Genomic DNA, 71887 nt, shown 5'->3' with positions numbered 1-71887 from the left:
AACTCAACACTGACACTGGAACTTCCCTGGTGGCGCAGTGGTTAAGAATCTGCCTGCCAATGCAGGGGAAACGGGTTCAAGCCCTGGTCTGGGAAGATCCCACAGGCCGCAGAGGAGGTAAGCCCGTGTGCCACAACTACTGAGCCTGCGCTCTAGAGCTTGGGAGCCACAACTACTGACCCCGCGTGCCTAGAGCCTGTGCTCCTCAACAAGAGAAGGCACCTCAATGAGAAGCCCGCACACCGCAACGAAGAGCAGCCCGATTGCCGCAACTAGAGAAAGCCCACACGCCACAACGAAGACTCAACACAGCCAAAAGTAAATTAATTTAAAAAAGAAGAAAACAAAACAAACAAAAAAAACACTGACACTGCCAGTGACCAGATTTGTGAGTTGAAGAACAAAACTCTTACTGAGCACCTACTACAGTATCAGTGCAGTGTCAGGCCATGTGTTTGCCCATTTAACCATCACAATAAATCCTTTACAGATAAGGAAAGTGGATTCAGAGGCTTAATTACATACCTTGCTAAGGATCACCACGCTGTTAAGGAGCAGAATCAGACTGGAACCCAGGAAGTTCTCTCTCCAGAAACATCTCCCTGCTCTGGAAGCCATTGTAGGTATCCTTAGCTCTAGGAAAAAGGCTCAGTAAAGGACTGAGGGTTAAGGGTAGGATTAGGACTGTGTTTCCAGTGATCCCCTGAATTACAATCACCTGGGATGCTTTTTAATATTGATAAATCAAATACTTATAAATTGAATGGATTTTTTTTTTTTTTTTTTTTTTTTGTGGTACGCAGGCCTCTCACTGTTGTGGCCTCTCCCATTGCTGAGCACAGGCTCTGGACGCACAGGCTCAGCAGCCATGGCTCACGGGTCCAGCCGCTCAGCGGCATGTGGGATCTTCCTGGACCGGGACGCGAACCCGTGTCCCCTGCATTGGCAGGCGGACTCTCAACCACTGTGCCACCAGGGAAGCCCAAGCCTTATATTTTTAATAATAAAATTCCAGGCCTACAGAATACTGGTCTTCAGGCTTCCCCTTGTGAAATGAACTAATTTGTCCTGACAGTAAAGAAGATTTCTGGCCATAAAGTTCTGTCTGTCTCCTTGATCTGGGGCTGTGCTATTCAGGTGGTCACCATCTCTTGCTGACCAACCTGAGCACTAACTTTAGTGCCAGGGCTCAATTTGTGCTCAGACCCTGGGTCCCTCACAAAAGAGTGAAAGGACATGTTCTCTGAGATGAAATGAATGAAAGAATTAAAAAATTAAATATTAAAACACTGGTTAAGGTTCCTCAAGGAATTAAAATTACCATGTGATCCAGCAATTCCATTTCTGGGTATATACCCAAAGAATTGAAAGCAGAGGCTCATACAGATGTTTGTACGCCCATGCTCATAGCATATTCACAACAGCCAAAAGGTGGAAGCAACCTAAACGTCCATCGATGGATGAATGGATAAACGAAATGTGGTATATACATACAATAGAATATTATTCAGCTTTAAAAAGGAATAAAATGCTGATACATACTACATATATGGGTGAACCTGGAAGATATTATGCAAAGTGAAATAAGCCAGATGCAAAAGGACACATACTGTATGATTCCACTTATCTAAGGTACTTAGAATAGTCAAAATAATAGCTACAGAAAGTGGAATAATGATGTCTAAGGGGCTGTGGTGGAGAGGAAGGAATGAGGAGTTGTTTAATAGGTACAGAATTTCAGTTTGGGTGATGAAAAAGGAGATAGGGTTAAAGGTTGCACAACAATGTGAATGTACTTAGGTAACTATGCATTTTAAAATGGTAAATTTTATCTTTGTATATTACCACAGTTTAAAAAAAACAACCCTGGGCCTCCCTGGTGGCGCAGTGGTTAAGAGTCCGCCTGCCGATGCAGGGGATACGGGTTCGTGCCCCGGTCTGGGAGGATCCCATATGCCGCGGAGCGGCTGGGCCCGTGAGCCATGGCCGCTGGGCCTGCGCGTCCGGAGCCTGTGCTCCGCAACGGGAGAGGCCACAACAGTGAGAGGCCCACATACCGCAAAAAGAAAAAAAAAACAAAAAAAAAAACAACCCTGTTTAATTATAAAAGCCATGTGTTTTTTGGTGATAGAAATCCTCCACAAAGAAGAAAATTAAAACTACTCATGATACCCCAAAGCCTAAGAGACAACAGTTTAGGGTAGATTTCTACTAGTCTTTTTTTTTTCTTTAATGTTTTTATATATATATATATATATTCTACAAACTGTTCTCTACCTGCTTTCAATGTCATGAAAATTTCCTCATCATATTCTTCTGCTGTATCATTTTTAATGGCTACATCTCTTCTGTTGTATTACTGCATTACAATTAAATTGACTAAACCAAATTTATGTTGCTAGTTTCTTTTTCCTCTATTAAAACAACTATATGGTAAACATTGTTATAGCCAAATACTTACACACATTTATGAATGTTTATTTAGGCAAAGTTTCTAGAAGTGGAATTATGAGTCAAAGAGAATGCATCTTTTAAATATTTTTAACCAGGTTGCTCTGAAAAGGTCATACCAGTATATATATCCACCAACAGTATATGAATGTCTGTTTCCCAAATCTTCTCAACTAGGACATCATCATGTGAGAGACAAAGCATAATGGTTCAGAGCACAGGCTCTGGAATTGGATTACAAAGGTATAAATCCCAGCATTTCCACTTTCTAGCTGTGTGATCTTCAGCAAATCAATTCACCTCTCTGGGTCTTAATTTGCTCATAAGGTTCTTGTAAGGATTAAGAGTTAGCTATTATTATTTACCGTCTTTAGCTTGAGTCTCTCATGCACAAAATACACTGTGAAGTATCCCACAGAACCAGTACAAAAGTAATTAGAGCTAAAGGGAGTTGCGTGATTAATGACCAGCAGGACAGGAGAACATTTGAAACTAGGTAAAAAGTCTTGTCTGGGAAGCTCATGGGGTGGCCTTATTAGGAGCAGAGGCAAACACAGGTTTTGTGGGCTTGAAGCTTACACAATTTGCAGGTTTCTCTAATAGAAAGGATATGAATTCATGAATGTCAAATCAAGTACAAGGCCGCGGAAGGGGCCTGCAGTTAAGTTTGAAGAAAAATTCACCACTGGATGGAACCCAATGCTTACGAAATAGTGGGAAAAGGTGAGCAGTCCAGGGCGAGAGGGAGATAACGTTTGCCTAGATGGAGCAATATAAGAGTCCAGATAACAAAATAACAACTATTACCTCATTTGGCTGTTTTTACACCCATAAGGAATGAAAGTGAGGTCACACAGCTAGTAAGACGCCAGGCCCCTTAGTTGTGGAATGGTGTGGAAAAATAATCATAATACACAAATAACATACAAGCAAAACACCATGGTGCAATTTTTTTTTCATTTTTATTTTTTTGGCTGTGCTGCACAGCATGGAGAACTTCCCTAATAGGGATCAAACTCATGCCCCCTGCATTGGAAGGGCAGTGTCTTAACCACTGGACCGCCAGGGAGGTCCTTTTTTTTTTTTTTATGGTGCACATTTTAAAAGAAAAGACCTATGATTACTAGCTGGTGTGAATTACTCAACAAAGTGACAAAACTCAATTCCAGTCCACTCCTCTGGCTATTAATGTTACCGAACATAAGTCCCTGTGCCTGATGCACAGTGAGGCCAAACAATACCAAAACGTTGGAGTTTGGAACAGAGAAAGGTTTATTGCAGGGCCATGCAAAGAGATTGGTGGCTCATGCCTTAAAAACCCCAAACTCCCCTAAAGCTTTCAGCAAAGCCCTTTTATAGGAAAGGTGGAGCGGGCGTGGTTGTTGAAAACCTCTTGATGTTAGATCCTTTTTTTAAAAAAAAAATTATGTATTTATTTAGTCTGCGCCGGGTCCTAGTTGCAGCATGCTTGCGGGATCTAGTTCCCCGACCAGGGATCGAACCCCGGCCCCCTGCATTGGGAGCGGGGAGTCTTACCCACTGGACCACCAGGGATGTCCCAGATTCTTTGTTCTTGAGGTCAGGTCAGGTCAAGGTCAGGTCACGATGTTCTCATGAATCTCCACCAAACAAATGTTATTCTCTGTTCCGGCCTGAAAGGGCAAAGTCCCAAGGCACAACTTTCACCCACAGCGCCGGGTCCCCAGACCCTGCCCAGCCATCATCACTGAGGGAGCAAGGCGTCCAGGACCCAACTGGCCCTCAGGCTCCTCAAGCCGCCCAAAAGGCGGGGGTCAGGTCCCACAGACTGCAACCCAGGCAGACTACCGCTGCCATTAGGTCGCAGAGACGGGCATGGGGGAGAGGTTCACCACTGCCTCAAGGCCTGGGCCCCGCCAGTGGGCAGCCTTGGCAAGGGCTCTGAAGCCCTACAGGACACAGCCCCCAGCCTGTCCTGGGGCTCCCCAGCGCACTTGCTGGCAGGAGGCTGCGGAGGGCCTGGAGGGCCCCAGGGAGAAGGCCGTGATCTGATCCACCTCTTACCTCACTCTCCGCTGGAGGACCACCGCCAGACGGACAGTTGGCGGAGCAGGACCGCTAATCGCCTCTCTAACCTTCCCGCTTTGGGGTTCTCACGGTAACCGGTCGCCCAGGGTAACTGCGTGCAGCAAAGGCTGCACGCCAAGGGCTGCTCGCTGCCCCGCTCCACCACAGGATCCCGGGCAGGCTCAGGGGCTCGGTCCCGCCGAGGGGCCGGCGCTGTCTCAGCTGCCGTGGGCCACAGCAGCTGGGCTGGGGGCGGGGGCAGAGACCAGGGTCGCCACGGTCGGCCCGGGGACCGTGTCGGAGCCAATCGGGTGGCTGGCTTGCTGGAGGCGGCGGCGGCCGCACGCTCCTACATCTTGGAGGCCCCGGCGTCCGGCCGGCGCGCCCTGCCCTATTACATTAATTTTGGAGACTGGACACTTTGTTAAGTGCCAGGTTCCTTCAGGGGCAGCCCGGTCCAGCCCACGCTGCACGAGCCAAAGAGCTTCTGAGAGGCAAAACTAGTAAAATTCTTCCCAGCATAAAGTTCCTGTGTGTCTGCTTTCGCTCTTGCTTTTAAAGGTCGGCCACTGATTGGCAGGACTTCGCGGCCCTCGAAAGAGTTATAGCAGGGTGCTCGGCCCCATTAGGCCTTAGGCTGCAGATAGGGCAGCCTGTCGCTAGAGGGACTCTAACTAGTTTCTAACTTTCTTCACAGCGCTCTTCAGTTGACCCGAGATCTGAAAAAGGTGCAAAATGGTGGTCTCATTTCCGGCTCTCCTGCGACCCTTCCGACTCTGTCGATGGGAACCGACACCCTGGGCGCGGTTGGCAGGGCCTACAAAGCTGAGGACCGGTGACCCAAACTCTTGGGCCCCTGTCAGGATGGCGGTGACAGTGACGCTGGAGCCCGCGGGCCGCTGCCGCTGGGACGAGCCGGTGCGCATCGCCGTGCGCGGCCTGGCACCGGAGCAGCCCGTCACGCTGCGCGCGTCCCTGCGCGACGAGAAGGACGCGCTCTTCCGAGCCCATGCGCGCTACTGCGCCGACGCCCACGGCCAGCTGGACCTCGAGCGCGCGCCCGCGCTGGGCGGCAGCTTCACGGGCCTCGAGCCCATGGGGCTCCTCTGGGCTCTGGAGCCCGAGAAGCCCTTGCTGCGGCTGGTGAAGCGGGACGTGCAGACGCCCTTCGCCGTGGAGCTGGAGGTGCTCGATGGCCACGACCCGGAGACCGGAGGGCTCCTGGGCCGGGCGGTGCACGAGCGCGACTTCCTGGCGCCGGGGGTGCGACGCGAGCCCGTGCGCGTGGGCCGGGTGCGCGCCACGCTCTTCCTGCCGCCAGGTGAGCAGCCCACTTCCCAGGCTGTTGTGGAAAGCCAGGTAGAGTCCTGAGACCCTGGGCGGCCCCTTGCCTGGCTAGGGAACCCCGTGGTTGTGGAACTTCCCTAAATTCGTCCCCAAGCTCCAAAGTCTATCATGAATTCTGGGTGGAAGTTTCGCCTCTAAATTTCAGGGCACTTCCTGGAGGTACTGCCACTCCCTTAGCTATATGCTATAAGTTCGTTCAGAGTACTCAGAAAGTGTATTTATGCTGCTATGTGCCAGCCATGCAGCTGTGTCTCAGATACTAATATTAGGCAGTGACTTCTGCTGGTGTGCAGGAGTGATTTTGGCCTTCTTTCACATCAAACTTCAAAGGAAACTAAAACCCAGAGATAGAGGCAGTGTCCCATAATACTAAAAAACAAACAAAAAACTCCCTGAAGGTCCCCTTCCCCCATAATAAACAGTCTGTCAGTGTTTCTCAACCTGGGATGATTCTCTCCCACTCCAGGGTCACTTGGTAATATCTGGAGACATTTTTGATTGTCACAACTGGAGAGGGTGCTATTGGCATCTAGTGGGTGGGTGCTAAACATCCACAATCCACGGGACAGCCCCACAACAAAGAAATATCTTACTCAAAATGTCTATAGTGCTAAGGTTGAGAAACCATAGTCTAAGTAAAAAGAACGTGCTTGGTAGGTAAAAGTGGCCTGTAAACAAGACAACTGACCCACCCCTTCCAACCAAATTCCTGACTGAAACCCCTGCTATATAGAAATGCTGGAGTTGCCACTGCTCACAGAATTCCTAAACTGAATTCTGTGATTATTCTCCAAAAGAGGAGGCCCTGCTTTATTCTTACAGCTCTTCAGCAATTCACAGCCTTAACTAGCACTGCCCACTCAACTGTGAACTCCTGGGTCTGGAATTGGGACTTATACATCTCCATATCTCTGTATGCCTAGAGGCTTACACAGGGATATAATAAGAGCTCAATAAATCATACTGACTGATTCAATAAGAATCTCCTAAAGACTTTAATTTTTTAAAAAATCTTTCAAAAAAAAAAACCATCTTTCACTGCCCAGTTGCGATATTTCAATCAAGTCAGTTGTTAACTATTTTAGTATCTACTCTGTGGCCCATTTAAAATTTATTGTTTTCTGACTCAAAGGCTTTTTGTAAATAATGCAGAAAAGTTCAATTATTTAACAAATATGTGTTAAATCAAGGACTATGCTACAAACAGTAGCTAGCAAATTCAGACATGGGCCTCACTGTACCTACCGCCTAATAGAGGATACCGGCAACTATACTTGGATCTGTAAGTGTGGTAAGTGCTATGATAGGGGAGGTACAGGCCCAGGGTGCTGGTGGGAACATATAAAAAGCTATGTAATTCAACCCAGCCTTGCAGGGCATCTGGGAAGTCTTCCAGGAAGGGAGATCTAAACTTAGATTTGAAGACTGATGAGTCAACCAGTTCAGAAGTGGTGGAGAGGGGAGGAGAATAGTGTACACCATTTCCAGGGCCAAAGCGAACATAGCACATTTAGGAATGGCGTTCTTTAAGGCTGGAGCAGGGGGTGTAAAGGAGGTGGGGAGTATATTCTAATAATCCCCTGTATATGTAGAGCGCTTTACAGCTGTCAAAGCATTCTCAGTTTTTTGGGGGTTTCTTTGAGGAAAATTTGGTGGAAAATGTACATTTCATCTTATGTTATTTCTAATTTGGTTTATATTATCGCTGTTTTTTGCAAATATATGAAAAATTATGGAGAAAATAAGGCATTTTGTTCCCCCTCCCTTCTCCCCAAAGTTTATTAAAAACAAAAAAAGACAAAGTAAAAAGGGTCCTTTTCCACAAAACTCCCACCCACAACCTTCCTTGCTTTAAAAACTTCTCTTTGCTGACTGCCAAAATCTGAAACCCAAGAATGTCTTTTGAGTGTCTAAAACTCCTTATGATTTGTGGTGCTCTCCAGGCACAGGACCATTCCCTGGAATCCTTGATCTTTTTGGAAGTGGTGGTGGCCTTTGTGAATACAGGGCCAGCCTCCTGGCTGGACATGGTTTTGCTGTGCTTGCTCTGGCTTATTTCAGATTTGAAGACCTCCCTGAATATTTGAATAACGTGTGCCTGGAGTACTTTGAAGAAGCTGTGGACTTCATGCTGCAGCATCCAAAGGTGGGTTCCGGTGCTCACCTGAATGCAGAGGAGGGGGGGTAGAGCAGACACAGGGCTGGATCCAAAAGCTCTACCAGGACACCCAGGGCTGGGAATATGCCATGAGACACAAAGGCTCCTTCAAAAGTTGTTAGGATTATTATTTTCATTTCTGCCCATCTCTCTCCAATCCCTTAAGACTCAACTGTTTAGTTCCCTTTAGTTCTTGACCAGAATTCAAAGAGCTACACTAAAAAGTTACTAACCTTAAGTTCTGGTTCTGTGTCTACCACCAAGTGGCATTATAATCCTGAATGAGGCAGTTTCCCTCTCTGGAATTCAGTTTTTCTCATTTGTAAGAGTAAGGTAGGGACTTCCCCGGTAGTCCAGTGGTTAAGACTCCGCGCTTCCGCTGCAGGAGATCGGGGTTTGATCCCTGGTTGGGGAACTAAGATCCCGCAAGCTGTGCAGCAAGGCCCCCCCCAGAAAACAAAAAAATTAATATAAATGTATAGAGAAAAAAGTTTGACTGTAAAGAGATTTTTGAGACAATTGGTGACATTTGAATAGGGGTTGTGTATTCGATGATATTAAGGAACGATTAATTTTGTTAAGTGTGTTAATGGTATTGTGGTTTTGTAGAGAAAGTTCTTATATGAGACTGGAAAAATTAATTAAAACATTTTGGTATGATTATCAATGGAATACATAGTGTTTGCTACTATCTAGACTTAAAGAAACCCAAACATTCTAATGTTAAGGAGTAAGATGGACTGCAAGGTCTAACTCTGTTAGAATTCAGGGACTGGTCTCAATAGAGCTGCTAAAACCTAGATGATCATGAACTGTGATGACTGGTTTATTGATTGGATATAAGCCCCCAGGAACAAGAAGAGACCAATATATACTATCAGTTCTGCCCTTAGACCTAGGCAAGAGGGGCTTCTGCTCTGGACCTTTTGTTTTAGATGACCACTCTCTGGCCTTCCTTTGGCTGCATCCCTGACCACAGGGTGCAGAGTCTCAGGGACCAAGGGAATGTGTTTAGCTGGAACCCATGTGCCCCTCACACCATGCCCTTTGGATCTGGAACCGCAGAATTATCTGCCAACCAGCTCTGATCCTGCTTCCAGGCCCTATGCCTCTTCTCTGGGTCCATTAATGTGAATACACCTAGGCCTTAAACTTATAGGCTGGGGTGTCCAAACGCATGTGTGAGAGGTCCCTTATGGTACATGATGGAGCCAGGCAGGGATGGGAAGAGAAAGAGTGTTGGCCAAGGACCAGGGACTAGGGCCAGGGGCTGGCGCTCCCCCCATGCCATGTTCTAGTACAGAACTCCAGGAAGTTCCAAGATATAAAATTTGAACCTGACCTTATAAGTTGTTATGGAGGTATATTTATCAAGGTAGCAGAAAAGAATATACTTTATTTAATTTTCAAATATTTATAACTGTTAAGTATTTAGGTATAGGGTATATGGGCCTCTGTGTGTACTCTTGACCTAGTCGCCATAAATGTTAGTGGAGGGCCTGTGTACCAGGAAATTAATTGATTTGTTTGGGACTTCCATGTCAGTCCAGTGGTTAAGATTCCGTGCTCCCAATGGAGGGGACATGGGTTCAATCCCTGGTCAGGGAACTAAGATCCCGCATGCTGTGCCAGCACAGCCAAAATTTAAAAAAATTGATTTGCTTATTAGAAGATACGTTTGCACTTTGTGGATTGTTGCATAAGAAAGGAAAGCAAATGACATTTGAGAAAGCTTCCTAGACAATGTAAAATCACAGTTTAAGTTCTCCATTTATGAATTCTAGACTTGTTCTCTCTCTCTTTCTTTCTGTCTTTTCATCAGGTGAAAGGCCCTAGTGTTGGGCTTCTTGGCTTCTCCAAAGGAGGTGACCTGTGTCTCTCAATGGCCTCTTTCTTGAAGGGCATCACAGCTACTGTAGTTATTAATGCCTGTGTGGCCAACACAATAGTTCCTCTGCATTACAAGGATATGATTATTCCTAATCTCAGCAGTGACCCAGGAAAATATAAAATCACTGAGTCAGGCGTTTTGAATTTGGTGGATATTTGGAACGACCCATTGGAGAAACCCAACCACCGAAGTCTTATTCCATTGGAAAAGGCCCAGGGACCCTTCCTATTTATCGTTGGCATGGATGATCATAACTGGAAGAGTGAATTCTATGCTCAGATAGCCTCTGAACGGTTACAAGCCCATGGGAAAGACAGACCCCAGATAATCTACTACCCAGGAACTGGCCATTGTATTGATCCGCCTTATTTTCCTCTTTGTAGCGCCTCTGTGCATGCAGTTTTTGACCAACCAATATTCTATGGAGGTGAGCCAAAGGCTCACGCAAGGGCACAGGCAGATGCCTGGCAACAAATCCAAACTTTCTTCCATAAACACCTCAATGGTAAAAAATCTGTCAAGCCCAGCATATTGTAACATTGTAATCATAGACCATATACTGTTAATAAAAATCCTAGTCATACAACATGTATTAGGTTTTCCAGAGAACCTAGGAACCTTTTTGTAACAAAGCAACCATCTCAGCTTCCTTGTCAGGTCCTACTGGATTCTGAGCCTTAGCAACACTACTCTCTTCACTGCTGGGTCCATCCCTTTCTCCCCTGAACTTTTCCCAATGTATAGGCTTAACTCTGATCTTATCTGTAGGACCAATCTTAACCTTAAGCAGGAAAAATGTAAGAAGTGCCTGCCCAAGTCTCAACTGCTGGCCTAGATTTGGCCTTGTGTTCTGGTTCTGAGGACTGAGGTTTTGTACTGCTAAGAGTCCCATATACTCTTTGGGTCCTGACTGACCATGTCTGAACCTGGGAAACCTGCACGCTTGAGCCCCTTAAGGACTGGACTCTGCTTCATTCTTGTTTCTGAACCCCACTCTGAAGATTGGGGGCATTGACATACTTAGTATCCTAAGCTTTGCTTTTATTTTATGAATGAGGCCCTAGACTTCAATTTCTTCCTTACTGATAAAGTATCCTTTACAAATTTTGAATGTAAAATTCAAAGGATACTTTACAAAGTAAAATTGAATCCTTTACAAAAAAAATTGCTGTAAGCAAAACAGTTTATTGATATATACTGTTGATAATACTTCCTCTGTATTTACCATCTGAATTCTCAATCTCGGTACTTGGCTACCTAGAGGAATGCCTTGATGCCCATAGATTTTCAGGACTTAATCTTTGGATGTCAGGTTATACCTGACAAATTAGACTTCCTCCTGGCACCATCGGTTCCTATTACCTTCCTACTGGGAAGACTGGGATCAGTCTATCTCAATCCATTGCCTTATACTGGGCACTATCTAGAGTCATGAGACCAGAGCAGAGGGTCTTCCCTGAGTGCAAGAATATTTTTCTGAGACATATCACTTAGCTTGCTGGGCACATACTGTCTTTCACCAATTTGAGTCTATTCAAGCAAATGCCCATTAGATCTTAATCTAATGAGGAGAAGGGTTCCTTAGAGGTAACTTAATTTTGACCAATTGTTAAAAATACGTGTTGAGTGTATTTATTCACTATGAGCATAATTTTCTGTGATTTGAATCCTTAGAGCCTGTGCTTTAACTCACTCCGAGGTGGTCCTGCTACTCTAGAGATGCCTTTGGGATGGGGTATCATAGGAAGAAGTTATAAGGAAAATGGCTGGCAGGGTGAGAGAAGTGAGGGGCGGAAAGGTAACACCAGAAGCTTAAACATGAGGGTGATGACTAAACATATCTGTGTACTAAAGCACTAGGTGTAGGGATGGCCCTACATCCTAATTTCTTCCTTACTAATAAGGTAGCCTTGGAATGCCCTATACTGACTAAGATATTTGGTCACTTTCCCCTCAGAGTTGATTATATATGGCCACCTGTCTCTAAGATTTCAAAAAGAATTTCAGGTTTTTGCAAAGCTACCTAAAATATGGTAAATGTGAATTAAAAGGGAGAAAGAGGGCTTCCCTGGTGGCGCAGTGGTTGAGAGTCCGCCGGCCGATGCAGGGGACACGGGTTCGTGCCCCAGTCCGGGAAGATCCCACATGCCGCAGAGCGGCTGGGCCCGTGAGCCATGGCCGCTGAGCCTGCGCGTCCGGAGCCTGTGCTCTGCAACGGGAGAGGCCACAACAGTGAGAGGCCCGCGTACCGCAAAAAAAAAAAAAAAAAAAAAAAAAAGGGAGAAAGAGAAAAGGTATCCATAAAATGGAGCCAGAAATGAGGCCAATACAATAATGCTTATTATGAGGCCTATATACGTCCCTTGATTGGGTCAATCGTTCAGTCATTTGTTTTCTAGTGGTTTATGCAGAGAAGGAAAAGTAATCAGTTACACAAAATTTACAGCCTTCATAAAATAAAATCAAAGTTTAGAAATCAGTTCTCCCAAAGGCTGTCTTACTAAGAAACATTAAATGATGTAAAGGGTAGTACCCTGAAGGTTGCCTCTACAGTAGATGTAAATCCCAGGCTCCATCGCTTACTGTGTGACCTTGGGTAAGTTATTAACCTCTCTAAGTCTCGATTTCCTCATCTCTAAAGTGGGGAGAATTATAGTGATAATAATAGAAACTACTTCATTGGGCCGTTGTGATTAAATGAGGTCACCCAAGTAAAGCACATAACATATTTAAACTCTCAAATATTAGCTCTTATTATTTCAGATGAAGAAATTGAGACCCAGGAGGGTTAAGAAATATATCTGGTTGATGAGAGAACTGGGCCAGTCCAACTCCAAAGTCCTTCATTGACCATTTGGCTCTACAGCCTTCCAACCTGCGGAGATAAGCTCAAATAGTGCAGAGCTGACTGGTGAGGATTACTTAGCTGGAAAGTCAAGGGTAAGTTAGGGTCCCATAATGGAGGCTCCATAAGCCAAATTGGAGAGTTCAGATTTATGTATTTATTTTGGAAACCACCATTTTATTGAGCTCTACTCACCCGTAGAGACCTATTCCAGCAGAGTCTTTTTGCCACAGGCATCACAGACACAGGGGTGTGACCAGCGCTCCCCCCACTGCCCAGTATTTGACCCACCCACGAGAGGGAGATGGAGAGTTCAGACTAAGAATAATAAGAAATAAGGGGGCTTCCCTTGTGGCACAGTGGTTGGGGGTCCGCCTGCCGATGCGGGGGATGCGGGTTAGTGCCCTGGTCCAGGAGGATCCCACATGCTGTGGAGCAACTAGGCCCGTGCGCCACAACTACTGAGCCTGCATGTCTGGAGCTTGTTCTCCGCAACAAGAGAGGCCGCGACAGTGAGAGGCCCGTGCACCGCTATGAAGAATGGCCCCCGATCGCCGCAACTAGAGGAAGCCCACGCACAGAAATGAAGACCCAACACAGCCAAAAATAAATAAATAAAAAATTTAAAATATTAGATCATATATTCAAAAAAAATCAGAAAATATAACCAAAATTTAGCCCATTGTTCTGCTTTTGTTTGTACACCTAATGCCCTTGAATGTACTTCCATCAGGATGAGAAAGGCCAATGAACCATTTTGAAAGCAAATATTGATACATGGTTTTGTCAACCACTGATCCTTTAAGAAATATTTGTATAAACCTGTTACAAATTTCAGCAAACTGAAAACCACAAACACTTCTTAATTCTTTCAGAGTATCATGGTTAAGCTATTGTGTACATTCATTTTAAATGGTCTTTGCACACTGGGAAGATAAAAGCTTGTGGAAAGCATTCTGTTTTTTCAGGTGGTACATGCAGAAGTTGCACAACATCCAATATTCATGGCCACTATAATGATGGATGTGGGCAGCAGAAGTCAAAATTATTTGAGTTACGGATTTCCCTGGTGGCACAGTGGCTAAGAATCCGCCTGCCAGTGCAGGAGACACATGTTCAAGCCCTGGTCCGGGAAGATCCCACATGCCGCGGAGCAACTAAGCCCGTGAGCCACAACTACTGAGCCCATGTGCTGGAACTACTGAAGCCCGCATGCCTAGAGACTGTGCTCCACAACAAGAGAAGCCACCTCGATGAGAAGCCCACACACCGCAACAAAGAGTAGCCCGGGCTCTCCGCAACTAGAGAAAGTGCACGTGAAGCAACGAAGACCCAACTAAGCCATAAATAAATAAATAAATAAATAAATAAATTTTTAAAAATTACTTGAGTTGTTTTCTAAAACTAGGAGTCAGCCATGTATTCTCCAAAGACAGAGAGACTTTAAACAAGTACTTTTCTAAAAGACAGGGTTTTTGGTCCAGTAACCCATGTGCTTTCAGTAGCAAATATTTTCCATCCATAAATCAGAATACACGATAATTACAATCTTATTTATGGGGTAAGAAGGATAAGATATACATCTGAAAATGAGATTTTTCCAAAGGAAATTCGGGATTACATATCCACACATCTTACTTGACACAGCAGTTTAACAGAATGGTTTTACCTGGGTTAATTAATCTCATTTTATGTGTACATTTTAAGATAGAATTCTACACTGGAAAACGAATTTTAAATTACATATATAAGTACATTCTTCACTGTAAAAGATTCAAGTAATACAGATAAAATTTAAAAACCTCTTAACTCGACTTCCGGGTAAGATGGCGGAAGAGTAAGACGCTGAGATCACCGTCCTCCCCACGGATACACCAGAAATACAGCTACACGTGGAACAACTCCTACAGAACACCTACTGAATGCTGGCAGAAAACCCCAGACCTCCCAAAAGGCAAGAAACCCCCCACATACCTGGGTAGGGCAAAGCGGAGATATTCCCGCACAGAGGATCGGTGCCGAGCGGCCCTCACCAGGCCAAGAGGCTTGTCTGCTCGCCCCGGCGGCGCTGGAAGCTGAGGCTTGGGCTTCGGTCAGAGCGCAGGGAGAGGACTGGGGCTGGCGGCGAGAACTCAGCCGGAAGGGGGCTAATGAGCCACAGCTAGCCGGCAGCGAGTCCGGGAAAACTCTGGAGCTGCCGAAGAGGCAAGAGACTTTTTCTTCCCTCTTGGTTTCCTGGTGCGCGAGGAGAGGGGATTAAGAGCGCTGCTTAAAGGGGCTCCACAGACGGGCGCAAGTCACGACTGAAAGCGCGGAGCCCAGTGACGGGCGTGGGACGCTGGGGCTGCGGCTGCCGCCGCCAAGAAGCCTGTGTGCGAGCGCAGGTCACTGTCCACACCGCCCTTCCGGGAGCCTGTGCAGCCCGCCACTGCCGGGGTCCCGGGATCCAGGGGCGGCTTCCCTGGGAGAACGCACGGCGCGCCTCGGGCTGGTGCAACGTCACGCCGACCTCTGTCGCTGCAGGCTCGCCCCGCACTCCGTGCCCCTCCCTCCCGCCCGGCCTGAGTGAGCCAGAGTCCCGGAAGAGGCTGCTCCTTTAACCCTGTCCTGTCTGAGCGAAGAACAGACGCCCTCCGGCGACCTACACGCAGAGGCGGGGCCAAATCCAAAGCTGAGACCCAGGAGCTGTGAGAACAAAGAAGCGAAAGGGAAACCTCTCCCAGCAGCCTCAGAAGCAGCGGATTAAAGCTCCACAATCAACTTGATGTACCCTGCATCTGTGGAATACATGAATGGACAACAAATCATCCCAAATTGATGAGCCAGGAGTCAGTGCTGTGCTTCTGAGGTGGGAGAGCCAACTTCAGGACACTGGTCCACAAGAGACCTCCCAGCTCCACATAATATCAAACGGCGAAAATCTTCCAGAGATCTCCATCTCAACACCAGCACCCAGCTTCACTCAACGACCAGCAAGCTACAGTGCTGAACACCCTATGCCAAACAACTAGCAAGACAGGAACACAACGCCACCCATTAGCAGAGAGGTGGCCTAAAATCATAAAAAGTCTGCAGACACCCCAAAACACACCACCAGACGTGGACCTGCCCACCAGAAAGACAAGATCCAGCCTCACCCACCAGAACACAGGCACTAGTCCCCTCCACCAGGAAGCCTACACAACCCACTAAACCAACCTTAGCCACTGGGGACAGACACCAAAAACAACGGGAACTACGAACCTGCAGCCTGCAAAAAGGAGACCCCAAACACAGTAACATAAGCAAAATGAGAAGACAGAAAAACACACAGCAGGAGAAGGAGCAAGATAAAAACCCACCAGACCTAACAAATGAAGAGGTAATAGGCAGTCTACCTGAAAAAGAATTCAGAATAATGATGGTAAAGATGATCCAAGATTCTATTTCCCAGATCCAAAATCTTGGAAATAGAATAGACAAAATGCAAGAAACAGTTAACAAGGACCTAGAAGAACTAAAGATGAATCAAGCATCGATTAAAAACACAATAAATGAAATAAAAAATACTCTAGATGGGATCAATAGCAGATTAACTGAGGCAGAAGAACGGATAAGTGAGGTGGAAGATAAAATAGTGGAAATAACTGCTGCAGAGCAAAATAAAGAAAAAAGAATGAAAAGAACAGAGGACAGTCTCAGAGACCTCTGGGACAACATTAAATGCACCAACATTCGAATTATAGGGGTTCCAGAAGAAGAAGAGAAAAAGAAAGGGACTGAGAAAATATTTGAAGAGATTATAGTTGAAAACTTCTCTAATATGGGAAAGGAAATAGTTAATCAAGTCCAGGAGGCACAGAGAGTCCCACACAGAATAAATCCAAGGAGAAATACGCCAAGACACATATTAATCAAACTGTCAAAAATTAAACACAAAGAAATCATATTAAAAGCAGCAAGGCCAAAACAACAAATAACACACAAGGGAATCCCCATTAGGATAACAGCTGATCTCTCAGCAGAAACTCTACAAGCCAGAAGGGAGTGGCAGGACATAATTAAAGTGATGAAGGAGAAAAACCTGCAACCAAGATTACTCTACCCAGCAAGGATCTCATTCAGATTTGATGGAGAAATTAAAACGTTTACAGACAAGCAAAAGCTGAGAGAGTTCAGCACCACCAAACCAGCTTTACAACAAATGCTAAAGGAACTTCTCTAGGCAAGAAACACAACAGAAGGAAAAGACCTACAATAACGAACCCAAAACAATTAAGAAAATGGGAATAGGAACATACATATCGATAATTACCTTAAATATAAATGGACTAAATGCTCCCACCAAAAGACACAGATTGGCTGAATGGATACAAAAACAAGACCCATATATATGCTGTCTACAAGAGACCCACTTCAGACCTAGAGACACATACAGACTGAAAGTAAGGGGATGGAAAAAGATATTCCATGCAAATGGAAACCAAAAGAAAGCTGGAGTAGCAATTCTCATATCAGACAAAATAGACTTTAAAATAAAGACTACTAGAAGAGACAAAGAAGGACACTGCATAATGATCAAGGGATCGATCCAAGAAGAAGATATAACAATTGTAAATATTTATGCACCAAACATAGGAGCACCTCAATACATAAGGCAAATACTAACAGCCGTAAAAGGAGAAATCGACAGTAACACAATCATAGTAGGGGACTTTAACACCCCACTTTCACCAATGGACAGATCATCCAAAATGAAAATAAATAAGGAAACACAAGCTTTAAATGATACATTAAACAAGATGGACTTAATTGGTATTTATAGGACATTCCATCCAAAAACAACAGAATACACATTTTTCTCAAGTGCTCATGGAACATTCTCCAGGATAGATCATATCTTGGGTCACAAATCAAGCCTTGGTAAATTTAAGAAAATTGAAATTGTATCAAGTATCTTTTCTGACCACAATGCTATGAGACTAGATATCAATTACAGGAAAAGAGCTGTAAAAATTGCAAACACATGGAGGCTAAACAATACACTACTTAATAACAAAGTGATCACTGAAGAAATCAAAGGGGAAATTAAAAAATACCTAGAAACAAATGACAATGGAGACACGATGACCCAAAACCTATGGGATGCAGCGAAGGCACTTCTAAGAGGGAAGTTTATAGCAATACAATCCCACCTTAAGAAACAGGAAACATCTCGAATAAACAACCTAACCTTGCACCTAAAGCAATTAGAGAAAGAAGAACAAAAACATCCCAAAGTTAGCAGAAGGAAATAAATCATAAAAATCAGATCAGAAATAAATGAAAAAGAAATGAAGGAAACGATAGCAAAGATCAATAAAACTAAAAGCTGGTTCTTTGAGAAGATAAACAAAATTGATAAACCATTAGCCAGACTCATCAAGAAAAAAAGGGAGAAGACTCAAATCAATAGAATTAGAAATGAAAAAGGAGAAGTAACAACTGACACTGCAGAAATACAAAAGATCATGAGAGATTACTACAAGTAACTCTATGCCAATAAAATGGACAACCTGGAAGAAATGGACAAATTCTTAGAAATGCACAACCTGCCAAGACTGAATCAGGAAGAAATAGAAAATATGAACAGACCAATCACAAGCACTGAAATTGAAACTGTGATAAAAAATCTTCCAACAAACAGAAGCCCAGGACCAGATGGCTTCACAGGTGAATTCTATCAAGCATTTAGAGAAGAGCTAACACCTATCCTTCTCAAACTCTTCCAAAATATAGCAGAGAGAGGAACAGTCCCAAACTCATTCTACGAGGCCACCATCACCTTGATACCAAAACCAGACAAGGATGTCACAAAGAAAGAAAACTACAGGCCAATATCACTGATGAACATAGATGCAAAAATCCTCAACAAAATACTAGCAAACAGAATCCAACAGCACATTAAAAGGATCATACACCATGATCAAGTGGGGTTTATTCCAGGAATGCAAGGATTCTTTAATATACGCAAATCAATCAACGTGATACACCATATTAACAAATTGAAGGAGAAAAACCATATAATCATCTCAATAGATGCAGAGAAAGCTTTTGACAAAATTCAACACCCATTTATGATAAAAACCCTGCAGAAAGTAGGCATAGAGGGAACTTTCCTCAACATAATAAAGGCCATATATGACAAACCCACAGCCAGCATCGTCCTCAATGGTGAAAAACTGAAACCATTTCCACTAAGATCAGGAACAAGACAAGGTTGCCCACTCTCACCACTCTTATTCAACATAGTTTTGGAAGTTTTAGCCACAGCAATCAGAGAAGAAAAGGAAATAAAAGGAATCCAAACTGGAAAAGAAGAAGTAAAGCTGTCACTGTTTGCAGATGACATGATACTATACATAGAGAATCCTAAAGATGCTACCAGAAAACTAATAGAGCTAATCAATGAATTTGGTAAAGTTGCAGGATACAAAATTAATGCACAGAAATCTCTGGCATTCCTATATACTAATGATGAAAAATCTGAAAGTGAAATCAAGAAAACACTCCCATTTACCATTGCAACAAAAAGAATAAAATATCTAGGAATAAACCTACCTAAGGAGACAAAAGACCTGTATGCAGAAAATTATAAGACACTGATGAAAGAAATTAAAGATGATACAAATAGATGGAGAGATGTACCATGTTCTTGGATTGGAAGAATCAACATTGTGAAAATGACTCTACTACCCAAAGCAATCTACAGATTCAATGCAATCCCTATCAAACTACCACTGGCACTTTTCACAGAACTAGAGCAAAAAATTTCACAATTTGTATGGAAACACAAAAGACCCCGAATAGCCAAAGCAATCTTGAGAACAAAAAATGGAGCTGGAGGAATCAGGCTCCCTGACTTCAGACTATACTACAAAGCTACAGTAATCAAGACAGTATGGTACTGGCACAAAAACAGAAAGATAGATCAATGGAACAGGATAGAAAGCCCAGAGATAAACCCACGGACATATGGTCACCTTATCTTTGATAAAGGAGGCAGGAATGTACAGTGGAGAAAGGACAGTCTCTTCAATAAGTGGTGCTGGGAAAACTGGATAGGGACATGTAAAAGTATGAGATTAGATCACTCCCTAACACCATACACAAAAATAAGCTCAAAATGGATTAAAGACCTAAATGTAAGGCCAGACACTATCAAACTCTTAGAGGAAAACATAGGCAGAACACTCTATGACATAAATCACAGCAAGATCCTTTTTGACCCACCTCCTAGAGAAATGGAAATAAAGACAAAAATAAACACATGGGACCTAATGAAACTTAAAAGCTTTTGCACAGCAAAGGAAACCATAAACAAGACCAAAAGAGAACCCTCAGAATGGGAGAAAATATTTGTAAATGAAGCAACTGACAAAGGATTAATCTCCAAAATTTATAAGCAGCTCATGCAGCTCAATAACAAAAAAACAAACAACTCAATCCAAAAATGGGCAGAAGACCTAAATAGACATTTCTCCACAGAAGATATACAGACTGCCAACAAACACATGAAAGGATGCTCAACATCTTTGCTCATTAGAGAAATGCAAATCAAAACTACAATGAGATATCATCTCACACCAGTCAGAATGGCCATCATCAAAAAATCTAGAAACAATAAATGCTGGAGAGGGTGTGGAAAAAAAGGAACACTCTTGCACTGCTGGTGGGAATGTGAATTGGTACAGCCACTATGGAGAACGGTATGGAGGTTCCTTAAGAAACTACAAATAGAGCTACCATATGACCCAGCAATCCCACTACTGGGCATATACCCTGAGAAAACCATAATTCAAAAAGAGACATGTACCAAAATGTTCATAGCAGCCCTATTTACAATAGCCCGGAGATGGAAAAAACCTAAGTGTCCATCATCAGATGAATGGGTAAAGAAGATGTGGCACATATATACAATGGAATATTACTCAGCCATAAAAAGAAATGAAATTGAGCTATTTGTAATGAGGTGGATGGACCTAGAGTCTGTCATAGAGAGTGAAGTAAGTCAGAAAGAGAAAGATAAATACTGTATGCTGACACATATATATGGAATTTAAGAAAAAATGTCATAAAGAACATAGGGGTAAGACAAGAATAAAGACACAGACCTACTAGAGAATGGACTTGAGGATATGGGGAGGGGGAAGGGTAAGCTGTGACAAAGCGAAAGAGCGGCATGGACATATATACACTACCAAACGTAAGGTAGATAGCTAGTGGGAAGCAGCCGCATAGCACAGGGAGATCAGCTAGGTGCTTTGTGAACGCCTGGAGGGGTGGGATAGGGAGGGTGGGAGGGAGACGCAAAAGGGAGGGGATATGAGAACATATGTATATGTATAACTGATTAAATTTATTATAAAGCAAAAAATAAAAAATAAAAAAAAATAAATAAGTAAAAAAAAAAAACAAAAAACCTCTTAACTCATTACTCAATCGCAGTCTTCTCCCAGAGGTATTTCCTGTTACTAACTTGAAGTGTAGCCTTCCAGAACCATTTTGTATACATGGACGGTTTTATTTTGTGAGTTCTACGCCTTTTTCTTTAAACAAACAAACCATAAATGTCATATAATGTAGGTTTTTTCCCTGCATGTAAAAATATACATTTTTAATAATTATGCCAGGCCACAGGACAATATAGATTATTTCCACAGTGTATACATCTGTACTCTGCCTCATCTGAAACGTTTAAACTTTAATCTCGACAGTCATTTTTTCTTTTTTTCTTTTTTAACAGTCTTTATTAATCCAGGCAAAAATAACCTCAAGCAAGAAAAGGAATGTGGCGGGAGCCTAGTACATGTAGCCTCCAACTAAGTTTACGGAACAGTGTCCCCTGATGGCCAGAGAGGGATTTTAGAGAAGGCGACCGGATGCATTTTCTCTCGGAAATCATTAATTTCTCATTCTCGACATGTCGAAGGGTAGGCTAGGGATAAGCTCCTGCCTCTTCCGGACGGCCCCACTTCGGAATCTCCAAAAGCACAACCGACCCCGGGCCCTCCTAAGTCGCCGCATTTTGTAGCTCTTTACTGAGTGATGGCCAGGAACCAGCCCAGGTCCTCTTGAGCCCCGGCCAGCTTTCTCCCCGTCGGGCCCCGCCACGCCGGGCCCCGCACCTCCCGCTGCACTACGGCCGGCCCCGCCCCTGCTCCTCCCGGCCCCGCCCCGCCTACTGAGCCCGGTTCCCCTTGCGCCCAAGCCACGTCTGTCTGTGTGGCTGCGCTCAAAGCCGCGAGGATTCCCCGCACCCAGTGACTGGCGGCTCAGGCCGTGCTCCGAACTCCCGGGACTCCCGTCCAGCTTCAGAAGTCTGTGTCCACATCATCCCTTTCCTCCCAAAAGGCCGCGACCCTGGCCGTCAAGCCCAACACTGGACTAACCAATAAGCTCCTGGGTATTAAAGTGGAAGGCTTAGGCCCCAGGGAGCGGGGCCCTTTGGGGTTCAGTGATCGAGGCCGCCTCTTCCTCTCGCCTGCCGACAATGAGGCGGACGGCAGTGGGGCGGGAGGTGTTGGACCCGACCAGGGACCGATCTCCGAGCTCTGGGCGGCGACTTCAGGGGCGTGGAGCCCATGCGGCTCCTGTGGAGCCTATCGCCGGCCGGCTCGGAGGATGCCTCCTCCGCAGGATGCCGAGGGGAGTGATGAAACCCCCCTCAAAGTGGAGGTGACCGTCCACCATGCGCCGTGTCGGCTGCCGGTGCAGCTGAGCCCGGCGCCCGGCGCCCGCCGCCGCCCAGAGGCAGCACATTTCTCTCCGCGCCGAGCTCGGCAGTGAGCTGGCCGCCTCCGCGGCTTCCTGCTGCCCCCTGGTGCGTGAGGCCTTTTATGCAGAGAGCCTTGCAGTGGATTTAGGGACTGGACTTAAGAAACTGGCTTGCTTTGCTAGTTAATTTGTCGTCTGAGAATAACGCGAGTGAGTCTCTTTTTTTTTTAACACGTGATATCGTTTTTTCTGGAAGCATTTCCCCCTAAAAAGACACAGTATTTTAAAGAAAGTTAGCTTTTCATAGGCACTTGTATTTCAATAATCTGGTGAAGCTTTGCATGGTTTTCTATCACATGAGAGTTATTTCTCTGAAGTGCCAGTTATGTTATTCAACAAGATACTATTTTTTTGAATTTTATTTAATTTATTTTTTATACAGCAAGTTCTTATTAGTTATCCATTTTATACACATTACTATATATATGTCAATCCCAATCTCCCAATTCATCACACCACCACCCCCACGCCCACCCCATGCCTCTTTCCCCCTTTGGTGTCTATATGTTTGTTCTCCACATCTGTGTCTCAGTTTCTGCCCTGCAAACCGGTTCATCTGCACCATTTTTCTAGGTTCCACATATATGTGTTAATAAACGATATTTGTTTTTCTCTTTCTGACTTACTTCACTCTGTATGACAGTCTCTAGATTCATCCACGTCTCTACAAAGGACCCAATTTCATTCCTTTTTATGGCTGAGTAATATTCCATTGTATATATGTACCACTTCTTCTTTAGCCATTCATCTGTCGATGGGCATTTAGGTTGCTTCCATAATCTGGCTATTGTAAATAGTGCTGCAATGAACATTGGGGTGCATGTGTCTTTTTGAATTATGGTTTTCTCTAGCTATATGCCCAGTAGTGGGATTGCCAGGTCATAAGGTAATTCTATTTTTAGATTTTTAAGGAACCTCCATACTGTTCTCCATAGTGGCTGTATCAATTTACCTTCCCACCAACAGTGCAAGAGGGTTCCCTTTTCTCCACACCCTCTCCAGCATTTGTTGTTTATAGATCTTCTGATGATGCCCATTCTAACTGGTGTGAGGTGATGCCTCATTATAGTTTTGATTTGCATTTCTCTAATAGTTATAGTGATGTTGAGCAGCTTTTCATGTGCTTCTTGGCCATCTGTATGTCTTCTTTGGAGAAATGTCTGTTTAGGTCTTCTGCCCATTTTTGGATTGGGTTGTTTGTTTTTTTTAATATTGAGCTGCATGAGCTGTTTATATATTTTGGAGATTAATCCTTTGTCCATTGATTCGTTTGGAAATATTTTCTCCCATTCTGAGTGTTGTCTTTTTGTCTTGTTTGTAGTTTCCTTTGCTTTGCAAAAGCTTTTAAGTTTCATTAGGTCCCATTTGTTTTCCATTACTCTAGGAGGTGGATCAAAAAAGATCTTGCTGTGATATATGTCAGAGAGTTCTTCCTATGTTTTCCTATAAGAGTTTTATAGTGTCCGGTCTTACATTTAGGTCTCTAATCCATTTTGAGTTTATTTTTGTGTGTGGTGTTAGGGAGTGTTCTAATTTCATTCTTTTACATGTAACTGTCCAGTTTTCCCAGCACCACTTATTGAAGAGACTGTCTTTTCTCCCTTGTATGTCCTTGCCTCCTTTGTCATAGATTAGTTGACCATAGGTGCATGGGTTTGTCTCTGGGCTTTCTATCCTGTTCCATTGATTTATATTTCTGTTTTTGTGCCAGTACCATATTGTCTTGATTACTGTAGCTTTGTAGTATATTCAGAAGTCAGGGACTCTGATTCCTCCAGCTCCATTTTTTTCCCTCAAGACTGCTTTGGCTATTTGGGGTCTTTTGTGTCTCCATGAAAGTTTTAAGATTTTTTGATTCTAGTTCTGTAAAAAATGCCATTGGGGGCTTCCCTGGTGGTGCAGTGGTTGAGAGTCTGCCTGCTGATGCAGGGGACAAGGGTTCGTGCCCCGGACTGGGAAGATACCACGTGCCACGGAGCAGCTGGGCCCGTGAGCCATGGCCGCTGAGCCTGCACGTCCGGAGCCTGTGCTCCGCAATGGAAGAGGCCACAACAGTGAGAGGCCCGTGTACCGCAAAAAACAAAACAAAACAAACAAAAAAAAACATGAACGAAGATGCAGGAAGCCCCAGTTATTCCACCAGTCACCATGTGACACTGTGATTGTCAGAGCAGACAGAAGGAAATCGTTCTTGGTGTCATCACTGAGCTATCGGATCAATCAAATATGAAGCCAGACCTATTCCTGATTTTCTATCAAATAAATTTCCTTATATTTTTAAAGGCTTTAATTTTTTTGCATGTTTAGGTTCACACTAAATTGAGGACAGAAATTTCCCATAGACCCCCTTCCCCCACATATGCACAACCTCCATCAACATCCCACACCAGAACGCTACATTTATTACAATTGATGGTGCTACACTGACCCATTATTATTACCCAAAGTCCCTAGTTTACATTAGGGTTACCTCTTGGTGGTGTACATTCTATGGGTTTGGACAAATGTATTGTAACATGAATCTACCCTTATCGTACCATACAAAATTGTTTCACTGCCCTAAAAATCCTCTGTGCTTCACCTATTCAACCCTCCCTCCCTCCAACCTCTGGCAACCACTGATCTTTTTACTGTCTCCATGTTTTACCTTTTCCAAATGTCACAGAGTTGGAATCATACAGAATGCAGCCTTTTTAGATTGGTGTCTTTCACTTAGTAATATGCATTTAAGGCTCCTCCATGGCTTTTCATAGCTTGACAGCTCATTTTCTTTTTATTGCTGAATACTATTCCACTATCTGGAAGTACCAAAGCTTGTTTATCCATTCACCTACTGAAGGACATCTTGGTTGCACCCAAGTTTTGTCATTCTCCTCACATTTTGAAGCAAGTTAGGCACCAGTCTTCACTAGCTCTTATTTAAGCCTTGACTTATGGATCCAGGCTTTTTTTTATGATGTAGCTTTGCCAACTGGAACATCTGCAGTGGCTTCCAAAATTAGCATGGAAAGGAAAGAATATAGGGAATCATGTTTTATGACCAGCCCAGGGGGTATCATTTTTGCCCTCACCCCGCTGGTAGAACTCAGTCATCTAAACCTACAGAACTACAGAGGAGCCTGGGAAATATTATCCTGTTTTCCAGGAAAGAGAAATTAACTGGCACTGTTAATTAATTTAAAAGTGTATTCAGGATGGTTGTGGCATTGGGAACCAGTCAGACTCTTCCGCAAACACATCCTAACTGAGCTACATGCCCCTGGGACACTTAGCCCCAGGTAATACTTGAGACCACACTCAATAAAATGTGAAGAATCTGGTTAGGGAAGCTTTCTACTGGTAAGTATATAGGCTTAAAATCTCCACAATAGACGGGCGATGGGGGTGGGGGAGGTGGACAGGAGAAAGGGCAGCTCTGACCAGGGAGGGGACTATACTAAATAAATATCTCCAGTTTAAGGAGAAAGGAATAAAGTCCTCCTTTTTTAATAGGACAGGGAGGTTGTCCCCAGTGAGTCAGCATGTTCAGTGACCTGAAGTTAAGCCTGATAGTGACATTCACATACCCCACACATTTATATAGAACCTACAGTCACTTCCCATTCAGGAGAAAGCTGCTGGGGCAAAAAACTTCTATAACTGCAGAAGAAACATGCAAGCTACGTAAATCAGTGAGTCTAACCCTTCATTTGTGAATATAAATGGACCAAGAGGAAAAACCAACAGCACGAACCATAAGCGCCACATTGAGCAAATAGAACCACTGACCCAAGAATAAACACAGATTATCCAGGGAACCATATACAACTTAGAAAAAACTCTCACTGACATCCTCAGATATGATATTTGAGAATATTTTATCAGAAAACAAGAAAAAGTTGCAAGTTTTAAAAATCAGAGAAAAAGAATTTATTGGAAATTACAAATATGATTGCTGAGATACACAATTCAGTAGATGAGCTGAAAAACAAAATGGACACGACTAATAGCCAAATTAGGGATCTGGAAGGAAGACTTAAAATCTCTCACAATTTGCTGAAGCAGGAGGTGGGAAATGTGTGAGAAAAAATTAAGGCATAGAAGATTGTAACACATACTCTGCTCTACTAGCAGCAATGGTCCTGGTTTTGGATTACCAAATTTACAAAACAGAATAGGCTTCACCCAGCACCAAGTTTACTTAGATTTAAGAATTCAGAATAAGAGAAGACACAGCCACAGTATAAAGTCATTATGCACTCAGGATGCATGTGGTGACACAAGATGAGGCTGCGTATACGTAGACAACTTCTGGCTTCTGATTAAAAGGCTCTTTACAGAAATGAAGAAAAAGCCGTTAAAAATGTCCAGTTGGGGCTTCCCTGTTGGCGCAGTGGTTGAGAGTCCACCTGCCGATGCAGGGGACACGGGTTCATGCCCCAGTCCGGGAAGATCCCGCATGCCACGGAGCGGCTGGGCCCGTGAGCCATGGCCGCTGAGCCTGCGTGTCTGGAGCCTGTTCTCCGCAAAGGGAGAGGCCACAACAGTGAGAGGCCCGCGTACTGCAAAAAAAGAAAAGAAAAGAAAAGAAAAGTCCAACTGTGTATTGAAGAATTAACACTACCAAACAAGAGGGCTGGTCATTACCCTTGGCTACTAGAAGGTGATCTCTAGGCGTCTGGAATGCCTGAAAGCAGTATCTTTGCTCGGGGGCCTTGGGTCACACTGGATGATTTAGGGTGGGGGCTGCCCACACCTTATTAGGGTAGAGACTGGCCACACCAGAAAGACCAATAGTGTGATTTAGAGCGGGGGCTTTGGGTGTCAGTCCACCTGCAGACTGAAGACTGAGATCAACCATGTGGACAATCAATCAATCATGCCTACGTAATGGAGCCCCAATACAACTGAACAGTGGGGTTCAGGTGAACCTCCTGGTTGTGCAAATTACTGCACATCAAGGCCAGGAGAGTAACACGTCTTGACCTCACAAGAGAAAACAACATAAGCTCCATGTTAGGAACATGCCTGGACTCTGCCCTGTACACATCTTCCCTTGGCTGATTTTCATATGTATCTTTTCTTGTAGTAAGTCATAACCAGGGATATGGTAGCTTTCATTGTGTTCTGTGAGTCCTTCTAGGAAAATTATTGAAACTGTGGGTAGTTTTGGGAACTCTTGCCTCACCCAAACTTACTATTGGTGTCAAAAGTGAGGGTGATCTTTTTAAAGAACTGTTCCCTCTAACTTTGTAGTTCACCCCAAACTCCTTGCACCAATCATAATGAGGTGGATAATTTATCTTTTCTTTGGCTGCCTAGCATCTGATCCCCCTTTCTAAGTTAGTCCAGTTTCCTTATTCTTATGAGACTTGCTGGGACACAGAGCCCAACTATCACAACAGAATTTAGAAACAGCATTAAGGCTAGAGATGGTTGGTAGTGACAGAAAATCCCCCCAAAAGTGGGTTAAACAAGATAGAATTAATTTCTCCTTCACAAAAATTGCAGGTAAGGGGCACAGGGCAAGGATTATTTTCTACAGTGTCAGGCACCCAAGCTCTGCTGTCCTTACTAAGTAGCTTCCACATCATGGTATAAGGAAAGCTAGCTGCTCCAGCTCCAGCTATCGTGTATGATTCCAGCCAGCAGGAAGAAGAAAGGGGCAGGGGAAGGGCACACTATCTCCCTTGAGAATACTTTCCCAAACTTTCACATTCTACTTCTGCCTCTATGCTATTGGTCAGAACTTTGTCACATGACCACATCAAGCTGCAAGGGAGGTAGGGAAATATAGTCTTTATTCCTGGTAGTCACGTACTCATAAAATATGCAATCCAGCAAGACGTCAGAATAGTCACAGACATTTATATACCTAACAATATAGTTTTAAATACATAAAGCAAACATTTTAGAAATACGATAAGAAACTTAAAGTTCTACAATAATCATATACGTATTTAAACTCTCAGAAACTGACAGATGTAAGGTAAGCAATAAGTAAATTTCTATATATAATATGAACTACATAAATAATAAATTTGATTAGATAAGATAGAGCAAGAAAGAGAGTAGGAAACTTTGCTCCCAACAGACAGATGATACATATTCTTTTCAAATACTATTGGAATATTTATAGAAGTTGACAGTGTACAAAACATTAAAAAATTCAACAAAGTCTCAATAGTAGAAATGATGCAGACTTTATTCTCTAAATACTACACAAGGAAATCAGAAATAAACAAAAAGTTACAATCCACTTGGAGCATTAACACCTTTCTGGGAGAGATGAAAAGTGGAAGTTTAAACACTTGGGAAAACACAGTGGTTGCTAATACCTCTATCTTCTAAAGTCATAGATTGAATTGAAAGGTGATGAAACAAGAAATAAAGACTTAAATATATTATTTAAAATTATTAATGAAACCAAAAGAAGAGCCAAAAATACTAATACATTTATCAAAAACTGGGAGGAAGAAGAAAGAGTAAGTGGAATGTTCATGAGACAGTGAACAATTCTAAAATGCAAAAATTAAGAAATAGAGAAAGAGGGCTTCCTTGGTGGCACAGTGGTTAAGAACCCGCCTGCCAATGCAAGGAACACAGGTTTGAGCCCTGGTCCGGGAAGATCCCACATGCCGCAGAGCAACTAAGCCCGTGCACCACAACTACTGGGCCTGCACTCTAGAGCCCACAAGCCACAACTACTGAGCCCCCATGCCACAATACTGAAACCCGCACACCTAGAGCCCATGCTCCACAACAAGAGAAGCCACCCAATGAGAAGCTTGCACACCGCAACGAAGAGTAGCCCCCGCTCTCCACAACCAGAGAAAGCCCGGGCACAGCAACAAAGACCCAATGCAACCATAAATAAATGAATGAATGAATGAATGAATGAAATAGAGAAAGAGGCATAGTGTCTAATATAATGGAGGTAACCATAAAAAGAAGTGAAAACAGAAAATAGAGATAGTTAAAAGAGGTTGCTCAAAGAACATGAGACTTTGTGACAGAGGAGGGGAGGAAAAGAAGACTTCTGATTTGCATTTTAAGTTCTTTCCTATGCTTATACTTATTACAATGTGGAAATTACTTCAGAAAAAATTAAAAATTTCAATTTATACAAAAGCTGTTTCTAAATAACTTGGATTAAAAAGGAGCTAGGGCTTCCCTGGTGGCGCAGTGGTTGAGAGTCCGCCTGCTGATGCAGGGGACACGGGTTCGTGCCCCAGCCCGGGAAGATCCCATATGCCGTGGAGCGGCTAGGCCTGAGAGCCATGGCAGCTGAGCCTGCGCGTCCGGAGCCTGCGCGTCCGGAGCCTGCGCTCCGCAACGGGAGAGGCCACAACACTGAGAGGCCCGCGTACGGCCAAAAAAAAAAAGGAGCTAAAGGAAGCTAAAAACTATCTTTAAATTATGATGAAACAACAATGAAAATACAGTTAACCCTTGAATATCAAGAGTTTGAACTGCATGGGTCCATTTATACATGGCATTTTTCGATAAACCCACTCTTGGTTGAATCTGTGGATGCAGAATCACAGACAAAGATGGAAAGCCATAACGTTATACTCAGATTTTTGACTGCATGGGGGGGTTGGTACCTCTAAACCCTGAGGTGTTCAAGGGTCAACAGTACTGCATATAAAACCATCACACATGTAGCCATACTGGTGTTCAGAGGAAAAGTATAGCCCTAAATAAACTTATTAGTATATAACAAAAACAAAACAGAAGAACTAATCATTCAACTCAATAAATTTTTTAAAATGTAACCTCATCAATGAAAGAAAGAAGGCACTGATAAAAAATAAAAGCAGACACTAAAGACATAGAAACAGGAAGCAACAATACTATGAAAAATGAATAGGGTGATCAGAGTTAAAGTACAATCAGCTCTCCAAATACATGAGTTCTGCATCTGTGGATTCAATCAACTGCAGGTCAAAACTATTCAGGAAAAAAAATCCCAGAAAGTTCCCAAAAGCTAAACTTGAATTTGCCATGTGCAGGAAACTATTTACATAGCTTTCACATTGTATTTACAACTATTTGTATTATATTAAGTATTATAAATAATCTAGAGATGATTTAAACTATATGGGAGAATATTCATAGGTTATATGCAAATACTATTCCATTTTATATAAGGGCTTGAGCATCTGCAGATTTGGGTATCCTTGGGGGTCCTGAAACCAACTGGATACTGAGGGACAAGTGTATTCTATGGTCTTTGTCATATTTGAGAGAAAGATAAAGATAATAACTGTCCACTCTGTTAACATTTCAAGAGTAGTCATTAAAATAACAGTTACCTTTTCAAAAATTCAAAAGTAACTACTAAGAGAAAAGAATGTTTAATTTACAAATGAATAGAAGAGAACCCAATAAAAAAAAGAAAACCTCTGGGCTTCCCTGGTGGCGCAGTGGTTGAGAGTCCGCCTGCCGATGCAGGGGAAACGGGTTCGTGCCCCGGTCTGGGAAGATCCCACATGCCGCGGAGCGGCTGGGCCCGTGAGCCATGGCCGCTGAGCCTGCGCTTCCGGAGCCTGTGCTCCGCAACGGGGGAGGCCACAACAGTGAGAGGCCCGCGTACCACAAAAAAAAAAACAAAAAACAAAAACAAAAGAAAACCTCATCAAATCCAGAAGAGGGCAAGAAAGAAATACAAAAGAAGCATAGAGAAAGTACACAATAAAATGGTAGAAATATCTGAATATATCAGTAATCACAATAATTATCTATGGATCAAACTTCCCTGTTAACATAAGTGGATTGTGAGACAGGATTTTTTAAAAAATTAGCTGTGGCCATTACTTGGAGATACACCAACTACTTAAAAATATATTTTTAGGGCCTCCCTGGTGGCGCAGTGGTTGAGAGTCCGCCTGCCGATGCAGGGGATACGGGTTCGTGCCCCGGTCTGGGAGGATCCCATATGCCGCGGAGCGGCTGGGCCCGTGAGCCATGGCTGCTGGGCCTGCGCATCCGGAGCCTGTGCTCCGCAACGGGAGAGGCCACAACAGTGAGAGGCCCACATACCACAAAAAGAAAAAAAATATATATATATATATATTTTTAAAAATTAAAAAGGGAAAACAGAAAAGGCACATCAGGCAAATACTAACAAAAAATAAACCTTGTGTTGCTGTATTAACATCAGTCCAAATGAGCTCAAAGCGAACACGTATTATTATAGGTAAAGGAGACCATGAGGATTTTTTAAAAGTTCAATTCACCAAAAAGATATAGCAACTCTAAACTTGTTGCACTTAATAAGATCACTTCAAAATATAAAGGATAAAAGTATTTGAAGAAAATACAGGAAATTTATCTTCTAAACCTGAGAGCACTTATGTTTGGGTTTTCTCAAAAGCAGATCCTAAAACTACAAAACATTGCTGAATAAAATTAATGAAGACCTAAGAAATGGAAAGACATCCCATTTCATGGATCAAAAGACTTAATATTAAGTCTGAGTTAACTTAGTCTATGTTAAGATGGCAGTACTCCCTATTATGGGCTGAATTGTGCCTCCCCAAAATTCATATGTTGAAGTTCAAATCCCTAGTACCACAGAATGTGACTGTATTTGAAAATAAGGCCTTTAAAGAGGTAATTAAGGTAAATGAGGTCATATGTGTGGGCCATAGTCCAATATGACTGGTGTCCTTATAATAAGAGGAGATGAGGATACAGATATGTATGAGAAGACACCATATGCAGATACAAGGAGAAGATGGTCATCCATTAGCCAAGGAGAGAGTCCTGGAACAGACTCTTCCCTCATGGCCCCCAGGAAAAAAGAAACTGCTGACACCTCGATCTTGATCTCTAGCCTCCAAAATTGTGAGAAAATAAATTTCTGTTGTTACAGCCACCCTATCTGTGGCTGGCAGACCTGGCAAACTAAAATGCTCTGCAAATTGATCTACAGATTCAATGCAATCTCCATCAAAATTCCAGGTGGCTTCTTTGCATAAACTGATAAGTTGATCTCAAAATTCCTATGGCAACTCAAGAAACCCATCATCTTGACAAAAAGGAATAAAACTGAAAGACTCACAATTCTCAATTTTAAAACTTACTAGAGGGTTTCCCTGGTGGCGCAGAGGTTAAGAATCTGCAGGGGATGTAGGTTCGAGCCCTGGTCCGGGAAGATCCCACATGCCGCGCAACGGCTAGGCCCGTGAGCCATGGCCACTGAGCCTACGCGTCCGGAGCCTGTGCTCAGCAACGGGAGAGGCCACAACAGTGAGAGGCCCACGTACCACAAAAAAAAAAAAAACTTACTAGAAAGCAACTGTAATTAAAAGAATGTGATACATACATAAGGACAGACAAAAAGATCAATGGAATAGAAATGAGATTCCAGAAATAAATCCTTACATTTACAGTCAGTTGATTTTTTTTAATTTTATTTATTTATTTATTTTTTATTAGTTTCTGCTTTATAACAAAGTGAATCAGTCATACATATACATCTGTTCCCACATCCCTTCCCTCATGCATCTCCCTCCCTCCCACCCTCCCCATCCCACCCCTCCAGGTGGTCACAAAGCACCGAGCTGATCTCCCTGTGCTCTGCAGCTGCTTCCCACTATCTATCTACCTTACGTTTGGTAGTGTATATATGTCCATGCCTCTCTCTTGCTTTGTCACAGCTTACCCTTCCCCCTCCCCATATCCTCAAGTCCATTCTCAAGTAGGTCTGTGTCTTTATTCCCGTTTTACCCCTAGGTTCTTCATGACATTTTTTTAAATTTCATATATATGTGTTAGCATACAGTATTTGTCTTTCTCTTTCTGACTTACTTCACTCTGTATGACAGACTCTAGGTCCATCCACCTCATTACAAATAGCTCAGTTTCGTTTCTTTTTATGGCTGAGTAATATTCCATTGTATATATGTGCCACATCTTCTTTATCCATTCATCCGATGATGGACACTTAGGTTGTTTCCAGCTCCAGGCTATTGTGAATAGAGCTGCAATGAACATTTTGGTACATGTCTCTTTTTGAATTATGGTTTTCTCAGTAGTGGGATTGCTGGGTCATATGGTAGTTCTATTTGTAGTTTTTTAAGGAACCTCCATACTGTTCTCCATAGTGGCTGTACCAATTCACATTCCCACCAGCAGTGCAAGAGTGTTCCCTTTTCTCCACACCCTCTCCAGCATTTATTGTTTCTAGATTTCTTGATGATGGCCATTCTGACTGGTGTGAGATGATATCTCATTGTAGTTTTGATTTGCATTTCTCTAATGATTAATGATGTTGAGCATTCTTTCATGTGTTTGTTGGCAGTCTGTATATCTTCTTTGGAGAAATGCCTATTTAAGTCTTCTGCCCATTTTTGGATTGGGTTGTTTGTTTTTTTGCCTGACTTCAGACTTTACTACAAAGCTACAGTAATCAAGACAGTGTGGTACTGGCACAAAAACAGAAAGATAGATCAATGGAACAGGATAGAAAGCCCAGAGATAAACCCACGCACATATGGTCAACTTATCTTTGATAAAGGAGGCAGGAATGTACAGTGGAGAAAGGACAGCCTCTTCAATAAGTGGTGCTGGGAAAACTGGACAGGGACATGTAAAAGTATGAGATTAGATCATTCCCTAACACCATATACAAAAATAAGCTCAAAATGGATTAAAGACCTAAATGTAAGGCCAGAAACTATCAAACTCTTAGAGGAAAACATAGGCAGAACACTCTATGACATAAATCACAGCAAGATCCTTTTGGACCCACCTCCTAGAGAAATGGAAATAAAAACAAAGATAAACAAATGGGACCTAATGAAACTTCAAAGCTTTTGCACAGCAAAGGAAACCATAAACAAGACCAAAAGAGAACCCTCAGAATGGGAGAAAATATTTGCAAATGAAGCAACTGACAAAGGATTAATCTCCAAAATTTATAAACAGCTCATGCAGCTCAATAGCAAAAAAAACAGTCAGTTGATTTCTGACAAGAAAATTCAAGGGAGAAAGAATGGTCTTTTCAACAAACTGTGTTGACACAACAGGATATCCATATGTAAAGAATGAATTTCAATCCTACCTCACAGCAAACACAAAAATTAACTCAAAATGGATCAAAGACATAAATGTAAGAGCTAAAACTACAGAATTCTTAGAAGAAAATATAGAAGTGAATCTCTGTAACCTTGGATTGGATGATGGTTTGACATCAAGGTATAAGCAACAAAAGAAAAAATAAATGAATTGGACATCAAAATTGAAAACCTTTATGCATCAAAGGATACCATTAAAAAATTGAAAAGACAGCTCACAGAATGGTAAGAAATATTTCCAAATCACATATATGTTAGTGACTTGTATCTAGAATATATAAAGAACTTTTAAAATTCAGTACTAAAAAGCAGCAAGGGAAAAGCAACTAGTAACATACAAGAGGACTCCCATAAAAATGTCAGCTGACTTTTCAGCAGAAATATGCAGACCAGAAGGGAGCAGCATGATATATTTAAAATGATGAAAGGAAAAAACCTACAATCAAGTACACCCAGCAAGGCCATCACTCAGATTTGAAGGAGAAATAAAGAGTTTTTAAGACAAGAAAAAACTATAAAAGTTCAGGACCACTAAACTACTTTAGAAAATAATGTTAAAAAAAACTTCTCTAAGTAGAAAAGAATAGGCCACAACTAGAAATGTTAAAAGTATGAAAGAAAAAATGTCATTTGTAAAGGCACAGTAAAGGTACAAGTTCAACCACTAATAAAGCAAGGTTAAAAGACAAAGTAGTCAAATCACCTAATATATCCACAGTAGGTAGTTAAGATACACACAAAACCAAAGGATATAAAATATGATGTCACAAACAGTGAACAGTGGGGTGAGGTGGGGAGAGTAAAAATGCAGAGTGGTTAAAATGTGTCTGAAATTAAGAGATCAGAAACTTAAAATAACCACATATATATGTAGATTTCTATAAGTAAACCTCCTGGCCCACATAAACAAAATTCTATAAGAGATACACACACACACAAAAGAAAGGAATCTAAACATAACACTAAATATAGTCATCAAATCACAAGGAAAGAGAGAAAGAAGAAACAAAAAACAACTACAAAAACCAACCAGAATACAATTAACAAAATGGCAGTTAAGTACACACCTATCAATAATTACTTTAAAGGTAAATGGACTAAATGCTCCAATCAGAATACATAGAGTGGCTGAATGGGTAAAAAACAAGGATACAAAGGATCATACAAGATAACTACAATTATATGCCAATAAAATCCTAGGATTTTATTGGCATATAATCCTAGGAAATACAATCTCCCAAGGCTGAATCAGGAAGAAATAGAATATATAAACAGACTGATTACCAATAATGAAATAGAGTCAGTAATAAAAATTTTACCAAATAGTAAACAAAAGTTAACACCTATCATTCTCAAACTATTCCAAAAAATTGAAAAGTTCAAAGTAAAGGTTTCCAAACACATTCTACAGGCCAGTATCACCCTGTTAAAACCAGACAAAGACACCACCAAAAAAAAGAAAATGAAAGCCACTATGGCTGATGAACATAGATGTAAATATCCCAAACAAAATATTAGCAGGCTGAAGTCAATGATACATTAAAAAGATCATACACCACAATCAAGTGGGATTTATCCTAGGGATGCAAGGACAGGTCAGTACCAACAAATCAATCAATGGGATATCCCACATTAATAAACTGAAATAAAAATGACATGATCATCTCAATATATGCAGGAAGACCTTTTCTCTCAACATCCATTTATGATAAAAACTCTCAACAATGTAGGTATAGAGGGAACATACCTCAGCATAACAAAAACCATATATGACAAGCTGCAGCTAATGCTGCATCATACTCATGTATGATGCAACATCATACTCATGTACAATGCAACATCATACTCATGTATAATGTAACATCATACTCAATGTTCAAAAGCCGAAAGCTTTTCTTCTAAGATCAGGATACAAGACAAGGATGTCCACTCTTTCCACTTTTATTCAAAACAGTATTGGAATTCCTAGTTACAGCAATCAGACAAGAAAAAGAAACAAAACGCATCCAAACTGGAAAGAAAGAAGTAAAACTCACTGTTTGCAGATGACATGATACTATATACAGAAAACTGTAAAGACGCCACCAAAAAAACTATTAGAACTTATAATTAAATTCAGTAAAAAAGTTTCAGCATACAAAATAATTTGGGGACTGACATGTACACACTGCCATATTTAAAACAGATAACCAGGACTTCCGTGGTGTCACAGTGGTTAAGAATCCACCTGCCAATGCAGGGGACACGGGTTCAAGCCCTGGTCAGGGAAGATCCCACATGCCACGGAGCAACTAAGCCCTTGCGCCACAACTACTGAGCCTGCACTCTACAGCCCACAAGCCACAACTACTGAGCCCGCGTGCCACAACTACTGAAGCCCGTGGCCTACTGTCTGTGCTCCGAAACAAGAGAAGCCACTGCAAGGAGAAGCCCATGCACCGCAACAAAGAGCAGCCCCTGCTAACCGCAACTAGAGAAAGCCCACGTGCAGCAACAAAGACCCAATGCAGCTAAAAATAAATAAATAAATAGATAGACAAATAGATAGATAACCAACAAGGACCTACTGTATAGCACAGGGAACTCTGTTCAATATTCTTTAACAACCTAAATGGGAAAACAATTTGAAAAAGAATAGATATATGTATATGTATAACTGAATCACTTTGCTGTACACCTGAAACTAACACAACATTGTTGATCTATACTCCAATATAAAATAAAAATTAAAAAATTAATATACAGAAATCTGTTGCTGGGCTTCCCTGGTGGCGCAGTGGTTGAGAATCCGCCTGCCAATGCAGAGGACATGCGTTCGATCCCTGGTCTGGGAAGACCCCACATGCTGCAGAGCAACTAAGCCCGTGCACCACAACTACTGAGCCTGTGAGCCACAACTACTGAGCTCGCATGCCGCACACTGCAACAAAGAGTAGCTCCCGCTCACCACAACTAGAGAAAGCATGTGCAGCAATGAAGACCCAACACAGCCAAAAATAAATAAATTAAATAAATTAAAAAAAAAGAAATCTGTTGCTTTTCTATACACTAACAACAAACTATCAGAAAGAGAAATGTAAAAACAACCCCAGTTACAACTGCATCAAAAAGAATAAAATACATGGTAATAAATTTAATCAAAGACATGAAAGACCTATACTCTGAAAACCATAAGACATTGGGGAAATAAATTGAAAATGATAAAAGTAAATACAAATACAGTGCTCATGGATTGGAAGAATTAATATCTTTATTTTTTAAAATTTTTATTGCAGTACAGTTGACTTACAATGTTGTGTTAGTTTCAGGTACATTTAAAAAAATAATTAATATCCTTAAAATGTCCATACTACCCAAAACAATCTACAGATTCACTGCAATCTATCAAAATATCAATGGCATTTTTCACAAAACTAGAACAAATAATCCTAAACTATTTATGGAAATACAAAAGACCCTAAATAGCCAAAGCAATGTTGAACAAGTAGAACAAAGGTGGAGGTATCATGCTCCCTGATTTTAAACTAAACTACAAAGCTACAGTCATCAAAACAGCATGGTACTGGCATAAAAATACACACATAGATCAATGAAACAGAAGAGAAAGCCCAGGAATAAACTCATGCTTATGTGGTCAATTTACCTATGACAGAGGATGCAGTGGGAAAAGGCAATCTATTCAATAAATGGTATTGGAAAAACTGGTCAGCTAACTGCAGAAGAATCAAACTGGACTACTTTCTCACACCATATACAATAATAAACTCAAAATGGATTAAAGACTTAAACGTAAGTCCTGAAACCATAAAACTCCTGGAAGAAACCGTAGACAGTATGCTCTTTGTCATTGCCTTTGTCATCAACAAAATGAAAAGGCACCCTATTGAATGGGAGAAGATATTTGCACACAATATATCTGATAAGGGGTTAACAGACAAAATAGACAAAGAACTCATACAATGCAACATGACAAAACAAACAGCCTGATTAAAGAAAAATGGGCAGAGGACTTGCATAGACATTTTTCCAAAGAAGACATACAGATACCCACCAGGCACATAAAAAAGATGCTCAACATCACTAGCCATCAGGGAAATGAAAATCAAACCCACAATGAGATATCACCTCACACTTGCAGAATGGCTATTATCAAAAAGACAACAAATAACAAGTGCTGGCTTGAATGTAGAGAAAGTGAATCCTCATGTACCATTGGTGGGAATATAAGTTAGTGCAGCTGCTCTGGAAAACAGTATGGAGGTTCCTCAAAAATAAAAGCAGAACGCCTATACGATCCAGCAATTCCACTTCTGGGTGTTTTTTCCAAAGAAAACAAAAACACTAATTCAAAAAGATATATGCACCCCAATATTCATTGTAGCAGGATTTATAATAAACAAGATATGGAAGCAACCTAAGTGCCCATGAATAGATGAATAGATAAAGAAGATGTGATATATGCATGTATATATGTATATGTATACACACACACACATATTACTGAGCCATAAAAAAGATTGAAATCTTGCTACTTACAATACATGGATGGACCTAGAGGGTATTTTACTAAGTGAAATATATCAGACAGAGAAAGACAAATACCATATGATTTCACTTATATGTGGAATCTAAAAAACAAAACAAAACAAGACAGAAACAGACTCACAGATACAGAGAAGAAACAGGTGGTTGCCAAGGGGGAGGAGGTAGGTGGTTCAGTGAAAGAGGCGAGGGACATTAAGGTACACACTTCCATTACAAAATACTTGAGTCACAGGGATGAAATGTACAGCATGGGGAATACAGTCAATAATACTGTAATAACTTTGTATGGTGAGAGATGATAACTAGACCTATGTACATTTTGTAACGTACAGAAATACTGAGTGCCTACGTTGTGAACCTGGCACTAACATAATGCTGTAGGTCAATTATTCTTCAATGTTTAAAAAGTGGGCAAAAGATATGGATACCTCACCAAAGAAGATATATGGATGACAAGCATATGAAAAGATGCTCAACATCATATGTCATTACAGAACTGCAAAGTAAAATTAACAATGAGATATGACTACATACCTATTAAAATGACTGAACTCTAAAATACTGACAAAATTAAATGCTGGAGAGAATATGGAGCAAGAGTAACTCTCATTTGTTGCTGGTGAAAATGCAAAATGGTACAGCCACTTTGGAAGACAGTTACCTATTTCTAACAAAGCTAAACATAGCCTCAGCATATGATCCAACAATCACTCTATTGTATAATACATCCATACAATAGAATGTTACTCAGCAATAAAAAGAAATGACATATCAGGCTTCAGAAAAACGTGCAAGAGACTTAGGTACATATTGCTAAGTGAAAGAAGCTAATATGAAAATGCTACATACTGTATGACTCCAACTATATGATGTTCTGGCAAAACTACACCTAAAAATATCAATGGTCGTGGGCCTCCCTGGTGGCGCAAGTGGTTGAGAGTCCGCCTGCCGATGCAGGGGATACGGGTTCGTGCCCCGGTCTGGGAGGATCCCATATGCCGCGGAGCGGCTGGGCCCGTGAGCCATGGCCGCTGAGCCTGCGCGTCCGGAGCCTGCGCGTCCGGAGCCTGTGCTCCGCGACGGGGGAGACCACAACAGTGAGAGGCCCGCATACCGCAAAAAAAAAAAAAAAAAAAAAAAAAAAAAAAAAAAATATCAATGGTCGCCTGCGGATGGGAGGAGGGGACGAATAGGTGAAGCACACAGAATTTTTAGGTCAATGAAATTATTCTGTATGATACTGTATTGATGAATACATGACATTATGCATTTGTCAATTTTTACAGGCATACCTCCGAGATATTGCAGGTTTGGTTTCAGACCACTACAATAAAGCAAATCACACAAATTTTTAGGCTTCCCAGTGCATATAAAAGCTATGTCTACACTGTACTGTAGTCTATTAAATGTGCAATAGCATTATGTCTTAAAAAAACAATGTATACACCTTAATTAAAAAATAATGCTTAGGCATAAAACGGGAATAAAGACACAGACCTACTAGAGCGTGGACCTGAGGATATGGGGAGGGGGAAGGGTATGCTGCGACAAAGTGCGAGAGTGGCATGGACATATATACACTACCAAATGTAAAATAGATAGCTAGTGGGAAGCAGCCACATAGCACAGGGAGATCAGCTTGGTGCTTTGTGACCACCTAGAGGGGTGGGATAAGGAGGGTGGGAGGGAGATGCAAAGAGGAAAGAGATATGGGAACATATGTATATGTATAACTGATTCACTTTGTTATGAAGCAGAAACTAACACACCATTGTAAAGCAATTATACTCCAATAAAGATGTTAAAAAAAATAATAATGCTGTTGAGAAAATAACGTTGATAGACTTGCTGGATGCAGGGTTGCCACAATCCTTCAATTTGTAAAATACTCAATATCTGCAAAGAGCAATAAAAGGAGGTATGCCTATATAACCTAACTTAGACTTCGGTTAATAATAATGTATCAGTATTGGTCCATCCACTGTAACAAATATGCCACGCTAACACAAAATATTAATAATAGGGAAAATTGTGTGGGAAGGGAAAGTGGGGATATGGGAATTCTCTATACTTTCTGTTGAATTTTACTGTAAAGTTGAAACTTTTTCAAAAATAATGCCTATTAGTATTTTAAAAATCAAAATTTATCTTAAACAAGTGGGAAAATAATACAAAGTATATAACTTTTTTATTTAAAAAAGCAAACAAACAACAACAAAAAGAATAGTACCGTAGCATGTTCACACTCCCATATATGTACGTACTTTAAACATTCAGAATCAAAATCTAGTTGGATGCACTCATCTTTGGGGAAAAGCAGCAAATGAACAGAGAAGACTCTATCATTCACACTGTAAACGTTTCAGTATTGCTTACATCTGCTTTGGAAAATGTTTTTTTCCTTTAAAAAGAATTTAAAAAGCAGGATGCAAACCTATGGCAAATATCTCATGAGAAACAAAACACTGCATGGGCTCAATCTCTGCCTCTATAAAATCAAACATGACATTTTGCTTCTCAATATTCTTCTAACACTTTCACATACACTATCACCTTTTATCTCCATATAGGATACTTCCATCACGTTACGCACAAGAACTCTTAAACCCCAAAAGATATAAACTTACTTAAGACTTCAGAACTAGTCAGTGCTGAACTCAGAGGTAGAATTCTAATATATTTCACTGCAATGCTGCTGCTCACTGTTGAGTTCCACGTTTGGAGTTAAGTCATGGTTCTGACAGTTATTAGAGGCTAATCCTCAGCCTCTTAACATTTTCCAAGCCTCAGTTTCCTCCCTTCCAATATTTGAAAAATACTCCCAGTGTTTTATAAACTTGTTAAATTTTGTATGTACAACAGGTGGGACATTGCTCAAGAGTAGCCATTACTATACTACATATAAAATGCTGGGCATTCCTGAACATTATACCTATATTGCTTCTAACGTGACATTCAAAAGCTTGACATTTAGTATCCACTAAGGCCGAACATTCTTATTCTCTATAATACAGCAATTCCACTCCTAGGTATTCACTCCACTGAAACGCACATATATGTCCATCAAAATGGACACATGTTCACTGAATGCTCAGAGCACTATTCCTAAGAGTCCTAAACTGAGAACTACCAACTGTCCACAGGCAATAAAATCGTCAAATACATTTACGATCACAAAATGAAATACTATTTCGCAGTGATAATGAACAAACTACACCCAACAAAACGATGAATCTCACAAACGTAATGAACGTTGAGCGAAAGCAGACACTAAAAAAGGCACACTGAAGGATTCATCACCATAAAAGGCAGAGCTGGGACAAATTAGCCCGTTTTGTTGGACTCGGATAGAGCACCTTGGGGAAGGGAAAGTGACTGGAGCAGAAATGAGGGTGGCTTCTGGAGAAGTGATGATGTTTCTGGATCCTTGTGCTTGGTTACCCCAAGTATGTTCGGGTTGTGAAATTCACTAAAATACACACTTAGAATTTATGCACTTTTTGTGTGTGTATAACTCATTAAAAGTTAGGGAAAAAAAATTGTCCTTTTCCAATGGAGAGGCTGGAATTCTTGGTACTCTGCCTAAAGTCATTCAGCTCTGGTTTCACCACGAATCCATACCCAACAAATTTCACTCCCACGAGGGAGAGGTTTGAGAAGAGGCGTATACGCGGGCGGGTTGGGCGCCACAGCCGGACAGCAGGACATCCCGGTACGCCCCGCCCTGGGCCTAGAGAACGACCTGGCACTTTTACCTCAGACTAGTCGGAACCGCAGCCGTGCGCCGGGGATGGCGGTGACAGTGACGCTGGAGCCGGCGGGCCGCTGCCGCTGGGACGAGACGGTGCGCATCGCCGTGCGCGGCCTGGCCCCGGGGCAGCCGGTCACGCTGCGCGCGTCCCTGCGCGACGAGAAGGACGCGCTCTTCCGAGCCCACGCGCGCTACTGCGCCGACGCCAACGGCCAGCTGGACCTCGAGCGCGCGCCCGCCCTGGGCGGCAGCTTCGCGGGGCTCGAGCCCATGGGGCTCCTCTGGGCTCTGGAGCCCGAGAAGCCTTTTTGGCGGTTTCTGAAGCGGGACGTGCAGACGCCCTTCGCCGTGGAGCTGGAGGTGCTCGATGGCCACGACCCTGACGCCCAGCGGCTCCTGGGCCGCGCGGTGCACGAGCGCGACTTCCTGGCGCCCGGGGTGCGGCGCGAGCCCGTGCGCGCGGGCCGGGTGCGCGCCACGCTCTTCCTGCCGCCGGGTAAGGCTGGGGTGCTGGGACCTCGACAGCATGTTCCCTGGGCTGCCTTGGTTTCTTTTTTTTTTTTTTTTTTCCTTTTTTTTTTATTAGTTTCTGCTTTATAACAAAGTGAATCAGTCATACATATACATCTGTTCCCACATCCTCTCCCTCATGCATCTCCCTCCCTCCCACCCTCCCCATCCCTCCCCTCCAGGCAGTCACAAAGCACCGAGCTGATCTCCCTGTGCTCTGCGGCTGCTTCCCACTATCTATCTACCCTACGTTTGGTAGTGTATATATGTCCATGCCTCTCTTTCGCTTTGTCACAGCTTACCCTTCCCCCTCCCCATATCCTCAAGTCCATTCTCAAGTAGGTCTGTGTCTTTATTCCCGTTTTACCCCTAGGTTCTTCATGACATTTTTTTTTCTTAAATTCCATATATATGTGTTAGCATACGGTATTTGTCTTTCTCTTTCTGACTTACTTCACTCTGTATGACAGACTCTAGGTCTATCCACCTCATTACAAATAGCTCAGTTTCGTTTCTTTTTATGGCTGAGTAATATTCCATTGTATATATGTGCCACACTTCTTTATCCATAGGCATTTCTCCAAAGAAGATATACAGACTGCCAACAAACACATGAAAGAATGCTCAACATCATTAATCATTAGAGAAATGCAAATCAAAACTACAATGAGATATCATCTCACACCCGTCAGAATGGCCATCATCAAGAAATCTAGAAACAATAAATGCTGGAGAGGGTGTGGAGAAAAGGGAACACTCTTGCACTGCTGGTGGGAATGTGAATTGGTACAGCCACTATGGAGAACAGTATGGAGGTTCCTTAAAAAACTAAAAATAGAACTACCATATGATCCAGCAATCCCACTACTAGGCATATACCCTGAGAAAACCATAATTCAAAAAGAGACATGTACCAAAATGTTCATTGCAGCTCTATTCACAATAGCCCGGAGCTGGAAACAACCTAAGTGTCCATCATCGGATGAATGGATAAAGAAGATGTGCCTTGGTTTCTGATACCGCCTCCCAGGGAGTTTGGCTTGGGAGCACGGTCAGAGAGCGGATGTTGACTAAATCAGAGACCTGACAGCCACATTGGAGGCTTTTGATATGTTCCGCACTGTGCTACGCGTTTTGCTTGCATTAATTCATTTAATCTCTATACTATCCCAGTGAGGTGGACACTGTTATTATGCAGATAAAAAAAAAGACTGGATGGGATCGGTAGGTTCACTTTGCTATTAATAACTACGTTACAGATCTCTACAGGCATCAGCTGATCGCTTTTACACTAAATGATGACGGTCAAGGAATCTATTGCCATGTCTCCCTTCTGTAGTGTCCTGGGTACACTGGGCCCCTTAGCCACTTTTTCATGTTCCTCTCTACCACAGATCACTTTTCAGACTTCACTGCCTTCCTCACCTGAAGCCTTGCCTGGTATTTCTTTTTCTTTCCTCTAAGTAGACATCTGAACCAAAAATAACGAATGCCAAGGGTTGGTGCAACACAATATAAAGCTTTGTTTTGATTCTTAACTCTGTGTCCAGTCCTGTAACAGAACACTGCAATTCAACACTGTCTAAAAGGTGAAATTCCTCCTTCAGTGATGCAGTCATTAGACTTTGTTACCCTCCCTCACAACTAAAGATTCTTAGAACCTTGGAGATAACTTGGAACTTGTATCCCTTGTCCTTAATGACTCAGGAAGCCGTTTTCTTTGATTCACGGGAACCCACTAAATACTTTAGAAAGCTCTCTAAAAGGAAAGCAATTTCTTTAAATTATATAATACCTTCTCTTTATAATATTACCTTCTCTAGGACCAGGACCTTTCCCAGGGATCATTGACATCTTTGGTGTTGGAGGAGCCCTGTTGGAATATCGGGCCAGCCTTCTGGCTGGCCATGGCTTTGCCACATTGGCTCTAGCTTATTGTGACTTTGAAGATCTTCCCAGGAAATTCGACACCATACACCTGGACTACTTTGAAGAAGCCCTGTGCTACATGCTTCAACACACCCAGGTTCTCCTAATGTCCTTTATCATTCTCTCTAGAACTACCTCCAGAGAGGGTGTCACTTTGCACTCACCTGTGCCAGGTGCATTGATGCTGCTCTATTCTTCTTTCACAGAGATTTCTTCTACCCCCCTTTCTCTGTCAGATGGATTAATATTGCAGAATTCACTGGAAAATTCATGTGATATTTTATTTTAGGGAATTATGTAGTAATATTAAAATTTCTTTTGCAAGTGGAGTTTCTAAATTTTTAGCTTTGCATGCTTTTTAATCTTTTTCTGATAGCAGAGTATGTTCTCAGATTTTGATCAAAACTTGTCCACCCATTTCATAAGCTTAGAACCACTCAGTTGGACTCTGAAGTTTTACTTTGTTTCTATAAAGTTAATCATTTGTCAGTATATATTTAGATGGGGTCTGACGAAAGATTCGCTTCTTGGAACAGAATTTGGTTCCACACAGATGCCCAGGAACATTGATGCTTTAATTCAACATGAATGAAGCTCTGAAATTGACAGGCTCCAATGACTCAGCATTCTCTAGTGGATGACTCTCTGGAAGTTTGCAGCCAATTCCAAAATTTGCCAGTGAGTTTAAGATTTGTTTGCTGTGTGTCCAGCAAGATCTCTACATGGGAAGAAACTCAGTCAGCTGAGGTTGAGTCTCTTGTGGCCAATTCACAAATTAAAGCTAGCAGCATCTCTAGTTGCATTTAGAAAAACATTTTTCTGTTGGGTAGGTTCTTGACTTTTGACTCTTGTCCCTTCTTTTCTTACAGGTAAAGGGCCCTGGCATTGGACTTCTGGGCATTTCTTTAGGGGCTGATATTTGTCTCTCCATGGCCTCATTTTTGAAGAACATCTCAGCCACAGTTTCCATCAATGGATCTGGCTTCAATGGAAACAAAGCCATATACTACAAGGAGAATAGCATTCCACCACTGGGCCATGACCTAAGGAGAATGAAGGTAGCTTTTTCAGGCCTCCTGGACATTGTGGATATAAGGAATGATATTGTAGGGGGATGTGAGAACCCCTGCATGATTCCAATAGAGAAGGCCCAGGGGCCCATCCTCTTCATTGTTGGTCAGGATGACCATAACTGGAGGAGTAAGTTATATGCCCAGATAGCCTCTGAACGGTTACAGGCCCATGGAAAGGAAAAACCCCAGATCATCTCTTACCCTGGGACTGGACATTACATTGAGCCTCCTTACTTTCCCATGTGCCCAGCTTCCCTACACAAATCATTGGACAAACCTGTGATCTGGGGTGGGGAGCCCAGGGCTCATTCTAAGGCCCAGGTAGATGCTTGGAAGCAAATTCTAACCTTCTTCACCAAACACCTTGGAGCTTGCCCCAAATTGTAATGCCCCAAATTGTAATTCGTCTGTTATTGACAGGAGAGATTCAAGGTCAGATTTTAGTGTTTAATAATCTTATGTGAATCACTTGTCCCCTGGATAACATTAAATTCATGTCATTGGTATTAATGCTATATTTTAGGTAACCTTTTTGAGATTAATTTTGTCATTAATTTTTCTAATGTAACACATGCCTATTGTAGAAGATTCAACTAGAAGTATACAATAGTAAATAGTAAAAAGTATCAACACTATTAAAATTTGTGTTTTCATCTAGATTTTTTAACTTAACACTTTGAGGCACAGATGAAATTTAAAGCTGAACAAATACTGGGCTACTTTTTCCATCACTGGGAGAGAATGGCCATTCAGTGTTTGCTACTGGTTCAACTACTGGTAGCAGGGTAGAATTTTCATTGGCTAAAATATACAGAGAGGTGTTGATAGAAGGAAAGCCAGACTGACCCTTTTCTCATCGAGATTAGAGAAGAATCCTCTGAGAGGAGTTACGGTAAGAAGGGGAGCATCTGGCTCTGGATGGTTAAGTCAAAACTCTGTTCCAAAGGTGACTGACTATGAGCTATTTTCCTTTTTGCTTCCTGGCTCTAAGAACAGACTTTGGAAAATCATACTGTGACATTCTTAGAGGTATCATCATCCCTTTCTCTGACATCAAGTCTACAAAGTATTGTGTAAGTGTATTTGAAGAGATAATGGCTGAGAATTTTCTAAAGCTGACAAAGACATCAGCCACATATTCCAACAGCACTATGTCTTAGTCAGCTCAGGCTTCTATAACAAAATACCATAGATGGGGTGGCTTAAACAACAGACATTTATTTCTCACAGTTCTGGAGGCTGGGAAGTCCAAGATCAACGTTCTGGCAGATTCAGTTCCTGGTGGCACCTCTTCCTGGCTTATAGACGGCTGTCTTCTTCCTGTGTCCTTACCTGGCAGGGAGAGAGAGGGAGCTCCAGTTTCTCTTCCTCATTTCATAAGGACACTAATCCCATCATGGGGGCTTCACTCTCATGACCTCATTTAAACCTAACAACCTCCCAAAGGTTCTACCTTCAAATACCATCACATTGGGGTTTCGGATTTCAACATATGAGTTTTGAGGGGACACATTCAGTTCATAACAACCATAAACCTCAAGCAAGTTAACCATATTTAACACATCACAGAAAAATTGTTTGTGGCAGTTTTATAACATAGAATTCATTAACATAAATTCTTTGACATTTCTGCCACCAAGAGGTGGGAGATCTATGTCCCCTCCCCTCAAATCTGGATGGGTTTCTGACTGCCTCAGTTAGTAGAGTACAGCAGAATTGATGCTTTATGATTTCAGAAGGTAGGTCGTAAAGGCCATGAAGGTGATCCCACCTTGTTTGCTGGGAACACCTACTCTTGGAGCCCTGAGCCACCCTAAGAAGTTTTACAACGTTGAGGCTGTGATGCTGTGAGGAAGCCCCAAATACATGGAGAGGCCAACTGTAAGCTCTTCCTGTAATAGTCCCAAATGAGCTCAACCTTTGAGTCATCTCAGCCCAATTACAGGGATGTGACTGAAAAAACCTCAAGATGATTCAAGCCCCCAGCCATTTGAATCTTCCCACTGTGCCACCAGGGAAGCCCCAAAATATTGTTTTATGTGACTGTGTTTTGGGGGGCATTTCAGTTATCTATTGCTTTGTAACAAACCACCCCAAAACACAGTGGCTTAAAACATTAACCATTCTCGGACTTCCCTGGTGGCACAGTGGTTAAGAATCCGCCTGCCAATGCAGGGGACACGGATTCAAGCCCTGGTCCGGGAAGATCCCACATGCCGCAGAGCAACTAAGCCCATGCGCCACAACTACTAAGCCTGTGCGCCACAACTACTGAAACCCGTGCCTAGAGCCCGTGCTCCACAACAAGAGAAGCCACCACATTGAGAAGCCTGCGCACCAAAACAAAGAGTAGCCCCCGCTCTCTGCAACTAGAGAAAAGCCCATGCACAGCAAAGAAGACCCAATGCAGCCCAAAATAAATAAATAAATTTATTTTTAAAAAAAACATTAACCATTAATTTTTCTCACTCACATGGCAGGCAAGTTGGTATTGGCTGTCAGCTAAGATCTCAGGGCTATGGTTCACAGGGTCTCAGTTCTCTCCTTGTGGGCCTTTACAATGGCTAATTGGGCTGGGTTCCAAGAGTGAGCATCCCAACGTAGCAAAGCTGAATTGTATGGCATGTTTTTGACCTAGTCTTGGAAGCTACACAGCATCACGCTTGCTGTACACTAATGGTCAAGGCAATCACAAAGACCCACCAAGTTCAAGGAAAACATAGAGTCCACCTCTCAAAAGGAGAGTGGAAAGATTCTAAAAGAGCAGGTGGAATGGGAAACATTGTAACCACCTTTGGAAAATCTGCCTTCTAGCCACAAAGGTTCACATTCCTCCCACCTGTAAAATATGGCCATCCCTCCTTTAAAGCCCGCCCCCGCCCAAAGTCTCATTCCATTATAGCATCATGCTCAGGCTCAAGGTCTAAGATTGTATCATTTATATCAGGTCCAGGTACAGATGAAGTTCCTCAGGTATAATTCCTTCGGTATAGCTTCTTGAGTATCTTTCTTCTCAATCTGAAGATCTGTGAACTAAAGAGACAAGTTAGCTGTCCACACACACAGACATCCAGAATACGACGGTAGGCAGGTATAAGGTAATTCTTACAGATATTCCTGTTCAATAATGGGGACTATGGGAGGCACACGACACTCACTGGCCCCTAGCCATTCTGAAATCCAGCTGAGAACATGTTGCCAATTCTTCCATTGGTGCTCAGTTTACTCTCTGTGAGTTGTTATCTGTAGCTCTTGGTTCCACCCTCTGAGTTGAAACCTATATTTCCCATAAGAAACTTAAATTAGCAAAAAAGCCTCCTGGATCTGCTTCCTGGATGAAAAAGATGAGGCATCCAAAGATCTCTTTTTGTTTTGCACTGTCTCTGTCTCTTTTAGTTCAAACTCATTGTGCTTCCACCAGAACCATTCTCTTAAGAATTATGTAGGTTTTCTAAAAAATATCAGTGGGGTTCACTTCCTTAGACAATACACCACTACAAATCTGTTTGAGATAGGAACTTTTCTATCTGGGGCTCCTTGGAAGAATGCTGCAGGCAAACATCCTTAAGACTCCCATAAATTCTGTTATATAATAGACAGGATCTGTTAGGTACACCTTAAAATCTTTAGAGGACCTTTGTCATTCTGAAATGTTCTATGAAGCACTACCTTGAATCTTTGAGGTCTTTACAAAGTCTCTCCCACAGACCCACCCTAGGTTTGACTTTGCTCTGAGGTTCTGTCTTAATTACAGAATAATTTACCATCTGGAGAAGCTGGAAAGGAGAAACAGTATTATTGTCAAGCTTGGCAAGTCCTGGTTGCTTCCTATTTAGCAGTTCATTCTTAGCTCACCTCTTCCTCTTGTATCTTTTGTCATAGGCAGCAAGGAGAAGCCAGGTGTCACTGTCGGTACTCTGCGGGGAAATCACTTCAGCTAGATCATTGAATGCATGAGGTATATTTACCCTTTTTCACATCACTGCACGTGTCAGTGTTGCCTCTAGCTTCCAGTAAATTTATTTTACTTTCCTTTAGGTCATCAATAATGGCCTTCATGAGTCCCTTTAGGCTTTCACTAATCGTCTCCCTGGAACCCTTCCAATTTCTACCTGCCTCCTAGTCCTAAAGCCAGTTGTGATTCCTGTGCATATGAATTTCTCCACAGGCTGCTTGAGCTTCCTCACAGCATGATATCTGGGTTTCAAAAGTGAATGGTCCAAGAGAGGAAGGCAGAAATGCATGGCCTTCTTATGACTTAGCTTTGGAAGTCACATATCATTGCTTCAGCTGTACTCTACTGGTTGAGGCAGACACAGAGACATTAGGTGCAAGGAAAATGTGTATAGACTATCTCCTGATAGGGGAATGGCAAGTTTCTAGAAGGGCATGTGAGATGGAAGTTATTTGTCATAATCATCTTTGGAAAAAGCAATCTGTCCACAGAATTGTTTGTTATGTAGCAAAAGGCAATGAAACACTTCAGAAAAGAAAGACAAAGATTAAAAAATCTTACCAGCAACCACAGAAAAAAGTCAGCCTTCAAAGAAGCAGCAGTAAGTCTAACAACTGACTTCTCCACAGCTATGATGGAAATCAGGAACCATTGAAAAATGTTTAAAGTGTCGAAAGAAAACATCTGACAACCTCGAAGCCTATTCTAGCAAAATTGATTCTTAAATATGAAAGTATATATTGTTCATAAAATTGATTGAAAAATAATTAACAGAATCAAAATAGTCATTTTCAGAAAAATAGAAACTGAGAGAATTAATATAGCATACCTGCAATAAAGGAAAAACTAGAGTGTTCTTCAAGCAGAATGAAGATGACTCAAGGTGGAAATATGGAAATGAAGGAAGAAATGGAATATAATGAAAAAGGTTAAATATGCATATAAATATTTACAAATAACATATTGTGGGGTTTAAAATACACATAGAAAAAATGCTTGATTTAATTTCTTTCCTCTTAAATTTGTTGAGATTGTTTTCTGGCCTAGCATGTGACCTATCCTGGAAAATGTTCCATGTGCACTTTGAAAAGAATGTGTACTGTGCTGTTTTGAGGTGTAATATCCTATCTATTAGGTCCAACAGGTCCATTCTCTCTTGGACCCTAAGGCTTGTGAAATCCCAGTTCCACGACCAGGGATTAAACCTGGGCACCCAGCAGTGAAAACGCTGAGTCCTGGACCATCAGGGAATTCCCCCATTGTCTCATTTAAGATCACTGTTGCCTTATTGATTTTCTATCTGGATGATCTGTCCACTGATGTAAGTGGGTTGGTAAAGTCCCCAACTATTATAGTATTATTGAAATTTCTCTCTTTATATCTGTTAATATAGCTTTGTATATATAAGTACCCCTGTATTGGTTGCATATACATTAACGAGTGTAATATCCTCTTCTTGTATTGATTCCTTTATCTTTGCCTTTGTTACAGCCTTTATGTTCAGGTCTAGTTGGTGTGGTATGTGTATCACTACCCCAACTTTCTGGTCATTTCCATTTGCATTTGCATGAAATATCTTTTTCCATCCTCTTACCCTCAGTCTGTGTCTTTAGTTCTGAAGTGAGTCTCTTGTAGACAGCATATAGATGGGTCTTGTTTTTTTTTTAATCCAATCAGCTATGTCTTAGGAGCATTTAGTCAATTTGACATTTAAAGTAACTATTGATAGGTATGTACTTATTGTCATTTTGTTTCTTGTTTTTCAGTTGTTTTTGTATTTCTTCTCTGTTTATTTCTTCTTCTTTTTCTTTCTTTCCTTGTGGTTTGATGATTTTCTTTAGTAGTGTGCTTGTGTTCCTTTCTCTTTAGTTTCCGTGTACCTATTGTAGGTTTTCTCTTAATATATATTTTAAATTTTATTTATTTTATTCTTTTTTTTTTGGCTGTGTTGGGTCTTCATTGCTGTGTGCAGTTTTCTCTAGTTGGGGTAAGCAGGGTTTACTCTTCATTGCAGTGCGCAGTCTTCTCGTTGCAGTGTCTTCTCTTGTTGCAGTTGCTAAGCATGGGCTACAGGCACGCGGGCTTCAGTAGTTGTGGTGTGTGGGCTCAGTAGTTGTGGCTCGCAGGCTCTAGAGTGCAGGCTCAGTAGTTGTGGTGCATGGGCTTAGTTGCTCTGTGGCATGTGGGATCTTCCCAGACCAGGGCTCGAACCCATGTCCCTTTATTGGCAGGCGGATTCCCAACCACTGTGCTACCAGGGAAGCCCCTCTATTGTAGGTTTTTGATTTGTGTTTACCACAGCTTTCATATATGATGAACTATATCTAAATCTACTTGTTTTGAACTGACAGTTATTTAAGTTCAAACACATTCTAAAAGATCTACATTTTTTATTCCCCTCACCCATATTTTGTGTTTTTGATATCATGTTTTACATTTTCATGTTTATCCCTTAACTGTTCATTGTAGTTATAGTTGATTTTACAGTTTATTATCTTTGAATCTTCATACTAGCTTCTTTAAGTTAAGTGGTTAATCTTCAGCTCTTACTTCATATTTTCCTCTCCTAGTGGGATTTTCCCTTTCCTATGGAATCTTACTTCTTTCCACTTAGAGAGGACCCTTTAACATTTCTTTTAGGGTAGGTTTATTATTGATGAACTCTTTTTCTTGTTGCTTTTCTGAAAAGTTATTTCTCTAATTCTAAACAATAATCTTGCTGGGTAGAGTATCCTAGGATGAAGATTTTTCCCTTCTGGCATTTTAAATATTTCATGTCAGTCTCTTCTGGCCTGCAGAAAAAATCGGCTAATGGCCTTATGCAGTTTCCTTTATATATGACTCTTTGGTTTTTTTCTTGCTAACTTTAGAATTCTCTCTTTAAGTTTTTCCATTTTAATTATGATATGTCTTAGTGTGGGTCTGTTTAGGTTCATCCCTCTGTGCTTCCTGTACCTGAATATCTGTTTCCTTCTTCAGGTTTGGGGATTTTTCAGCAATAATTTCATCAAATACATTCTAGATCCCCTTCTCTCTCTCCCTCTCTTCTCCATCTGGAACCCCCATAACGCAAATTTTGGTATGCTTGATGTTATCCCAAAGATCTCTTAAACTATTTTCATTTTTTTAATTGTTTTTTTTTAAGTGATAGAGCTGGGATTTTATTTTATTTTGGCCACACTGCACAGCTTGCAGGATCTCACTTCCCTGACCAGGGGTTGAACCTGGGCCATGGCAGTGAAAGCCCAGAATCCTAACCACTAGGCCACCAGGGAACACCTATTAAATTTGTTTTTCTATTTGCTCTTCTTCTTTGGTGATTTCCATTATTCTGTCTTCCCAATCACTTATGTGTTTTCTGTATCTCTTAATCTGTTATTCATTCCTTCTTGTGTGTTTTTTATTCCAGTTAATGAACTCTTCATTTCTCATTGGGTCTTTTTTATATATTCTAGTTCCTTGTTAAAATTCTCACTGTGTTCATCTATCCTTTTCCCTAATTCAATAGAATTTTTATTTGACTTTGACTCTTTTATCTGGTAAACACAACTTTCCAAAATCTATGGGATTCAGCAAAAGCAGTTCTAGGAGGGAAGTTTATAAGTGATACAGGCCTTCCTGGAGAAACATGAAAAATCTAAAATAAACAACCTAATGTAAAGGAATTAGAAAAAGAAAAAACACAGCTACAGTCAGCAGAAGGAATAAAATGATGAAGATCACAGAGAAAATAAATAAAATAGAGAACAAAAAAAATAGAAAAGATCAATGAAATGAACCAAGAGCTATTTTTTTGAAAAGATAAACAAAATTAATAATCCTTTAGCCAGACTCATCAAGAAGAAAAGAGAGAGGATCCAATAAACAAAATAAGAAATGACAGAGGAGAAATAACAACCAATAACCATAAGACAATACCATAAACGGTTATAAGCCAACAAACAGAACAACCTAGAAGGAATGGACAAATGTCTAGAAATGTCCACTATGCCAAGACTGAATCAGGAAGAAAAAGACAACTTGAAAAGACCAATCACTAGTAGTGAAATTGAATTTGTAATTTTAAAAACTCCCAGCAAACAAAAGTCCAGTACTAGATGGCTTCACAGGGGACTTCTATCAAACATATAAAGAACAGTTTATACCTATCCTTCTCAAACTATTCCAAATAATTGAAGAGGACAAAACACTCCCAAAATCATTCTACAGGGCCACCATTACCCTGATTCCAAAACCAGACAATGACAGTACAAAAAAAGAGAATTACAGGCCAATATCTTAGATGAATATAGATGCAAAAATCCTCAATGAAATGTTACAAATTGAATCCAACAATATATAAAAGGATCATATATCCCAGTAAGTGGGATTTATTTTAGGGATGCCAGGATTGTCAAATATTTGCAAATCATCAGTGTGATATACTACATTAACAATAAGAAGGATAAAAATCATATGATCATCACAATAGATGCAGAAAAATCATTTGACAAAATTCAATATCCATTCATGACAAAAACTCTCATCAGTGTTGGTATAGAAGGAACATTTCAGAAAATAATAAAGACCATTTATGACAAACCCACAGCTATCATCATACACAACAGTGAAAATCTGAAAGCCTTTCTTCTAAATTCAGGAACAAGACAAGGATGCCCACTCTTGCCACTTCTTATTTAACATTATGTTGGAAGTCCTAGCCACAGCATCAAAAAAGAAAGAGAAATAAAAGCATCTAAATTGGAAGGAAAGAAGTAAAACTGTCACCATTTGCAGGTGACATGATACTATATATAGAAAACTCTTAAAACTACTGAAAATTATTAGAATTAATAAATGAATTCAGTAAAGTTGCAGGATACAAGATTAATATACAGAAATATGTTGCTTTTCTATACTCTTAATAATGAACAATCAGAAAGAGAAACAAAAAAACCCTGCTTAAAATTATATTGAAAAGAATAAATTGCCTAGGAATAAACTTAACCAAGAAGGTGAAGGACCTATACACTAAAAACTATGAAACACTGATGAAGAAAATTGAAGATGATACAAAGAAATGGAAAGATATCTTGTGCTCTTGAATTGAAAGAATTAATAGTTAAAATGGCCATACTCCCCAAAGCAATCTACAGGTTTAATGCAATTCCTATCAAAATACCCAAGACATTTTTCACAGAAGTAGAATAATCCTAAAATTTATATGGAAAAGCAAAAGGTCCTGAATTGCCAAAACAATCTTGAGAAAAAAGAACAAACTTGGAGGTATCATGCTCCCTGTCTTCATACTATACTATCAAGGTACAGTCATCAAAACAGCATGGTACTGGCACAAAAACAGATATATAGATCAATGGAACTGAATAGGGAGCCCAGAAATAAACCTACACACCTATGGCCAATTAACCTATGACAAAGGAAGCAAAAATATACAATGACAAAAAGACAGTCTCTTCAATAAGTGGTGCTGGGAAAATTGGACAGCTACATGTAAAACAATGGAATTAGAACATTTCCTCACACAATATTAAAAAAAAACCCTGAAAATAGATTAAAGACTGAAATATAAGACCTGAAACCATAAAACTACTAGAAGAAAACACAGGCAGAACACTCTTTGACATAAATCATAGCAATATTTTTTTGGATCTGTTCCCTAAGGGAAAAGAAATAAGAGCAAAAAGAAGCAAATGGGACCTACCTAAACTTAAAAGGGTTTGCACAGTAAAGAAAACCATCAACAAAACGAAAAGGCAACCTACTGAATGGGAGAATATATTTGCAAATGATATGACCAACAAGGGGGTTATATCCAAAATACATAAACAACTCATACAACGAAATATCAAAAAGAACAAAACCCAATTAAAAAATGGTCAGAAGACCTGAACAGACATTTTTCCAAAGATGATGTATAGATGGCTAACAGGCATATGAAAAGATGCTCAACACTGCTAATCACCAGAGAGGTGCAAATCAAAACCACAATGAGATATCACCTCACACTAGTCAGAATGGCCATCATAAAAAGACTACAAATAGGAAATATTTGTGAGGATGTGGAGGAAAGGGGACCCCTGTACACTGTTGGTGGGAATGTAAATTGGTGCAACCACTATGGAAAGCAGTATGGAGATTCCTCAAAAAATTAAAAATAGTTCTAAATGATCTAGCAATTCTACTCTGGGGTATATATCCAGAAAATATGAAAAAACTATGGTCCAGGATCTATGTTGCATGTCAGTCCAATCTAAAGTCAGATGAGTTGGACTTGCATTTGAAATTGTGACCACTCACAACACCCAGACTGCCTGAGGTTGGGGGGTTTTACACTACTCTCATTTAAAGGTGAAAATTAGATACTATGGCATTAATATTAATGAGATACATTACTAAGAATCTGTGGAGCATGCTGAGAGTTATAACTGGTTTTCTGGTTTTATGGTTTGATTTTCTTTTTCCTCAGAGTAACATCAAAGCCAAGAAAGATAGTTTTACCTGTATGATACAATGTAAATATGTATCTAGACTGATTTTAAATGTGTTTCTTCATGAATGCTTCATTTGGACCCAGAAAGTCTGTGTCACCTGTATAAGTTGGGATTATTTGGGCACTTTATATTTTTCTAAAAACATGTTAGATCCTGTACACTAATCATAAGTTTCTGTTTAAAAAAATTATTTTAAAAAATGAAAATACTAATTTGAAAAGATACATGCACCCCAATGTTCATAGCAGCATTTTTTAAAATAAATTGATTTGTTTTATTTATTTATTTTTGGCTGCATTGGGTTTTCGTTGCTGCGTGTGGGCTTTCTCTAGTTGCGGCGAGCGGGGGCTACTCTTCATTGCGGTGGCTTCCCTTGTTGCGAAGCAGGGCTCTAGGCGTGTGGGCTTCAGTAGTTGTGGCAGAGGAGGTAAGCCCACGTGCCACAACTACTGAGCCTGCGCTCTAGAACCCGCGTGCCACAACTACTGAGCCTGCGCTCCCGCAACTACTGAGCCTGCGCTCTAGAACCCGTGTGCCACAACTACTGACCCCGCGTGCCTAGAGCCTGTGCTCCTCAACAAGAGAAGGCGCCGCAATGAGAAGCCCGCACACCGCGACGAAGAGTAGCCCCTGATCGCCGCAACCAGAGAAATCCCACACGCCGCAACGAAGACCCAACACAGCCAAAAGTTAATTAATTTAAAAAAGAAGAAAACAAAACAAACAAACAAACAAAACACGGACACTGCCAGTGATCAGATTTGTGAGTTGAAGAACAAAACTCTTACTGAGCACCTACTACAGTATCAGTGCAGTGTCAGGCCATATGTTTGCCCATTTAACCATCACAATAAATCCTTTACAGATAAGGAAAGTGGATTCAGAGGCTTAATTATGTAGCTTGCTAAGGATCACCACGCTGTTAAGGAGCAGGATCAGACTGGTACCCAGGAAGTTCTCTCTCCAGAAACATCTCCCTGCTCTGGAAGCCATTGTAGGTATCCTTAGCTCTAGGAAAAAGGCTCAGTAAAGGACTGAAGGTTAAGGGTAGGATTAGGACTATGTTTCCAGTGATCCCCTGAATTACAATCGCCTGGGATGCTTTTTAATACTGATAAATCAAATATTTATAAATCAAATGGAATTTTTTTTTTTTTTTTTTTTTTTGTGGTACGCGGGCCTCTCACTATTGTGGCCTCTCCCGTTGCGGAGCACAGGCTCCGGACGCGCAGGCTCAGCGGCCATAGCTCACGGCCTAGCCGCTCCGCGGCATGTGGGATCTTCCCGGACCGGGGCACGAACCCGTGTCCCCTGCATCGGCAGGCGGACTCTCAACCACTGCGCCACCAGGGAAGCCCTGGAATATTTATAAATGGAATATTTCCTGCCATATCAATAAACAAAGGATGTCACAGTCATCAACGATTGCAACCCTCCAACGTGAGCCGGTGAGCCCTGAGGAAACTCAGGGCTGAAAGGAATATCTGCCATCTAGCAGCCATCAGACTGCAGCCACTTCCTGCAATGAGCCCTGAGGAAACTCAGGATGTGAAAATACAGGGTACTGGCCCCAGACAGCTGAGGTGCATATCAAAGGAATGATTTCAGTGAGCCCAGACTCTTGCATCTTCCCATACATAGAAAAAGCACTAAATTCCTTAACTTGAGATATCTGGTTTTCTTTAATTAACAATAATCTTTTGACTTCCCGACTACCTTCCCTTGGTTGCAAAACTCATATATCCTGGCTCCTGCCCCACCCCCCACCCCCGTCTCCTTGGAGCAGTTTCTCAGAGTTATCTGAAATGCTCTCTCCCGGGCTGCAGTCTTCATTTTGCCCCAAATAAACCCCAAATAAAACTTAACTCACAACTCTTCACGCTGTGCATTTTTTAAAGTCAACAATACTCAAGCTTCTTGGAACTGCCAGGTATCTTTCCCAATCCTTTAGCTGTCAGCAATCTTTGTACTTCTATTTCGACACTCGCCATATTGGACCGCAGGATTAATAATTACCATAAAACTCTTATTTTAGCAGATACTCTTCCAGGCAGGCAGTAGTGGATTGCACAAACTCCAGGAGACCTCACAAAGGTTCAGCAAGTGTACCTTCGGCCGCCCAACGGGAGCAGCGCAAACATTCCAATTGCGACTGCCTCCCAGGGAGGTGGAGAGACGCCAGGCCCTGCCCTTGACTCAGCCGGGCCGCCCCTTCTCCGCTGGGATCCGGATGGCGGCGACGGTGACGCTGGAGCCTGCGGGCCGCTGCCGCTGGGACGAGCCGGTGCGCATCGCCGTGCGCGGCCTGGTCCCGGGGCAGCCGGTCACGCTGCGCGCGTCCCTGCGCGACGAGAAGGACGCGCTCTTCCGAGCCCATGCGCGCTACTGCGCCGACGCCCACGGCCAGCTGGACCTCGAGCGCGCGCCCGCGCTGGGCGGCAGCTTCACGGGCCTCGAGCCCATGGGGCTCCTCTGGGCTCTGGAGCCCGAGAAGCCCTTGCTGCGGCTGGTGAAGCGGGACGTGCAGACGCCCTTCGCCGTGGAGCTGGAGGTGCTCGATGGCCACGACCCGGAGACCGGAGGGCTCCTGGGCCGGGCGGTGCACGAGCGCGACTTCCTGGCGCCGGGGGTGCGACGCGAGCCCGTGCGCGTGGGCCGGGTGCGCGCCACGCTCTTCCTGCCGCCAGGTGAGCAGCCCACTTCCCAGGCTGTTGTGGAAAGCCAGGTAGAGTCCTGAGACCCTGGGCGGCCCCTTGCCTGGCTAGGGAACCCCGTGGTTGTGGAACTTCCCTAAATTCGTCCCCAAGCTCCAAAGTCTATCATGAATTCTGGGTGGAAGTTTCGCCTCTAAATTTCAGGGCACTTCCTGGAGGTACTGCCACTCCCTTAGCTATATGCTATAAGTTCGTTCAGAGTACTCAGAAAGTGTATTTATGCTGCTATGTGCCAGCCATGCAGCTGTGTCTCAGATACTAATATTAGGCAGTGACTTCTGCTGGTGTGCAGGAGTGATTTTGGCCTTCTTTCACATCAAACTTCAAAGGAAACTAAAACCCAGAGATAGAGGCAGTGTCCCATAATACTAAAAAACAAACAAAAAACTCCCTGAAGGTCCCCTTCCTCCATAATAAACAGTCTGTCAGTGTTTCTCAACCTGGGATGATTCTCTCCCACTCCAGGGTCACTTGGTAATATCTGGAGACATTTTTGATTGTCACAACTGGAGAGGGTGCTATTGGCATCTAGTGGGTGGGTGCTAAACATCCACAATCCACGGGACAGCCCCACAACAAAGAAATATCTTACTCAAAATGTCTATAGTGCTAAGGTTGAGAAACCATAGTCTAAGTAAAAAGAACGTGCTTGGTAGGTAAAAGTGGCCTGTAAACAAGACAACTGACCCACCCCTTCCAACCAAATTCCTGACTGAAACCCCTGCTATATAGAAATGCTGGAGTTGCCACTGCTCACAGAATTCCTAAACTGAATTCTGTGATTATTCTCCAAAAGAGGAGGCCCTGCTTTATTCTTACAGCTCTTCAGCAATTCACAGCCTTAACTAGCACTGCCCACTCAACTGTGAACTCCTGGGTCTGGAATTGGGACTTATACATCTCCATATCTCTGTATGCCTAGAGGCTTACACAGGGATATAATAAGAGCTCAATAAATCATACTGACTGATTCAATAAGAATCTCCTAAAGACTTTAATTTTTTAAAAAATCTTTCAAAAAAAAAAACCATCTTTCACTGCCCAGTTGCGATATTTCAATCAAGTCAGTTGTTAACTATTTTAGTATCTACTCTGTGGCCCATTTAAAATTTATTGTTTTCTGACTCAAAGGCTTTTTGTAAATAATGCAGAAAAGTTCAATTATTTAACAAATATGTGTTAAATCAAGGACTATGCTACAAACAGTAGCTAGCAAATTCAGACATGGGCCTCACTGTACCTACCGCCTAATAGAGGATACCGGCAACTATACTTGGATCTGTAAGTGTGGTAAGTGCTATGATAGGGGAGGTACAGGCCCAGGGTGCTGGTGGGAACATATAAAAAGCTATGTAATTCAACCCAGCCTTGCAGGGCATCTGGGAAGTCTTCCAGGAAGGGAGATCTAAACTTAGATTTGAAGACTGATGAGTCAACCAGTTCAGAAGTGGTGGAGAGGGGAGGAGAATAGTGTACACCATTTCCAGGGCCAAAGCGAACATAGCACATTTAGGAATGGCGTTCTTTAAGGCTGGAGCAGGGGGTGTAAAGGAGGTGGGGAGTATATTCTAATAATCCCCTGTATATGTAGAGCGCTTTACAGCTGTCAAAGCATTCTCAGTTTTTTGGGGGTTTCTTTGAGGAAAATTTGGTGGAAAATGTACATTTCATCTTATGTTATTTCTAATTTGGTTTATATTATCGTTGTTTTTTGCAAATATATGAAAAATTATGGAGAAAATAAGGCATTTTGTTCCCCCTCCCTTCTCCCCAAAGTGTATTAAAAAAAAAAAAAGTAAAAAGGGTCCTTTTCCACAAAACTCCCACCCACAACCTTCCTTGCTTTAAAAACTTCTCTTTGCTGACTGCCAAAATCTGAAACCCAAGAATGTCTTTTGAGTGTCTAAAACTCCTTATGATTTGTGGTGCTCTCCAGGCACAGGACCATTCCCTGGAATCCTCGATCTTTTTGGAAGTGGTGGTGGCCTTTGTGAATACAGGGCCAGCCTCCTGGCTGGACATGGTTTTGCTGTGCTTGCTCTGGCTTATTTCAGATATGAAGACCTCCCTGAATATTTGAATAACGTGTGCCTGGAGTACTTTGAAGAAGCTGTGGACTTCATGCTGCAGCATCCAAAGGTGGGTTCCGGTGCTCACCTGAATGCAGAGGAGCGGGGGTAGAGCAGACACAGGGCTGGATCCAAAAGCTCTACCAGGACACCCAGGGCTGGGAATATGCCATGAGACACAAAGGCTCCTTCAAAAGTTGTTAGGATTATTATTTTCATTTCTGCCCATCTCCCTCCAATCCCTTAAGACTCAACTGTTTAGTTCCCTTTAGTTCTTGACCAGAATTCAAAGAGCTACACTAAAAAGTTACTAACCTTAAGTTCTGGTTCTGTGTCTACCACCAAGTGGCATTATAATCCTGAATGAGGCAGTTTCCCTCTCTGGAATTCAGTTTTTCTCATTTGTAAGAGTAAGGTAGGGACTTCCCCGGTAGTCCAGTGGTTAAGACTCCGCGCTTCCGCTGCTGGGGATGGGGGTTTGGTCGCTGGTTGGGGAACTAAGATCCCACAAGCTGTGCAGCACGGCCCCCCCAAAAAACAAAAAGAATAATATAAATGTATAGAGAAAAAAGTTTGACTGTAAAGAGATTTTTGAGACAATTGGTGACATTTGAATAGGGGTTGTGTATTCGATGATATTAAGGAACGATTAATTTTGTTAAGTGTGTTAATGGTATTGTGGTTTTGTAGAGAAAGTTCTTATATGAGACTGGAAAAATTAATTAAAACATTTTGGTATGATTATCAATGGAATACATAGTCTTTGCTACTATCTAGACTTAAAGAAACCCAAACATTCTAATGTTAAGGAGTAAGATGGACTGCAAGGTCTAACTCTGTTAGAATTCAGGGACTGGTCTCAATAGAGCTGCTAAAACCTAGATGATCATGAACTGTGATGACTGGTTTATTGATTGGATATAAGCCCCCAGGAACAAGAAGAGACCAATATATACTATCAGTTCTGCCCTTAGACCTAGGCAAGAGGGGCTTCTGCTCTGGACCTTTTGTTTTAGATGACCACTCTCTGGCCTTCCTTTGGCTGCATCCCTGACCACAGGGTGCGGAGTTTGAGGGACCAAGGAAATGTGTCTACCTGGAACTCATGTGCCCCTCACACCATGCCCTTTGGATCTGGAACCGCAGAATTATCTGCCAACCAGCTCTGATCCTGCTTCCAGGCCCTATGCCTCTTCTCTGGGTCCATTAATGTGAATACACCTAGGCCTTAAGCATATAGGCTGGGGTGTCCAAACGCATGTGTGAGAGGTCCCTTATGGTACATGATGGAGCCAGGCAGGGATGGGAAGAGAAAGAGTGTTGGCCAAGGACCAGGGACTAGGGCCAGGGGCTGACGCTCCCCCCATGCCATGTTCTAGTACAGAACTCCAGGAAGTTCCAAGATATAAAATTTGAACCTGACCTTATAAGTTGTTATGGAGGTATATTTATCAAGGTAGCAGAAAAGAATATACTTTATTTAATTTTCAAATATTTATAACTGTTAAGTATTTAGGTATAGGGTATATGGGCCTCTGTGTGTACTCTTGACCTAGTCGCCATAAATGTTAGTGGAGGGCCTGTGTACCAGGAAATTAATTGATTTGTTTGGGACTTCCATGTCAGTCCAGTGGTTAAGATTCCGTGCTCCCAATGGAGGGGACATGGGTTCAATCCCTGGTCAGGGAACTAAGATCCCGCATGCTGTGCCAGCACAGCCAAAATTTAAAAAAATTGATTTGCTTATTAGAAGATACGTTTGCACTTTGTGGATTGTTGCATAAGAAAGGAAAGCAAATGACATTTGAGAAAGCTTCCTAGACAATGTAAAATCACAGTTTAAGTTCTCCATTTATGAATTCTTGACTTGTTCTCTCTCTCTTTCTTTCTGTCTTTTCATCAGGTGAAAGGCCCTAGTGTTGGGCTTCTTGGCTTCTCCAAAGGAGGTGACCTGTGTCTCTCAATGGCCTCTTTCTTGAAGGGCATCACAGCTACTGTAGTTATTAATGCCTGTGTGGCCAACACAATAGTTCCTCTGCATTACAAGGATATGATTATTCCTAATCTCAGCAGTGACCCAGGAAAATATAAAATCACTGAGTCAGGCGTTTTGAATTTGGTGGATATTTGGAACGACCCATTGGAGAAACCCAACCACCGAAGTCTTATTCCATTGGAAAAGGCCCAGGGACCCTTCCTATTTATCGTTGGCATGGATGATCATAACTGGAAGAGTGAATTCTATGCTCAGATAGCCTCTGAACGGTTACAAGCCCATGGGAAAGACAGACCCCAGATAATCTACTACCCAGGAACTGGCCATTGTATTGATCCACCTTATTTTCCTCTTTGTAGCGCCTCTGTGCATGCAGTTTTGGACCAACCAGTATTCTATGGAGGTGAGCCAAAGGCTTACTCAAGGGCACAGGTAGATGCCTGGCAGCAAATCCAAACTTTCTTCCATAAACACCTCAATGGTAAAAAATCTGTCAAGCCCAGCAAATTGTAACATTGTAATCATAGACCATATACTGTTAATAAAAATCCTAGTCATACAACGTGTATTAGGTTTTCCAGAGAACCTGGGAACCTTTTTGTAACAAAGCAACCATCTCAGCTTCCTTGTCAGGTCCTACTGGATTCTGAGCCTTAGCAACACTACTCTCTTCACTGCTGGGTCCATCCCTTTCTCCCCTGAACTTTTCCCAGTGTATAGGCTTAACTCTGATCTTATCCGTAGGACCAATCTTAACCTTAAGCAGGAAAAATGTAAGAAGTGCCTGCCCAAGTCTCAACTGCTGGCCTAGATTTGGCCTTGTGTTCTGGTTCTGAGGACTGAGCTTTTGTACTGCTAAGAGTCTCATATACTCTTTGGGTCCTAACCGACCATGTCTGAACCTTGGGAACCTGCGCGCTTGAGCTCCTTAAGGACTGGACTCTGCTTCATTCTTGTTTCTGAACCCCACTCTGAAGATTGGGGGCATTGACATACTTAGTATCCTAAGCTTTGCTTTTATTTTATGAATGAGGCCCTAGACTTCAATTTCTTCTTTACTGATAAAGTATCCTTTACAAATTTTGAATTTAAAATTCAAAGGATACTTTACAAAGTAAAATTGAATCCTTTACAAAAATAATTGCTGTAAGCAGAACAGTTTATTGATATATACTGTTGATATACTTCCTCTGTATTTACCATCTGAATTCTCAATCTCGGTACTTGGCTACCTAGAGGAATGCCTTGATGCCAATAGATTTTCAGGACTTAATCTTTGGATGTCAGGTTATACCTGACAAATTAGACTTCCTCCTGGCACCATCAGTTCCTATTACCTTCCTACTGGGAAGGACTGGGATCAGTCTATCTCAACCCATTGCCTTATACTGGGCACTATCTAGAGTCATGAGACCAGAGCAGAGGGTCTTCCCTGAGTGTAGGAATATTTTTCTGAGACACATCACTTAGCTTGCTGGGCACATACTATCTTTCACCAATTTGAGTCTATTCAAGCAAATGCCCATTAGATTTTAATCTAATGAGGAGAAGCATTCCTTAGAGGTAACTTAATTTTGACCAGTTGTTAAAAATACGTGTTGAGTGTATTTATTCACTATGGGTATAATTTTCTGTGATTTGAATCCTTAGAGCCTGTGCTTTAACTCACTCCGAGGTGGTCCTGCTACTCTAGAGATGCCTTTGGGATGGGGTATCATAGGAAGAAGTTATAAGGAAAATGGCTGGCAGGGTGAGAGAAGTGAGGGGCGGAAAGGTAACACCAGAAGCTTAAACATGAGGGTGATGACTAAACATATCTGTGTACTAAAGCACTAGGTGTAGGGATGGCCCTACATCCTAATTTCTTCCTTACTAATAAAGTAGCCTTGGAATGCCTTATACTGACTAAGATATTTGGTCACTTTCCCCTCAGAGTTGATTATACATGGCCCCCTGTCTCTAAGATTTCAAAAAGAATTTCAGGTTGTTACAAAGCTACCTAAAATATGGTAGATGTGAATTAAAAGGGAAAAAGAGAAAAGGTATCCATAAAATGGAGCCAGAAATGAGGCCAACACAATAGTGCTTATTATGAGGCCTATATATTTGCCTTCATTGGGCCACTCATTCAGTCATTTGTTTTCTAGTGGTTTATGCAGAGAAGGAAACCTAATCAGTTACACAAAATTTACAACCTTCATAAAATAAAATCAAAGCTTAGAAATCAGTTTCTCCCAAAGGCTGTCTTACTAAGAAACATTAAATGATGTAAAGGGTAGTACCCTCAAGGTTGCCTCTACAGTAGATATAAATCCCAGGCTCCATCGCTTACTGTGTGACCTTGGGTAAGTTATTAACTTCTCTAAGCCTCGATTTCCTCATCTCTAAAGTGGGGATAATTATAGTGATAATAATAGAAACTACTTCATTGGGCCGTTGTGATTAAATGAGGTCATCCAAGTAAAGCACATAACATATTTAAACTCTCAAATATTAGCTCTTATTATTTCAGATGAGGAAATTGAGACCCACGAGGTTTAAGAAATATATCTGGTTGATGAGAGAACTGGGCCAGTCCAACTCCAAAGTCCTTCATTGACCATTTGGCTCTACAGCCTTCCAACCTGCGGCGATAAGCTCAAATAGTGCAGAGCTGACTGGTGAGGATTACTTAGCTGGAAAGTCAAGGGTAAGTTAGGGTCCCATAATGGAGGCTCCATAAGCCAAATTGGAGAGTTCAGATTTATGTATTTATTTTGGAAACCACCATTTTATTGAGCTCTCCTCACCCGTAGAGACCTATTCCAGCAGAGTCTTTTTGCCACAGGCATCACAGACACAGGGGTGTGACCAGCGCTCCCCCCACTGCCCACTATTTGACCCACCCATGAGAGGGAGATGGAGAGTTCAGACTTAAAATAATAAGAAATAAGGAACCATTTTTTAACATATTGATTTTTGTTTTTCAATGACAGTAATTTTTCCTTGATGCTTAATGGCTCAAGGAATTTGAAGCCTAAAGGAAACTTAGTTGTAGACACTTAAAAACAACAACAGCAACAAAAAACAAATCAGGGGCTTCCCTGGTGGCGCAGTGGTTGAGAGTCCGCCTGCCAATGCAGGGGACACGGGCTCGAGCCCTGGTCTGGGAAGATCCCACACGCCGCGGAGCAACTAGGTCCATGCCCCACAACTACTGAGCCTGCGTGTCTGGAGCTTGTGCTCCGCAACAAGAGAGGCTGCAACAGTGAGAGGCCCGCGCACCGTGATGAAGAGTGGCCCCCACCTGCCACAACTAGAGGAAGCCCACGCACAGAAACGAAGACCCAACACAGCCAAAAATAAATAAATAAATTTAAAAAAATTGGATCATATATTTAAAAAAAAATCAGAAAATATAACCGAAATTCTGCCCATTGTTCTGCTTTTGTTTGTACGCCTAATGCCCTTGAATGTACTTCCATCAGGATGAGAAAGGCCAATGAACCATTTTGAAAGCAAATATTGATACATGGTTTTGTCAACCACTGATCCTTTAAGAAATATTTGTATAAACCTGTTACAAATTTCAGCAAACTGAAAACCACAAACACTTCTTAATTCTTTCAGAGTATCATGGTTAAGCTATTGTGTACATTCATTTTAAATGGTCTTTGCACACTGGGAAGAAGATAAAAGCTTGTGGAAAGCATTCTGTTTTTTCAGGTGGTACATGCAGAGGATGCACAACATCCAATATTCATGGCCACTATAATGATGGATGTGGGCAGCAGAAGTCAAAATTATTTGAGTTATGGATTTCCCTGGTGGCACAGTGGCTAAGAATCCGCCTGCCAGTGCAGGAGACACGGGTTCAAGCCCTGGTCCGGGAAGATCCCACATGCCCCGGAGCATCTAAGCCTGTGAGCCACAGTTACTGAGCCCACGTGCTGCAACTACTGAAGCCCACGTGCCTAGAGCCTGTGCTCCGCAATAAGAGAAGCCACTGCGATGAGAAGCCCACACACCGCAACGAAGAGTAGCCCCGGCTCGCCGCAACTAGAGAAAGTGCTCGTGAAGCAAGGAAGACCCAACGTAGCCATAAATAAATAAATAAATTTATTAAAAAAAATAAATTTCCGGAGCCGGTGCTCCGCAACGGGAGAGGCCACAACAGTGAGAGATCCGCGTACAGCAAAAAAATAAAATAAAATAAATAAAGTTGTTTTCTAAAACTGGGAGTCAGCCATGTATTCTCCAAAGACAGAGAGACTTTAAACAAGTACTTTTCAAAAAGACAGGGTTGTTGGTCCAGTATCCATGTGCTTTCAGTGGCAAATATTTTCCATCCATAAATCAGAATACATGATAATTACAATCTTATTTATGGGGTAAGAGGGATAAGATATATATCTGAAAATGAGATTGTTCCAAAGTGAATTCAGGATTACATATCCACACATCTTACTTGACACAGCAGTTTAATAAAATGGTTTTACCTGGGTTAATTAACCTCATTTTACATGTACATTTTAAGATAGAATTCTACACTGGAAAACAAATTTTAAATTACATATATAAGTACATTCTTCACTGTAAAAGATTCAAGTAATACAGGTAAAATTTAAAAACCTCTTAACTCATTACTCAATCGCAGTCTTCTCCCAGAGGTATTTACTGTTACCAACTTGAAGTGTAGCCTTCCAGAACCATTTTGTATACATGGACGGTTTTATTTTGTGAGTTCTACGCCTTTTTCTTTAAACAAACAAACCATAAATGTCATATAATGTAAGTTTTTTTCCCTGCATGTAAAAATATACATTTTTAATAATTATGCCAGGCCACAGGACAATATAGATTATTTCCACAGTGTATACATCTGTACTCTGCCTCATCTGAAACGTTTAAACTTTAATCTCGACAGTCGTTTTTTCTTTTTTTCTTTTTTAACAGTCTTTATTAATCCAGGCAAAAATAACCTCAAGCAAGAAAAGGAATGTGGCGGGAGCCTAGTACATGTAGCCTCCAACTAAGTTTACGGAACAGTGTCCCCTGATGGCCAGAGAGGGATTTTAGAGAAGGCGACCGGATGCATTTTCTCTCGGAAATCATTAATTTCTCATTCTCGACATGTCGAAGGGTAGGCTAGGGATAAGCTCCTGCCTCTTCCGGACGGTCCCACTTGGGGATCTCCAAAAGCACAACCGACCCCGGGCCCTCCTAAGTCGCCGCATTTTGTAGCTCTTTACTGAGTGACGCCCCAGGAACCAGCCCAGGTCCTCTTGAGCCCCGGGCTGCTTTCTCCCCGCCGGGCCCCGCCCCGCCGGGCCCCGCCCCTCCTGCTGCACTACGGCCGGCCCCGCCCCGCCTACTGAGCCCGGTTCCCCTTGCGCCCAAGCCACGTCTGTGTGGCTGCGCTCAAAGCCGCGAAGATCCCAGCACCCACTGACTGGCGGCCCAGGCCGTGCTCCGAACTCCCGGGACTCCCGTCCAGCTTCAGAAGTCTGTGTCCATATCATCCCTTTCCTCCCAAAAGGCCGCGACCCTGGCCGTCAAGCCCAACACTGGACTAACCAAAAACCTACTGGGTATTAAAGTGGAAGGCTTAGGCCCCAGGGAGCGGGGCCCTTTGGGGTTCAGTGATCGAGGCCGCCTCTTCCTCTCGCCTGCCGACAATGAGGCGGACGGCAGTGGGGCGGGAGGTGTTGGACCCGACCAGGGACCGATCTCCGAGCTCTGGGCGGCGACTTCAGGGGCGTGGAGCCCATGCGGCTCCTGTGGAGCCTAACGCCGGTCGGCTCGGAGGATGCCTCCTCCGCAGGATGCCGAGGGGAGTGATGAAACCCCCCTCAAAGTGGAGGTGACCGTCCACCATGCGCCGTGTCGGCTGCCGGTGCAGCTGAGCCCGGCGCCCGCCGCCGCCCAGGGACAGCACATTTCTCTCCGCGCCCTGCTCGGCAGCGAGCTGGTCGGCTGCGCGGCTTCCTGCTGCCCCCTGGTGCGTGAGGCCTTTTATGCAGAGAGCCTTGCAGTGGATTTAGGGACTGGACTTAAGAAACAGGCTTGCTTTGCTAATTTGTCGTCTGAGAATAACGCGAGTGAGTCTCTCTTTTTTTTTTTTAGCACATGATACCGTTTATTCTGGAAGCATTTCCCCCTAAAAAGACACAGTTTTTTTTTAAAGAAAATTAGCTTTTCACAGACACTTGTACTTCAATAATCTGGTGAAGCTTTGCATGGTTTTCTATCACATGAGAGTTATTTCTCTGAAGTGCCAGTTATGTTATTCAACAAGATACTATTTTTTGAATTTTATTTAATTTATTTTTTTATACAGCAAGTTCTTATTAGTTATCCATTTTATACATATTACTATATATATGTCAATCCCAATCTCCCAATTCATCACACCACCCCCCACACCAACCCCATGCCTCTTTCCCCCTTTGGTGTCCATATGTTTGTTCTCCACATCTGTGTCTCAGTTTCTGCCCTGCAAACCGGTTCATCTGTACCATTTTTCTAGGTTCCACATATATGTGTTAATAAACGATATTTGTTTTTCTCTTTCTGACTTACTTCACTCTGTATGACAGTCTCTAGATTCATCCACGTCTCTACAAAGGACCCAATTTCATTCCTTCTTATGGCTGAGTAATATTCCATTGTATATATGTACCACTTCTTCTTTAGCCATTCATCTGTCGATGGGCATTTAGGTTGCTTCCATAATCTGGCTATTGTAAATAGTGCTGCAATGAACATTGGGGTGCATGTGTCTTTTTGAATTATGGTTTTCTCTAGCTATATGCCCAGTAGTGGGATTGCCAGGTCATAAGGTAATTCTATTTTTAGATTTTTAAGGAACCTCCATACTGTTCTCCATAGTGGCTGTATCAATTTACCTTCCCACCAACAGTGCAAGAGGGTTCCCTTTTCTCCACACCCTCTCCAGCATTTGTTGTTTATAGATCTTCTGATGATGCCCATTCTAACTGGTGTGAGGTGATGCCTCATTATAGTTTTGATTTGCATTTCTCTAATAGTTATAGTGATGTTGAGCAGCTTTTCATGTGCTTCTTGGCCATCTGTATGTCTTCTTTGGAGAAATGTTTATTTAGGTCTTCTGCCCATTTTTGGATTGGGTTGTTTGTTTATTTTAATATTCAGCTGCATGACCTGTTTATATATTTTGGAGATTAATCCTTTGTTCATTTGGAAATATTTTCTCCCATTCTGAGTGTTGTCTTTTTGTCTTGTTTGTAGTTTCCTTTGCTTTGCAAAAGCTTTTAAGTTTCATTAGGTCCCATTTGTTTTCCATTACTCTAGGAGGTGGATCAAAAAAGATCTTGCTGTGATATATGTCAGAGAGTTCTTCCTATGTTTTCCTATAAGAGTTTTATAGTGTCCGGTCTTACATTTAGGTCTCTAATCCATTTTGAGTTTATTTTTGTGTGTGGGGTTAGGGAGTGTTCTAATTTCATTCTTTTACATGTAACTGTCCAGTTTTCCCAGCACCACTTATTGAAGAGACTGTCTTTTCTCCCTTGTATATCCTTGCCTCCTTTGTCATAGATTAATTGACCATAGGTGCATGGGTGTGTCTCTGGGCTTTCTATCCTGTTCCATTGATCTATATTTCTGTTTTTGTGCCAGTACCATATTGTCTTGATTACTGCAGCTTTGTAGTATATTCAGAAGTCAGGGACTCTGATTCCTCCAGCTCCATTTTTTTCCCTCAAGACTGCTTTGGCTCTTCGGGATCTTTTGTGTCTCCATGCAAGTTTTAAGATTTTTTGATTCTAGTTCTGTAAAAAATGCCATTGGGGGCTTCCCTGGTGGTGCAGTGGTTGAGAGTCCGCCTGCTGATGCAGGGGACACGGGTTTGTGCCCTGGTCTGGGAAGATACCACATGCCGCGGAGTGGCTGGGCCCGTGAGCCATGGCTGCTGAGCCTGCGCATCCAGAGCCTGTGCTCTGCAACGGGAGAGTCCACAACAGTGAGAGGCCCACGTACCGCAAAAAAAAAAAAAAAAAAAAAAAAAAGAGCCATTGGTAATTTGATAGGGATTGCATTGAATCTGTAGATTGCTTCGGGTACTAGAGTCATTTTCACAATATTGATTCTTCCAATCCAAGAACATGGTATATCTCTCCATCTATTTGTGTTCATCTTTAATTTCTTTCTTCAGTGTCTTATACTTTTCTACATACAGGTCTTTTGTCTCCCTAGGTAGGTTTGTTCCTAGGTATTTTATTCTTTTTGTTGCAATGG

The 71887-nt window shown here is 42.1% G+C and overlaps 3 protein-coding genes and 1 long non-coding RNA gene across 6 annotated transcripts; 3 read left to right on the top strand and 1 right to left on the bottom strand.

Annotated features, from left to right (window-relative positions):
• Positions 1–5204: 5204 nt before the first annotated feature.
• Positions 5205–10948, top strand: LOC132487935 (acyl-coenzyme A thioesterase 6-like). Its single transcript, XM_060095876.1, has 3 exons — positions 5205–5818; positions 7788–7990; positions 9825–10948. The coding sequence occupies exons 1-3, from the start codon at positions 5233–5235 to the stop codon at positions 10428–10430; spliced, it is 1395 nt and encodes a 464-aa protein (XP_059951859.1). The 5' UTR covers positions 5205–5232; the 3' UTR covers positions 10431–10948.
• Positions 10949–42789: 31841 nt separating this feature from the next.
• Positions 42790–47003, top strand: LOC132487938 (peroxisomal succinyl-coenzyme A thioesterase-like). Its single transcript, XM_060095882.1, has 3 exons — positions 42790–43390; positions 45228–45430; positions 46203–47003. The coding sequence occupies exons 1-3, from the start codon at positions 42934–42936 to the stop codon at positions 46791–46793; spliced, it is 1251 nt and encodes a 416-aa protein (XP_059951865.1). The 5' UTR covers positions 42790–42933; the 3' UTR covers positions 46794–47003.
• Positions 47004–47610: 607 nt separating this feature from the next.
• On the bottom strand, positions 47611–59448 carry LOC132487939 (uncharacterized). The gene is made up of 5 exons (XR_009531706.1): positions 58723–59448; positions 50262–50323; positions 49516–49683; positions 48880–49439; positions 47611–47738 (listed from the first exon to the last, which is right to left on the bottom strand). It is a non-coding gene; the product is annotated as an uncharacterized LOC132487939 (long non-coding RNA).
• Positions 59055–67430, top strand: LOC132487936 (acyl-coenzyme A thioesterase 6-like). Of its 3 annotated transcripts, none has more exons than XM_060095878.1 (3): positions 59055–59539; positions 61503–61705; positions 63539–67430. In XM_060095878.1, the coding sequence occupies exons 1-3, from the start codon at positions 59083–59085 to the stop codon at positions 64142–64144; spliced, it is 1266 nt and encodes a 421-aa protein (XP_059951861.1). In that variant the 5' UTR covers positions 59055–59082; the 3' UTR covers positions 64145–67430. The 3 variants fall into 3 exon arrangements, with proteins under 3 accessions (XP_059951861.1, XP_059951863.1, XP_059951860.1); XM_060095880.1 differs by having other exon boundaries at positions 59059–59539; positions 61621–61705; XM_060095877.1 differs by having other exon boundaries at positions 59312–59577; positions 61621–61705.
• Positions 67431–71887: the final 4457 nt, after the last annotated feature.

The sequence above is a fragment of the Mesoplodon densirostris genome, chromosome 4, assembly GCF_025265405.1.
Source record: "Mesoplodon densirostris isolate mMesDen1 chromosome 4, mMesDen1 primary haplotype, whole genome shotgun sequence".
Taxonomy (NCBI): domain Eukaryota; kingdom Metazoa; phylum Chordata; class Mammalia; order Artiodactyla; family Ziphiidae; genus Mesoplodon; species Mesoplodon densirostris.
The sequence above is the reverse complement of the archived record's forward strand: the minus strand, read 5'-3'. Positions and strand labels throughout refer to the sequence as shown.

Coding starts and splice junctions, on each gene's coding strand:
- LOC132487936 (XM_060095878.1), top strand. CDS start 59,083: ATGGCGGCGACGGTGACGCTGGAGCCTGCGGGCCGCTGCCGCTGGGAC. Junction 59,540..61,502: donor CACGCTCTTCCTGCCGCCAG/GTGAGCAGCCCA, acceptor GGTGCTCTCCAG/GCACAGGACCATTCCCTGGA. Junction 61,706..63,538: donor TCATGCTGCAGCATCCAAAG/GTGGGTTCCGGT, acceptor TCTTTTCATCAG/GTGAAAGGCCCTAGTGTTGG.
- LOC132487935 (XM_060095876.1), top strand. CDS start 5,233: ATGGTGGTCTCATTTCCGGCTCTCCTGCGACCCTTCCGACTCTGTCGA. Junction 5,819..7,787: donor CACGCTCTTCCTGCCGCCAG/GTGAGCAGCCCA, acceptor GGTGCTCTCCAG/GCACAGGACCATTCCCTGGA. Junction 7,991..9,824: donor TCATGCTGCAGCATCCAAAG/GTGGGTTCCGGT, acceptor TCTTTTCATCAG/GTGAAAGGCCCTAGTGTTGG.
- LOC132487938 (XM_060095882.1), top strand. CDS start 42,934: ATGGCGGTGACAGTGACGCTGGAGCCGGCGGGCCGCTGCCGCTGGGAC. Junction 43,391..45,227: donor CACGCTCTTCCTGCCGCCGG/GTAAGGCTGGGG, acceptor TACCTTCTCTAG/GACCAGGACCTTTCCCAGGG. Junction 45,431..46,202: donor ACATGCTTCAACACACCCAG/GTTCTCCTAATG, acceptor CTTTTCTTACAG/GTAAAGGGCCCTGGCATTGG.